This window comes from Dendrobates tinctorius, unplaced genomic scaffold (genome assembly GCF_039654945.1).
Source record: "Dendrobates tinctorius isolate UK_male_01 unplaced genomic scaffold, ASM3965494v1 ptg000011l, whole genome shotgun sequence".
NCBI classification, from domain to species: Eukaryota; Metazoa; Chordata; class Amphibia; order Anura; family Dendrobatidae; genus Dendrobates; species Dendrobates tinctorius.
The window spans coordinates 4741766-4813854 of NW_027361679.1; positions in this window are offsets into that span (position 1 = coordinate 4741766).

Below are 72089 nucleotides of genomic sequence, written 5' to 3' on the forward strand. Positions count from 1 at the left end.
CATCACTGCCTGCTCCATCACCCCCATCATTGTCTGCTCCATCACCCCATAATTGCCTGCTCCATCACCCCCATCATTGCCTGCTCCATCACCCCCATCACTCCCCTCATTGCCTGCTCCATCACCCTATCACTGCCTTCTCCATCACCCCATCACTGCCTGCTCCATCACCCCATCACTGCCTGCTCCATCACCCCCATCACTCCCCTCATTGCCTGCTCCATCACCCCATCACTGCCTGCTCCATCACCCCCATCATTGTCTGCTCCATCACCCCATAATTGCCTGCTCCATCACCCCCATCATTGCCTGCTCCATCACCCCCATCACTCCCCTCATTGCCTGCTCCATCACCCTATCACTGCCTTCTCCATCACCCCATCACTGCCTGCTCCATCACCCCATCACTGCCTGCTCCATCACCCCCATCACTCCCCTCATTGCCTGCTCCATCACCCCATCACTGCCTGCTCCATCACCCCCATCATTGTCTGCTCCATCACCCCATAATTGCCTGCTCCATCACCCCATGATTGTCTGCTCCATCACTCCCCTCATTGCCTGCTCCATCACCCCATCATTGCCTGCTCCATCACCCCATCATTGCCTGCTCCATCACCCCATCATTGTCTGCTCCATCACCCCATCATTGCCTGCTCCATCACCCCATCATTGCCTGCTCCATCACCCCATCATTGCCTGCTCCATCACCCTATCATTGCCTGCTCCATCATTGCCTGCTCCATCACCCCATCATTGTCTGCTCCATCACCCCATCATTGCCTTCTAGACCATCACTCCCATCATTGCCTGCTCCATCATACACACAGACACACACAAACACAGACATACATACATACATACACACAAGACACCACCTCTCTCCTCTCACCTGTCCGCAGCATCGCCCGCGCTTCCTCCCTCACACAGCAGCGGCCGCTGAATGATGACGTCATTCAGCGGCGCTCCTCTGTGTGAAACAGGAAGCGCGGCCTCCGGGCAGGAAGCAGGACGGACCCTTGCCGCTCCGCTCCTGCTATTCACTCTTGCAGGCAGCGGAGCTGCCGTGATCGCATCGCTCCCTGCCCGCCGCTGCACTGCACTGCAGGGTGGAATTGCTGCTGCCGCGCCGCCCCCACACACATGCCGCCTGGGGCGGACCGCCCCCCCCGCCCCCCCCACGCTACGCCAGTGGGACCTCCACCCATTTTATTTCCCTCCCACTTTACCTCAGCCAGCAAGTGTATATAGGTACATGTTTATTTGTAAGATGTTAAGCTATGAGTAAGGACCCTCTAGTCCGAAACATGTAAGCGTCTGTCACATTGGTGAACCATATGTTTTTTATGCATCTATCCTGTTTTTGATCATTTTTTTGGAATAAAGTCTTTTGATTTTAACTATCCTTTGGTCGAAGTTGCTGGAACATCTCCTAAGTATTGCTCCTCATCCATCCCAATTCATTATAACATACTGCTCTCCCATCCATCCCAATTCATTATAACATACTGCTCTCCCATCCATCCCAATTCATTATAACATACTGTCCTCTCACCGATCACCATCCCAATTCATTATAACATACTGTTCTCTCACCATCCCCATTCCAGGTGAGGATGGAGTTTGTACCTCCTCTTGTGCCTTCCGGAAGCAGCAGCCCACCAGACCCTTTAGTTTTTGTAAGCAAAAGACTAGTTAATGAATCATGTCATATAGGATGGTACTATTAGAAAAGAGTGGCTTCTGTTACAGCCCAATGTAATTAGTGGGCAAAGGTCCTGTAAGGTTAGGGGTATTAATTATGTGATATTAAATTAATATCTTGCTCCCTGGGCTGGTGTTGTGTGGCCAGGAAAATTTGAAGAGTTGCGTCTGGACTAGACCTATTAGCTGTTTATATGTACATTGTTTATAACGTTGTGTGGTCGCCATTGTTTTGGGTTCTCCCTGTTTGTGTGTAATATTTAATAACAGGCTACTGTGGCCATTTAGGCTAAGTTCACACGTACCGGAATTCTCGCGGAAATTACCGCGAGAATTCCGGAATTCCAGTCCGCGGGAAAATCGCATTTTAAATTCCCGCGATTTTCCCGCGGAAAAACTAGCATTTTGCAAGCATATTTAGCTTGCAAAATGCTAGCGTTTTCCAAGCGATCTGTAGCATCGCTTGGAGAACTGATTGACAGATTGACAAGTGTGACCAACTTTTTACTACTGAGGCCGCCTATGCAGCATCAGTAGTAAAAGATAAAATGTAAAAAAAAAAAAAAAAACGGTGTTATTCTTACCCTCCGACGTCCCGCGCAGCCGTTCCCAGTAATCCTTTGCGAAAATGCCCGCGATGACGTCAGTTCTCGCGGGATCGCGACGTCTCGCGGTAATTCGCGATGACATCGCGCGAATGACCGCGAGACTTCGCGATCCCGCGAGAACGGACGTCATCGCGAGCATTTTCGCAAAGGACTACTGGGACCGGAGCGTGGAGAGAGGCGGGAATGCTGCGCGGGACGTCGGAGGGTAAGAATAACAATATTTTTTATTTTAAATTCTATTTTTTACAGGGATATGGTACCCAAAGCCCGGAGGACAGTCTCCTCTCCTCCGGACCGTGGGTACCATCCGCAATTGTTCTGCTTACTTTCCGCATGGTGTGCACAGCCACATGCGGGAAATAAGCGGAACAATGCATTCCTATGGGTACGGGATCGCCGCGATTCCGCAAATTAATGAGCATGCTGCGGTTTTTACCGCGAAGCGATTCCGCCGCGGTAAAAACCGCAGCATTAGCACAGCATTGCGGAATCCCATAGGAATGCATGGGATGCTTATTTTTCGCGTTTTCGCGGCAAAATCGCGCGGTTAAAACCGCCGCGGAAACGCGAAAAAAATGCAACGTGTGAACTCAGCCTCACCCATGTCACAAGCAGCTATGTACTGATGTGTTTATTTTACATGCATCGGGTGTGGTACAGAGGACAATGGGTTAATAGTAAGGATGAGCGGACCCAAACTTAAAAGTTCGACGTTCACACCAGGTGAGACTAGAATACCTGAACTTCCACGGGTTCGTTCATCCCTAGTTAATAGTCAAAAACACATCCAAATCCCCTCTTTCAATTGTCATGTGTCTGGCACAGTGTTTTGCTATATTGATTGGTTCCTTGCCTTGTGACCTCATTTTCTCTTTACAGCCCAGTACTTGTGGTACATGAGAGTGTGGATTAATTGCAGGTCAAACATACTGAAAAAGAATGGGCAGCTGTTGTCTCTTTTAATGATCTGATTAGCAATTATAATTATATTACCAGGCACAATGTCATTAATCAGGAGGAGCGCTGGGGATTCATTTTATTTTGTTTGCTGAACCTAAATGTTATCTTTTCTACATTCGAGCAAGCTGTGTTGTTCTTCCAGCCTTATGTAATTTGTCAGATTAACCACCCCGTGGAAGGAATATTAATAAACGTCTATTGTTGCAGAATCAATATGGATGTTTATCTGCTGTCAGCTCATGATAAAATATGTTATGAAAAATAAGCTGTAAAGCCTTTATAGAGCTTATTTTTAATCCTTTATGTGTTAGTGTCTTTGTATAGTAAAGTGCTGTAATACAGTAATATGGTCTTATCGGGTCGCTAAATGCTCTGATAGCAAAAGTTTTAAAGGAAAATGCCACATACATCCATATAAGTGAATAACCGGATGCCATATGTTCAAGCTGATCCCATCAATAATTAACTCTTTATTTTGTGACTGTCAAATATGGGCTCCAATTTACAAGACCTTAATGAAACATTGTAATAAAACACTGGAAAGTGCCCTGGATGAGCCTCCTACACACACAGAAAAACTCAACACAGATGGCATCAATCCTGGCACATGCTGCAAACATGTTTTTACCAGCAGTGCTCCAGGTGCGCCGAATGTCTGGAGAATATCCCCTCTTGCCAAAGGTTTCATCTATTATAAGTTCATGCTTAAAACATATAAGGCTGTGTTCAGACTGCGTTAGGGGGCAATGCGCTGACGGATCCGTTACATAGCAGCACTAACGCTATGTAACGGATCCATTAACACCGCCATTGCCTGCAATGATACTAACGGATACTAACGAATGCCAAAATCGGCATGCGTTAGAAAGTATGCGTTAACTCACGACGCACCCTCGGACGCTGCTTGCAGCGTTTTTGGGTGCATTAGCAGTAACGCACAGCGAACGGACCCGTTCGCTGTGAATAGAACTGTATGGGCTAACGCTAGGTCGCGCATGGTACCTTAGCGCTACCTAGTGTTAACGCATACCGTTAGCGCTAGGTCACTAAAGATGTCAAAAATGACATCAGCGTTAGCGGATGCCCTAACGCAATGTGAACCTAGCCTAACTGTGCCTTTCACCTCTCCAAATAAACCTACTTTAACAGTCATATCACCTCACTTTCCAACAATCCTAAATGACTATTTGGCACTTTTCACTCCCACTCCCCTCAATCCTAACGTGCAGTCCCTTTTCCACAATCACAGTGCTGGCAATCTGGCCAAGTATTTAAAGGAAAAAATTGATCATATCTGACAAGAAATTGTCTCCCAGTTGCCCAATAGCATGGCTTCTCTTCCCTCCTGCACTTCACCAAGTTATTTTCCTTCATTGGAACATTCACAGAAGAAGAGGTTACTAGGCTTCTTGCATCTTTTCACCCTAATATCTGCAACAGTGACCCTATTCCCTCTCGCCTTCTTCAGTCCCTCCACCCAGCTGTCACTACCTACCTAAAATATTTAACCCTTCTCTTTCTTCCGGTGTCTTTCCCTTCACCTGCGGCTGTTAAGCAGTTAAATGCAGTTGTCAATCTCTGACAGCGGCATTTAATGTGATCGCGCTGGAAGCGTGTCACTAATCTCGCCTATGTCTCATGACTGCGAGTCACTGAAGAGTTAGCATGACAACCCAGGGTCTACAGCAAACCCCTGTGGTTGTCATTGCAGTCTTGCTATGAGCACCGCCCATGAGCTGAAGCCCTGCTTAATGTAGCACAAGCGATCGGATGAAACAAGTGAAAAGTAAAAAAGTTTTTAAAAATATAAAAAAAATAAAAGTTTAAATCACCCCCATTCACCCCATTAAAAATAAAACAATTTAAAAAATGTAAAAATGCACATATTTAGAATCACCACTTTCAGAATTGCCCGATCTATCAAGATATAAAAATTATTAATCCAATCGATAAACGATGTAGCAAACAAAAAGTGAAACCGCAAGAATTTAGTTTTTTTGATCGCCTCAACATTGCAATAAAATGAAATAACGAGTCATCAAAAAATCATATCTACACCAAAATGGTATCAATAAAAATGTCATCTTGGCCCTGACCCAACCTCGATCACAAAAAATGGAGACAAATTTTTTTTTATTTTTAACAAACTTTGGATTTTTTTTTCAACATTTAAATAAAGATTAACCTATACATGTTTGGTATCTATGAACTTGTAATGACCTGTTAATCATAATGGCAGGTCAGTTTTGGTAAAAAAAAAAGCAAAAAAAAAGAAACAATGCGAAAACAGAGTCAAAAATATACCAATAAAAATTGCTAAAGTTTATTGACATATACAGTTAGGTCCATATATATTTCGACAGAGACAACATTTTTCTAATTTTGGTTCTAGACATTACCACAATGATTTTTAAACAAAACAATTCAGATGCAGTTGAAGTTCAGACTTTCAGCTTTCATTTGAGGGTATCCACATTAAAATTGGATGAAGGTTTCAGTTCCATAACATGTGCCACCTTGTTTTTAAAGGGACCAAAAGTAATTGGATAGATTAAATAATTGTAAATAAAATGTTCATTTCTAGTACTTGGTTGAAAACCCTTTGTTGGCAATGACTGCCTGAAGTCTTGAACTCATGGACATCACCAGACGCTGTGTTTCCTCCTTTTTGATGCTCTGCCAGGCCTTCACTGCGGTGGTTTTCAGTTGCTGTTTGTTTGTGGGCCTTTCTGTCTGAAGTTTAGTCTTTAACAAGTGAAATGCATGATCAATTGGGTTGAGATCAGGTGACTGACTTGGCCATTCAAGAATATTCCACTTCTTTGCTTTAATAAACTCCTGGGTTGCTTTGGCTTTATGTTTTGGGTCATTGTCCATATGTAGTATGAAACGACGACCAATCAGTTTGGCTGCATTTGGCTGGATCTGAGCACACAGTATGGCTCTGAATACCTCAGAATTCATTTGGCTACTTCTGTCCTGTGTCACATCATCAATAAACACTAGTGACCCAGTGCCACTGGCAGCCATGCATGCCCAAGCTATCACACTGCCTCCGCCGTGTTTTACAGATGATGTGGCATGCTTTGGATCATGAACTTTACCACACCTTCGCCATACTTATCTCTTTCCATCGTTCTGGTAGAGGTTGATCTTGGTTTCATCTGTCCAAAGAATGTCCTTTGTCCTGTGCTGGCTTTTTTAGATTTTTTTTTAGCAAAGTCCAGTCTAGCCTTTTGATTCTTGATGCTTATGTGTGGCTTGCACAGTGCAGTGAACCCTCTGTATTTACTTTCATGCAGTCTTCTCTTTATGGTAGATTTGGATATTGATACGCCTACCTCCTGGAGAGTGTTGTTCACTTGGTTGGCTGTTGTGAAGGGGTTTCTCTTCACCATGGAGACTATTCTGCGATCATCCACCACTGTTGTCTTCTGTGGGCGCCCAGGTCTTTTTGCATTGATGAGTTCACCAGTGCTTTCTCTCTTTCTCAGGATGTACCAAACTGTAGATTTTGCCACTCCTAATGCTGTAGCAATTTCTCGGATGGGTTTTTTCTGTTTTTGCAGCTTAAGGATGGCTTGTTTCACCTGCATGGAGAGCTTCTTTGACCGCAGGTTTCCTTCACAGCAAAACCTTCCAAATGTAAGCACCACACCTCAACTCAACTCCAGGCCTTTTATCTGCTTAATTGAGAATGAAATAACGAAGGGATTGCCCAAACCTGTCCATGAAATAGCCTTGGAGTCAATGGTCCAATTACTTTTGGTCCCTTTAAAAACAGGGTTGCACATGTTAAGGCTCTGAAACTCCTAAACCCTTCATCCAATTTTAATGTGGATACCCTCAACTGAAAGCTGAAAGTCTGAACTTCAACTGCATCTGAATTGTTTTGTTTAAAATTCATTGTGGCAATGTCTAGAACCAAAATTAGAAAAATGTTGTCTCTGTCCAAATATATATGGACCTAACTGTAAATTAATGACAGTTCAAAGCAATTACAAAAAATTGTATATGGTAAAACAATTAGTACATGTGTTCTATCTTAATAAGAGAAATGATTAAATCCATAGGTGTAAAAAACAGCTGAAGTGAAGGTCAGGATTTGTTATGAAGTGCAAACAGAGGGGAAAAGGAGGGATATAAAATCCCATGGCAGAGACTAGTAGAAAAAATTTATTGAGTACTTATATGCATCAATGTTTCATATAAGCATTAGATGCATAGGTAATTGTTAAGACAAAATACGATCAGTGTGATGATCACTAAGTCTCTCTGTTATGCACTATTCCTATCAAAAAGTGACATTAGTAAAACAGGGCATAATTACCCATTGCAGTTACCTGTCCTGCTTTGACCTCGGCCACGTACCCCAACGCGAGTTTATGTTTAAATATCGCTTCCATGGATTTAATCACTTCTCTTATTAAGATAGAACCCATGTACTAATTGTTTGCATATATAATTTTTTGTAATTGCTTTGAACTGTCATTTATGTGCCATAATAAACTTTAGCAATTTTTTGGTATATTTTTTACTCTATTTTCTCTTTATTTTTCATTTATTGATGAGTCGCCATTTATATGGGTATATGGAAATATGGTAATATTACTGGTATTTCTATAAAAAAAAAGAAACAGTTTTGGAATTGCCTTTTTTTTGCAATTTCACCATACTTGGAATTTTTTTTCCCGTTTTCTAGCACAAGATATGGTAAAACCAATGGTGTCATTCAAAGGTACAACTTATCCAGCAAGAAAAAAGCCTTCACATGGCCATATTGATGGGAAAAAAAAGTTATGGCTCTGGAAAGCAGGGGCAAAAAACAGAAATGCAAAAACGAAAATGGGCTGCGTCGTGAAGGGGTTAATATTGTAGGATTACAGGTGCTTCTCACAAAATTAGAATATCATCAAAAAGTTAATTTATTTCAATTCTTTAACATAAAAAGTGAAACTCATATATTATATAGAGTCATTACAAACAGAGTGATCTATTTCACTTTTTTATTTCTGTTAATGTTGATGAATATGGCTTAAAGGCAATGAAAACCCAAAGTCATTAGCTCAGTAAATTAGAATAATTAACAAAAAACAGCTGCACAGGCTCCCTAAGCATTTAAAAAGGTCCATTAGTCTATTTCATTAGGTTCTACAATCATGGGGAAGACTGATGACTTGACAGATGTCCAGAAGGCACAAGGAGGTAAGCCACAAAACGTCATTGCTAAAGAAGCTGGCTGTTCACAGAGTATCCAGGACATGGCCTACAAGTGTCGTATTCCTTGTGTCAAGCCACCCAATAGAAAATGCCAGAAGCGTCTTACCTGGGCCAAGGAGAAAAGAAATGGACTGTTGCTCGGCGGTCCAAGGCGTTGTTTTCAGATGGAAGCAAATTTTGCATTTCATTAGGAAATCAAGGCCCCAGAGTTTGGAGGAAGAGTGGAGAGGCACACAATCCAAGCTGCTTTAGGTCTAGTGTGAAGTTTCCACAATCAGTGATGGTTTGGGGAGTCATGTCATCTGCTGGTGTAGGTCTGCTGTGTTTTATCAAGACCAAAGTCAGCGCAGCCGTCTACCAGGAAATTTTAGAGCACTTCATGCTTCCGTCTGCTGACAAGCTTTTTGGAGATGGAAAATTCATTCTCCAGCAGGACTTGGCACCTGTGGGGTATTGTCAAGAGGAAGATGAGACACACCAGACCCAATAATGCAGACGAGCTGAAGGCTGCTTTCAAAGCAACCTGGGCTTCCATAACACCTCAGCAGTGCCACAGGCTGATCGCCTCCATGCTACATTGATGCAGTAATTGATGCAAAAGGAGCCCTGACCAAGTATTGAGAGCATTTACTAAACTTACATTTCAGTAGACCAACATTTTGGATTTTAAAATAATTTTTCAAGCTGGTGTTATATAGTATTCTAATTTACTGAGATAATGACTTTTAACAGAAATAAACACTTGAAATAGATCACTCTATAGTTTGTAATAATATATCAGTTTCACTTTTTGCATTGAAGAACTGAAATAAATTCATTTTTTGATGATATTCTAATTTTGTGAGAGGCACCTGAATATCCTGTCTCACATTTAAGCCAGCTAGGATCCTGATGTTTAATTTAAAAAATCCAAAAGGATTCACGATTAAGGCTGGAGTCACTCTAAATGTATGAAAGATCGGTCCGAGTCTCCCTGTCGAGAGTTACACTAGTGTAATGCAAGTGTCATGCTAGTGAAATCTGATTTTTCACACCTAGCATCCGAATTATATCCGAATGCAGTGCGACTGCTATCCCTTTGCAATGCGCCTTTCACATGAGCTTTTGCATAGAGCAATTCTCTATGTCATTTACAAATAGTTTTCATATATATATATATATTGTGACAGAGTCACTGGTGAAGTGATGGAGGGGAGATACGTGTCACTGCACATGATCGCGTCAGTGATGTAAAACCAGAGTCGTTTCCTCCAGAACACTGTGTGTTGGGACGGTATATATAACGTTATATAATGGGCTGCTTTTAGTGGGCATTCATAGAGCGGGAGGGAGAATGTCCACATATCTCCTCCTGAAAAAACTTCTAGGACCTGTGTGATGTCAGAATCATGTGATCTGTCACATGATGAAGGAGTCACAAGGTCAGGACTTAGGGTGGTTTCACATTTGCGTCTGTTTGCACAGCGTTTCATCCGCAGAAATCAGCATGCTTTATGTTTCCCTTTCTTTAACATGGTGTACGCTGGTGCATGCATTTGCATCAGTTCGCATGCGTCAGCGTATATTTGCGTTGTTTTTCAGTGTGCGGCGGTGTCCGGTGAACGCATCTCGTTGGATTTTTGGAAGCGGCAAAAATCCGGCAAATATGTGCAGTTGTGCGCATGCGGATGAGTGCGCCAAATAAACGAATTACTGTCTATGGAAACGTATGCATATGTGACACCCCAGAGTCCGGTTGTCACAGTGACATTGCCTCCCTCTAATGGGTAAAGTCATGCCTGGAGGCAGGAGGGGGGTCCCCATGCCAGGTAACAGATTACACTACAATTCCAGCTGCAGGTCAGAAAGGGGAGCTGCCTTATAAACTCTGGCCAGCAGATGGGGTTAGTGAGTCAGCAAGTAGTGAGCTGAGAGAAAGCAAAGGGAGTTGTCATGGAAATGGGAGCAGCTTGAGCTGATGACAAGTCAGTTAGACAGTTGGAGTTGATCTGCGAGGAGGGGAAGGACAAGGAGCTGAGACAAGGGGCTCCGGGGAAGCTAATAACTGCTTATAGCAGACCCCAGAGCGAAGCGCTAATAGAGAGAAAGGGACGCCAGAGTCTTGGGTGGGCAGGAGCTGTATGTCCTGACCGCTGAATCTGGAAGTACAGGGGACTGCAAGTTCCTGAGCGTCATTGAACACCTGAGGGCACGGCAGCGAATCAGGAGCCCGGGGCTGACGGTGAATAGGATGGTACCCGTGGAATAGGCTCACACTGACAGCCGTACTGGTCAGAGAAACCATCACGCAATAGAGGGTCGCAGCTTAGCTACAAACCGCAGAGACCCGCACACAAAGCGCAGAAGGAAGGTCCCAAACCCCGACCTGGCAGGGTGGATCCCCTGAATGCCTCCAGGTGAGCCAGACTCAATCCAACACCTGTATGTGGTTCTCCGGATTGCAGCCACTTGCAAGTAAAAGGTAAAGAAACTGCACCTCTCTGTGTCCTTCTCTCATTTCTCTGCACCCCAACGTTCACCGCCATCTGAACTATTAATCAACTCTTAACAGCCCTGGGACCATTGCTCTACCCATGAAGAGCCATTTCCACCTCAGCTGCGTCACACCAACAGTCTCAGGGGAACAACACGGCACCTCTGACCATACACCACGGGTGGCGTCACACTTAAAGACCACACAACTTTCCCCTATTTTATTACTGGATGCCTCAGGGCCATGGACCGGGTCACCACCGCTGCAACATCCCCCCATTGAATCCAAGGGGCCCGGTACCGAGTACCCCAAGGCCCTGCGGGGCGCGCCACATACGCAAGGACATGCGTACACGCATGCGTTCTATACGGATGCATTTCTTTAATGAGTTGGTCCAGGAAATGATTCAGCTACCTGATAATTGATAGCTCTCTAAAAGGAAGTGTGGACACAGCAAGGCCATAACTCTCTGGACTCTGGATGATACCACAACACTGTCTATGTAAGTATACATTAGAAAATGTCTGTCTCTCTCACTGCTTGTTTTACTTTCTGTTTAATTTTAGACGTGCTGGTTGGCTCATTTTTGGCTCTAGTTTGGCTTCTGTTTGACTGCTGGTTGACTCCTGTTTGGCTCTTGGTTGGCTCCTGGTGCTGCTTTCTGTCAGGGGGTGAGGACAAGACTGTCTATGTAAATATAGAAATATGCAAATAAAGTCCATGGAGCCTCATTTAAGAGTCTCAAACATGGGACTAGCCAGATCTTCCTCCAGGGAAGGACCCAGCCAAGGAGTGACTCCTTTCGGAAACCACCATTACCACCATATTAAGTGGCCCTTTAAGTCAATATCCAGCTCTTTACGAGTTTACAGATATGACAAGGGAAATACCAAGGCCAGGTATCCATCCACAGACAGCTGTTTCGGGGTGTTGCCACTCATCAGTGTGGAGTAGGATTCCGGCTAGGTGGGAGCAATGCCTGGTAGACCAACATCACGAAACAATCACTGACCTCAGGGAGACCAGTCAAAGAAAACACTGCGGCAGCCGGCAAAGGCGCTCAATCAGTGAATTCCTAGGTGCATTGCTCCCTGGGAAATACAAATATGCAAATAAAGTCCATGGAGCCTCATTTAAGAGTCTCAAACATGGGACTAGCCAGATCTTCCTCCAGGGAAGGACCCAGCCAAGGAGTGACTCCTTTCGGAAACCACCATTACCACCATATTAAGTGGCCCTTTAAGTCAATATCCAGCTCTTTACGAGTTTACAGATATGACAAGGGAAATACCAAGGCCAGGTATCCATCCACAGACAGCTGTTTCGGGGTGTTGCCCCTCATCAGTGTGGAGTAGGATTCTGGCTCCAGTTTGGCTCTAGTTTGGCTTCTGTTTGACTCCTGGTTGACTCCTGTTTGGCTCTTGGTTGGCTCCTGGAGCTGCTTTCTGTCAGGGGGTGAGGACAAGACTGTCTATGTAAGTATAGAAGCTTTGGAAATGTCTGTGCCTCTGAATGCTTTTTCTGTTCCTTGTAGACTGGCTGGTTCTCTGTGGTGCAGTGGGTGTCTCTCCTGGTTCAGTGTTTTTCCTGTGGTCATCTCCTGGTGCTTTGGTTGGCTCCTGTTGCTGCCGTCTGTCCCTGTCCTGTGCTGACTGCTGTGGTGTTGGACTACTGCCTGTAATGTAAGTATTGTTGTCCTTTTTTTTGGTGTAAATTGTTTTTTGATCTTTACAAGTTTAATTTTTCTTCTGTTTTTTTTTTCTGTGGTGTTGCTTGCTCTGCTCTTAACCATGTCCTTCACTGAAGACTAGACTTCTTCCCAGGGTGGACTGAACAAAGATTATGTAATCACCTTCGCTTTAGTGATTGCTATGTATTGACTGGCAATAGTCCACATGTGTTAAATCATGTAATTTCTTTACAGGTACCTGGCAGTGATGAAGAGCAGGAGCAGTCCAGTGGAGAGGAATCTCCCCAGGTCGTCGGGCTCATGTGTCTCAGGAGGAAAGATGGGGTGTAAGTATTTGTTTCATCAGAGTTGGAATACAATTTTTTCATGAGAGGCCACCATAATAGGTCCCAGGTGTGCAGGTGAGAGTCTGCACTGAGATCAGAACATTAACCCCAGAAGTGCCGGTCACCCGGCACTGGTATCATGACAGTACCCCCTCTCAATGGGGGGCCTCTGGACCCCCAGGCTTGCCCGGGTACCTAGCATGGAAAGCCCGAACCAGACGATCCGCATGCATCAACCGGGCCGGCACCCAGGACCTGTCCTCCGGCCCATACCCCTTCCAATGAACTAGGTACTGTACTGACCGCCGTACCAACCTAGAATCTACTATGTGACCAATCTCATATTCCACATGTCCCTCAACCGAAACCGGAGGAGCAGCGGACTCGGATTCTCCCCGGACTGCCTCAAACGGTTTCAGTAGAGATCTATGGAAGACGTTAGGGATCTTGATAGAGGGTGGAAGGCACAGCCTGTATGCTACTGGGTTGATTTTTTCCACAATCTTGTACGGGCCAATGAATTTGGGGCCCAACTTGGCTGACGGAATCTTTAACTTAATGTTTCGCGTGGAGAGCCAAACTTTCTCTCCCACCCGAAACATGGGACCAGCTGTTCGTTTCCTGTCCGCGAAAAACTTATACCTGCCTTGAGACCTAGATATACGCCGCTGGACTTCTGCCCATGTATCTTTTAACCGCTGAACAGAGTCCACAGCCCCAGGGCACCCCGAATCCAGACGAGAAAGCTCACCAAAATGAGGACTGAACCCATAGTTAATCAAGAAAGGGGACATACCAGTGGATTGACTCACCCGACTATTGAAGGCAAACTCAGCCAACGGCAGTATATCACACCAGTCATTCTGTCTAGCAGAAGTCAGACATCTGAGGATCTGTTCCAGAGACTGATTAGTGCGTTCCGTCTGACCATTACTCTCAGGATGGTATGCAGACGAAAAAGACAGAGATATCCCTAAGTTTTTACAGAAAGCACGCCAAAACTTAGCCACAAACTGCACACCACGATCAGACACCACATTCAGGGGTACCCCATGCAAGCGGACCACATGCTGCACAAACAATCTGGATAAGATCTCAGCAGAAGGTAATGCGGACAGGGGTACAAAATGAGCCTGCTTAGAAAATCTGTCCACCACTACCCATACCACCGTATTACCCCTGGAAGAGGGAAGATTGGTAATAAAATCCATGGACAGATGGGTCCACGGTCTTTCGGGAACTTCCAAGGGCATCAGCTCCCCCGCCGGCCGGCTATGGGAGCTTTTAGAACGAGCGCAGACCCCACAACCAGAAATAAATTTCTTTATATCAAAACCCAGAGTAGGCCACCAGAAGATCCTAGCCACCGCCAGTCGCGTGGCTGATATACCAGGGTGAGCACACAACTTGGATTCGTGGAACTCTTGCAAGAGTTTAAGGCGAAGTTGCTCTGGGACAAGCAACTTGCCCCCTGGCTTGGCCGCAGGAGCCAGCGACTGGGCCCCATCAATTTCCTGTTCCAATTTAGACGAGATCCCTGCTAACACCACCCCAGGGTGCAGAATGGAGGACGGTGGCTCAGGGACAGACACAGGGTGAAAACTACGAGATAAGGCATCAGCCTTGACATTCTTTGACCCTGGACGGAATGTAATAGTAAACTGGAAACGAGAAAAAAAAAGTGACCAACGGGCCTGTCTGGGCGTTAATCTTTTAGCAGACTCAATGTAAGACAAATTTTTGTGATCAGTGATCACAGTAACCGGGTGACTGGCCCCCTCCAAAAAGTGCCTCCATTCCTCAAATGCCAACTTAACCGCAAGAAGCTCTCTATTGCCTACATCATAATTTCTTTCAGCAGCAGAGAACTTCCTGGAAAAGAAGGCACACGGCCTGAGCTTGGTTAGAGCGGCAGGCCCTTGGGACAACACTGCCCCCACCCCCACCTCAGAGGCGTCCACCTCCACCACAAATGGCTTGGAAGGATCTGGCTGTATCCAGACAGGAGCAGACATAAAACATTTTTTCAGCGTTGCAAAGGCCTCTTTTGTGAGCGAGGACCAATTTCTCACATCTGCACCTTTGCATGTTAGATCCGTGAGAGGTTTGACCACTTGCAAAAACCCCCGGATAAATTTGCGGTAATAATTGGCGAACCCCAAGAAGCGCTGAAGACCCTTAAGATCTCGGGGTTGCACCCAATCCGCAATGGCTTGCACCTTCTTGGGGTCCATGCGAAAACCCTCACCGGATACAATTAACCCCAAAAAGGACAACTCTTGTACACAGAATACACATTTCTCCAATTTGGCATACAAATGATTTTCTCTCAGCCTTTGGAGCACAGTTCGTACATGTTCCAAATGAGAATACTTGTCGGGGGAGTATATCAAAATATCATCTAAGTAGATAACGACAAAACGACCAATGAGATCCGAGAATTACCACGTTGATGAAATTCTGAAATATGGCAGGGGCGTTGGTAAGACCAAACGGCATGACTAAATTTTCAAATAGTCCCTCGGTCGTGAGGAACGCGGTTTTCTATTCATCCCCCTCTCGGACCCTTATCAAATTATATGCCCCCCGAAGGTCCAGTTTAGAAAACCACTTTGCCCCTGATAGTTGGTTACATAAATCGGGAATCAACGGAAGGGGGTACGTATTCCGTACAGTAATCTGATTAAGCTCCTGGAAGTCGAGACAGGGACGTAACCCACCATCTTTTTTCTTTACAAAAAAGAAACCTGCCGCCACAGGTGAGACTGAAGGACGTATGTGTCATTTGCTGAGACTTACAGCAATGTACTCCTTCATAACCAAGTGCTCAGGACCGGACAAATTAAACAGATGGGCTTTGGGTAATTTAGCCCCCGGGACCAGCTCAATAGCGCAGTCAAAGGGTCTATGTGGCGGTAACGTCTCGGCCTCGCTTTTCGTAGAATACATCTTCGAAGTCCTTCAGGCATTCCGGAATACTTTCCAGCTCGACAGATGATACAGACACAGATTTAACAGGTTCAACCAGCAGTGCGGATTTATCACATAACATCGAATCATTAAACCCCCATTGAACAATCTACCCCTTTTTCCAGTTAATAACTGGGTTATGGTGTTGTAACCAGGGCATGCCCAACACCAACCCTGCAGGTAGATTGTCCAGCACAAAACAACTTATGTTTTCCACATGAGTAGCGCCCACTCTGAGCGAAAACACGTCAGACATACAGAGAATTCCCTCCTTAGTGAGAGGAGAGGAGTCAATGGCCATCACCTTGATCGGAACCTTGAGCCTAACTGTCCCTATCTTGCAGTGTGTGACCAATTGGGAGTCAATAAGGTTAATAGATGATCCGCAGTCCACGAAGGCTGTAGAGGAAAAAGAACTACCATCCACAAACAGTTCCACAGGCAGTACTACTTTAGAAAATGAGGAAAATGGTACCTGAGGGTCTGAGCAGTCTCCCCGTTGACTACCCAGACCTAGTTGTTTCCCGCCGACCGGGTTTGAAGACGGGCAATTCGGACACTCCCTTTTCCAATGTCCCGTTTTACCGCAGTAAAAGCATAACTGCTTGTCCTTCCGGCGTTTCCTCTCCGTATCCTTCAGGGAGAGGGCGCCTACATCCATGGGCTCAGGGGCAGTCTCTTTTCCACTGGGGAATAATGGCGTTTCCACCTGCATCACCCCTCTGGCCTGCAGCCTGTGGTCCATCCGGACGGCCTGGGTCATGGCGTCCTTGAGAGAGTTAGGTGGGGGATGTAACGCCAAGGCATCCTGCAGCCGCTTGGACAAGCCTCTGCGAAAGAGTCCTCGGAGTGCGGCGTCGCTCCAAGAGACCTCTGCGGCCCAACGGCGGAATTCAGAACAAAACCACTCAGCTGAGTATTTCCCCTGACAGACACTCATCACCATGTCCTCTGCCAATCGCACTCGGTCAGGTTCATCATAAATGAATGCGTTCACTGACATACGTTCAGGAGCAGAGGAAGACAGAGAGAAAGCCCATGCTTGCGGAGCCCCCCGAAGTAGGGAAATAATGACCCCCACCCTCTGGAACTCATCCCCGGAGGAGCGGGGCCTTAGAGAAAAAAAAAGCTTGCATCCTTCTCTGAAAGACCTGAACTCCTTTTTATCCCCTGAGAAAAGGTCTGGCAATTTGACCGGAGATTCGAGGGACGCCAATGACACATCCCTACCCCCAGAACTAGAAGCCCTTGCATCGACAGCCCCCTGCACAGTAACAACCAACTGTTTCTGGGTCTGGGCCATCGTGCGTTTTTCCACATTGAGCTTATGGAACATTTGGGTAAGGTGCTTGACCTGATCAGCCAAAGCTTGTATGGGATCCATGAGGATAACACACACTTTTTTTTTTTTTCTCTTCAGAAAAAAAAAAACTGAAAGGGTCAGTTATAATGTCACAATCCTACACTCAACAGCAGCAAATGTACTATTCAGCTTCCACAGCATTGTACTATCCGCCACCACCACCGCCTCCAGTTCACCGAGCAACCACGCTGCCAAGTTCTTCAACCCTGCAGCCGGCACCATCCACCATGCTCCAGAGTCCAGCACCCCTGCAGCCATCAGGATCTACTATGCTGCCCAGTCCACCACCCCTGCCCAGTCCACCATCCCTGCCCACTACAGCACCGCTGCCCAGTCCAGCACCCCTTCCCACTACAGCACCACTGCCCAGTCCAGCACCCCTTCCCACTACAGCACCGCTGCCCAGTCCAGCACCCCTTCTCACTACAGATCCCATAATGCGGCCCAGTTCAGCACCCTGCCAGAGTACAGCTACAGAGCCCAGCACTCCAACTAGGCCAAGAAAAGCCAAGTCCAAAAAAAATCTTGGCCTCAGGACCAAAAGTAGGAGCCAAAAAATTCTTCCCACCTTGAACCCACCACCTCCACCCTCCCCTACCAATTTGTACGTACCTTCCCTTTTGTCTCTGTCTGTTCCTTCTGATTCCATTTTATCATCTGTAGACCCTTCCCCTGTATCCCTATCCTCCCAGCTCTGTGGAAATAGAAAAAGAAAAGCTACTGACCAAACAACTGCAGGGATCACTGCACAAATTACAAATTTTATTGGTAACAGATAAACAAAATCATATAAAAACATTTAAAAGTCATAAAAATGACACAAGAAAGCGCACAGACTCATAATAGAGCCAACAAGACTCACCCCTAGTAGTAAGCATATATGAAAAAATGGCTCAAAATATGTCTGCAATGGCACACCTGAAAAATGATAAATTGTCAAAGGTACCTATGTATACACAGATCACAGTAATCTCTAAATAGATCCCTCCATCCAAGTAGGACATAGTAAAAAATGATATACAATCCAAGATATTGTCAGGGTCCTGACAGCGCCGGCGTGCAGCCTCTGCTAAGCAGGGACTCACCCGCACCGCAGGGACCCCCGGGGACAAGAATAGCTGGGAAATGCAGATGCACGGGACCTGAACTTAGAAGTCTAGAAAGCAGGCACAGGACCTTCGGTCATGTGAACGGTCATGTGACTGCAAGGGGGCGGGGCTTAGCGTCGGCTTTCAGAGAAGCCAGAGAACTCAGATTCAGGCAAAACAGAAGTCATGTACAGTACAGACCAGTGAGGTACAGGAGGGATAAACAGACGGGAGGTCAGACAAAGCCAAAGGTCATACACAGGATCACAGTACAGTACCAGGGATGAGACAGAGCGGATAATCAGGGCCAAGCAGAGATCAAAACCAAACAGACATAGGAGGTACCAGGCAGAATCCAAAGCGATATCCAGGGAACAGACCGTGTCATACACAGAGAATCAAGTAACCAGAACACAGCACAAACACACTCAGGGGTCACCACACAATGCCAAGGGCGAAAGTATAACTGATGGGGGATGGGAGCGTCCTGCGGCTATAAGAAGCCTCCCCAGAACCAATGAGAGGCCACCATAATAGGTCCCAGGTGTGCAGGTGAGAGTCTGCACTGAGATCAGAACATTAACCCCAGAAGTGGCGGTCACCCGGCACTGGTATCATGACAGTACCCCCTCTCACTGGTATCATAACAGATATAATAGATATAAGGACGTTATCCCTAAGATACAATAGTCAAGGACCTTATCCCTAAGATACAATAGTCAAGGTAAGCCTATGCAAATAAAGGAAACCATACAGATAATATAGGGCACAATATACACAAATGATATAGGAGGATTCCACAACCTGTGCAAAGTATCAAAAGCATGGTGAAAACCGATGAGCTGAAAAATGACCAAGATTGGATCCTGCCTGCATATTCCCTAGATAGTACAGCTTACATGGGGGGGGCATGTGGAGTGCCCGACGCGTGTCACCACCGCAAGGTGGCTTCGTCAGGGGCTGAAGAGTCTATCTGTAACACTAGTTTAAATATGATAAGTAATTAGAATGTGCAGTATATACAACAGCTGCAGCAACATACCTGATTAACCGCAATAGAGACCAGGACGCGCAGGTACGCCAAGGATAGGGAGGTAGTCTGTGACTCATGATTATTTCCTGGTAGAGAACATGTGACAAACGCTTCTCAGTGCGCAGACGCAAACACAGATAGTTTCTATGGTGAAACAACCAAGGAGCGTTGAAACATCATGTGACGTATGGATACCGGCAATGGACTATAAGTAGAGATGAGCGATACCACCCGATACTTAAAAATATCGTATCGGAATGGATCGGCCGATCTAAAAAAAATATCGGGTATCGCTGATTCCGATATCGGAAGTCCCATTCAAGTCTATGGGACTTCCGGTATCGGAATAAGAAAACCCCTTTTTTTCCCTTGTACTGTCTCTCTGGGGTCTGTACGGGCCTTTCGGGGGTCTGTGCCGGCCTACCGGGGGTCTGTGCGGACTGCCCGGGGGTCTGTGCGGACTGCCCGGGGGTCTGTACCGGCCTGCCGGGGGGCTGTGCCGGCCTGCCGGTGGTCTGTGCCAACTGTCCGGGGGTCTGTGCAGGCTCCGGGGGTCTGTGCGGACTGCCCGGGGGTCTGTGCGGACTGCCAGGGGTCTGTACCGGCCTGCCGGGGGGGCTGTGCCGGCCTGCCGGGGGGCTGTGCAGGCTCCGGGGGTCTGTGCAGGCATCATCCGATGGGACTACAAGTCCCATCGGGCGATGCCTGCTACCATGACAGTGATTGACACATAAGCCAATGACAACATATATACTACATGCAAGCAACATGCATACTACATATATACTACATGTAACATACATACTACATATATACTACATGCAACATACATACTACATACATGCTACATACTACATGCATACTACATACATGCTACATACATGCTACATACATAATACATATATACTACATATTATATATGGTGTGGGATCGGTTCCCACGCGTATCGCCACAATTGTGGCATCCTCAGGGAAAAAGAAGCTATTTTAAAGTACAGTACATACTCACCGTCACTTGTCACTTTGATCCCCGAAGCCATTGTCGTCTGAGGAATAAATATTAAAATAAAAAATCACCAATATACTTACCCCTGATCCGCAGAAGTCCACAAGGGTCCCACGACGATCTTGCGTGGAGAACAGCAGCATCAGCTGATGCTACCGTTCTCTACGAGCTCCAGGAATACAATGACGGCAGGTAGGTATCCTTCCGCACTGTATTCCTCCACCATTTAAAAAAAAAGTCCCTAGTCTCACTTTATGGCATTGCTGCGTGGGAAACTCCCACACCATCTTTCTCCCTACTGCCAGGGCCCTGGCTCAGATTCTAGGATCCACACTCACTCTGGTGTGTGAGCATACTTTAGCCCAGGAATGGGTTTGTTATCTTCCCTAAAATTGTGTGCTACTGTTTTCTCTTCTTAGGCTATGTTGAGGGACCTGTATTTAACAGGCTTATTACTTTCTTCTCACTTGCCTTTTTGTGTCTCTCTGGGCCCATATGGTACTATTGTTATGCACTTCATAGCCATTTAAGGTTTTGCTTTGTTTTTTTGTCATCTTTTATAAAATCTGTGCGCTATTGGTATTTTTACCTTTGGCCATTGCTGAGATACCTGCATTCAACAGGTTAAATTACTCTTTTCTCATACGCCTTTTTTTCTGTGGATCTCTGGGCCCATATGGTATTTCTCATATGCACTTTATAGCCACTGAAGTATTATCTGATGCTGTTACATATGTATTATATTTATGATGTGCAATACCTTTGACAGTGGCTTTATGTACTTATCTGGTTCTTTGGGAGATTAGTAGGTGTGATAAGTTATTGCTTCTATAATAAGGCATGACTCATTGTAGGTCCTTCTTGTATTTGAAATGTTTCTAATATGCATTGTGTGCATTTTTGCTTTTTGTAATATTTGTCTAATAAAGTGTCATTATTCTTTATATATACAATTGAGGTGCTCCTTTGTATATGGGAATGATCTTTTTTCCTTGCTTTTCTATGTCATGTTTTTTTCAGGCCCTTAGTGAGACCTCTTGTTTTGAAATTTATGAGTGGTGCCCTCCACTTCTCCAATACCTATATATCATGTGAAGACACAGCATTGTATCTTAATTAACCAGATGCCTATTTTTAGCAAGCCAGAAAGAATAGACTGTTATCTATATCTTGACTTTTGCACTCATAAGTTTCTTTCTGGTGGTCAAGACTTTTGCTTGTGTAAGCCTGTAATATTGACTTGTAAGTTGAGATTTGATATAACATATTGTGCTCTTGTCCCTGATGACTAGTGATGCTTACTCATATGCTAATTATGCATTGTCTATGGCAGATGGTTTGTTGATTTTGAAAACAGAGGAGGAATAGCGATGCAAATAGATTAAATAAATAGGTAATGATACATGATCTCATCTCCATTCTTACCCTTTATGTAAATACTGAATGAAGTCACTTGTTAATTATAAAAAGAGGTAACATGCCTATCTATAGTAAGACAGTGAGAGCCAGAGATTCAGTGAAGACATCCAAACATCCAAGGGACTCTACAGGACTGCAGCCAAGACATTATGGATCCATCACGGAGTACACAAATTTATCATTCTACAGGATACCTGCTTAGGGGACCTCGGCCCCGGCTGGAAGAATACAGATCTGCTCCATTGACCATCGCTGGATACGTTTTTGAAACCCATTTTGGGACCATCCGGTCACCTGGAACCTATTTATACATTTGGAGAAACCTGACTAGGACCATCCGGTCACCTGGCACCTATGGATACATTTGGAGAAACCAAGTTGGGGCCATCCAGTCACCTAGTTATGTACCTCAATGGACTGTTATCTTCTAAGCTTGTCGTTACCTTCTCTCTGTGCATGCCACAGGTGGGGTAGTCAACCATGGAAGATAAAGCCAGTTTGTGACACTCCGGTCACCTGGCCTTGTACCTGAATGCACTGTCATCTTCTTACACTCATTGATACCGCCTCTCTGTGTGGGTGCCACCTTTGGGGTAGTGGAATGGAAGCTCTGGAGTAACAGCTGCTATTATCCCGGCAAGTCAATGGAAAGGTGAGACTCTGTGATGTGCACCATCTTGAGTACTGTGCTGGGACTATTCTATGTGTTATCTGCCTGTTTTGTGGTTTAATAAACTATTACCACACTGTTTTACCCTTACCCTGTGTTGTCTAAAGCTTATAAAAATCCACACCAATGAATAAAATTAGTTTAGAATAAAATATAATAGTAATAACATAATAAAATAACCAATATTTAATGATGTGTCAGGTTGAATGGCGAACCATTCCAAAAGTGAACCCAAAAGGAAAGACTCTGGACATTAACCAAAATTAATACATCATAAAACCAGCCAATATAAGGGGAAGATAAAATACCTTTATTATTAATGGTAAGCAGTATTCTACATAGAGACGTGCATGTGCACACACAAAAATTAAAAAGCATTAAAATATTAAAATAAATGAGATCACCAGCGTACGAAAATACATATGTTAACAGTTGTTTTTAAGAATAAAGCAGCACAGACCAATTTGGGCTTTTTATACAATGTGATTAATAATCATGCAAAGTGACCAGTGCAAAAGTGCTTAAATAAGATGACCAACCTGTCATATTACATATCAGTAAATGTATATGGAAAAGGGGGGTAATATTAAATCATACAAAGTAAATTCATCATAAAGTGCAATGGTGCTGATTGTGCAAAAAAAGGACAAAGTATTTATAAAGGATAGGCCCTGCACAGGGATGTGCTGCAATATAATGAAGGTAATATAATATAATAAGTACCTGGGAGAAATGGAGAGCATGCACAGCGCACCCTGACTCACGTTTCGGTATAACTTCTTCGTCAGGCATTCTCATCAAGAGAATGCCAAGAGTGTGCAAAGCAGTAATCAAAGCAAAAGGTGGCTACTTTTAAGAACCTAGAATATAAGACATATTTTCAGTTGTTTCACACTTTTTTGTTAATTATATAATTCCACATGTGTTAATTCATAGTTTTGATGCCTTCAGAGTGAATCTACAATTTTCATAGTCATGAAAATAAAGTAAAAACTCTGAATGAGAAGGTGTGTCCAAACTTTTCGTCTGTACTGCATATATATATATATATATATATATATATATATATATATATATACAAAAACTGCTGTTTGCATTACATAAGATACACTGGGAATGGAGTATTTACATCACATAGGAGACACTGAGGCTGGTAAATATACATTACATAGGAGACAACGGAACTAGTGCATATGCATCACATAGGAGACACTGGAGATGGACCATATACATTACTTAGGAGATATTGAGGCTGGTGCATATACATCACATAGGAGACAATGGGGCTGATGCATAACATCAGATAGGAGACAATGGGACTTGTGCATATACTGTACATCATATAGGAGACACTAGAGCTGATCCATATACATCACGTAGGAGACACCGAGATTAGTGCAAATACATTTAATTGGAAACACTGGTGCTGGTGCATACTGTATATATCACACTGGTGACACATGCTGGAACATCTACATCACGTGGGAGACATCACATGAGTCGCTGGAGCAAATCTAGCACGTAGAAGTCATTGCAACTACTGTCTTCATTAGTGGCAGTCACATTATATGGCACTGTGTACTTACAGATGCTAATTTTGGCTTTCTTCTCAGCTAATTCTTTTTTTTCCATTAGGTCTATGACATCATCTGATTAAAGACTGACTAGATCAGACTTGTGCAAAAAGCGAAGGGCTGAAACAGAGGCCCACCGGCACCCTGCCCTCTCCCACCATCCATCTCCACCACCACACCCACTGTCATCACTATCCGCATCTTCAAGATGCAGACAGTGGTGAATATATTGGTAGAAATGGGGCCTCCTGGATGTGAGACAGCATACCTGATTATGTAATTTCATTGGATCAACTGTGCATTGCGAAGAGTCATTGTACCAGAGACAGGAGCAGAGCACTGGGGGAGTGGGAGCTAGGTGAGTATAGAGGTTTTTTTTCATGTGTATGGGATGTTTTTATGTACATAGGAGACTATGTAGGGCTCATGCTGTATATGGGAGGCTATCTGGGGCTCACGCTGTCTATTGGAGGCTATGCGGGACTCACTATATATTAAAGGTTATATAGGGCTCAATCTGTATATGGGAGGCTATGTGGGGGCTCATATTGTATATAGGAGGCTAGAGTTGTGGCCAAAAGTATTGACACCCCTGCAATTCTGTCAGATAATACTCAGTTTCTTCCCGAAAATGATTGCAAACACAAATTATTTGGTATTATTATCTTCATTTAATTTGTCTCAAATGAAAAAATACAAAAAGAATTGTCCTAAAGCCAAATTGGATATAATTCCACCCCAAACATAAAAAAGAGGGTGGACAAAAGTATTGGCACTGTTCAAAAAATTATGTGATGCTTCTCTAATTTGTGTAATTAACAGCACCTGTAACTTACCTGTGGCACCTAACAGGTGTTGGCAAAAACTAAATCACACTTGCAGTCAGTTGACATGGATTAAAGTTGACTTAACCTCTGTCCTGTGTCCTTGTGTGTACCACATTGAGCATGGAGAAAAGAAAGAAGACCAAAGAACTGTCTGAGGACTTGAGAAACCAAATTGTGAGGAAGCATGAGCTGTCTCAAGGCTACAAGTCCATCTCCAAAGACCTGAATGTTCCTGTGTCTACCGTGCGCAGTGTCAACAAGAAGTTTAAAGCACATGGCACTGTGGCTAACCTCCCTAGATGTGGACGGAAAAGAAAAATTGACAAGAGATTTCAACACAAGATTGTGCGGATGTTAGATAAAGAACCTCGACCAAGATCCAAACAAGTTCAAGCTGCCCTGCAGTCTGAGGGTACAACAGTGTCAACCCATACTATCCATCGGCATCTGAATGAAAAGGGACTGTATGGTAGGAGACCCAGGAAGACCCCACTTCTTACCCCAAGACATAAAAAAGCCAGGCTGGAGTTTGCCAAAACTTACCTGAAAAAGCCTAAAACGTTTTGGAAGAATGTTCTATGGTCAGATGAGACAAAAGTAGAGCTTTTTGGGCAAAGGCATCAACATAGAGTTTACAGGAGAAAAAAAGAGGCATTCAAAGAAAAGAACACGGTCCCTACAGACAAACATGGTGGAGGTTCCCTGATGTTTTGGGGTGGCTTTGCTGCCTCTGGCACTGGACTGCTTGACAGTGTGCATGGCATTATGAAGTCTGAAGACTACCAACAAATTTTGCAGCATAATGTAGGGCCCAGTGTGAGAAAGCTGGGTCTCCCTCAGAGGTCATGGGTCTTCCAGCAGGACAATGACCCAAAACACACTTCAAAAAGCACTAGAAAATGGTTTTAGAGGAAGCACTGGAGACTTCTAAGGTGGCCAGGAATGAGTCCAGACCTGAATTCCATAGAGCACCTGTGGAGAGATCTAAAAATGGCAGTTTGGAGAAGGCACCCTTCAAATATCAGGGACCTGGAGCAGTTTGCCAAAGAAGAATGGTCTAAAATTCCAGCAGAGCATTGTACGAAACTCATTGATGGTTACCGGAAGCGGTTGGTCGCAGTTATTTTGGCTAAAGGTTGTGCAACCAAGTATTAGGCTGAGGGTGCCAATACTTTTGTCTGGCACATTTTTGGAGTTTTGTGTGAAATGATCAATGTTTTGCTTTTTGCTTCATTCTCTTTTGTGTTTTTCATTTAAGACAAATTAAATGAAGATAATAATACCAAAGAATTTGTGTTTGCAATCATTTTCAGGAAGAAACTGAGTATTATCTGACAGAATTGCAGGGGTGTCAATACTTTTGGCCACAACTGTATGTGGTAGCTCAAAGTGTATAGGAGGCTATGTGGTGACTCATACTGTATACAGCTAACTAGGAAGGAGCTTAGTCTGAATCTAGGAGGCAATGTGGGGACTCATACTGTATAAAGGTAGCTAGGTTGGAGCTCATGCTGTATATAGGAAGCTATGGGTGGGCTCATACTGTATATACAGTCATGGCCGAAAGTGTTGGCTGCCTTGTTCCAGAAAATGAAGTACTGTATTTCTGTCAGTTAACACATGTTTTGTTATACACATGTTTATTTCCTTTGTGTGTATTGGAACAACACAAATAAACTGAGCAAAAGAGGCAAATTGGACAAAATTTCACACGAAACTTAAAAAATTGCCCAGACCAAAATGTTGCCACCTTACCAAAATTATGGGTAAGCAACCTTGTTTCATTCATGTGATGCTCATTTAAACTCACCTGTGGCAAGTAACAGGTGTGGGTAATGTGACAATAACGTCTGAAAGCAAAAATGGGAGAAGTTGACTCAATCTTTGCATTGTGTGTGACACACTAAGCATGGAGAACAGAAAGAGAAGAAGAGAACTGTCTGAGGACTTGAGAGCCAAAATTGTTGAAAAATATCAACGGTCTCAAGGTTATAAGTCCATCTAAACAAACTCATTAGATAAGAAGAGGAATAGAACATAATTTTTAGTGAACACGTATTCCCATAAAATTCAATTTTAATAAATTTAATTAAGACCTATGCCCGTGAACAAATATTAAAACAAGACAAAAATTATAAAGCCCTGTTAAAGGCTACAATAAACTATCTGCACCCTTCCTTGCCGTGGAGGTTGGCACCCTATTAGACACGAATATTTGGCGCCCCCACTCAACGTCGACTGTCCCTGTCTCCCCTAGCTAACCCTAATCTCACAGGTGGAAAAACAATGTCAAATAGATAAGATATGAAGGAAGGGAAAAGGAGAAACCCTTTTTAAAAAACAGAATACAATACAATACAAGAGTAACCAGGGCGGTATGCCCACCATATAATTGAAATAAAGGCTACACAATTGAGGTTATATATTAACCCTCACACAAAAGCAATAATAATTTGCCTATTGAAACACAATGAGCCAAAAAACACCATAAATTGCTAGCAGCATGATTAGCGCGATAGAGATGCACCTAGGACATAAACTCCAAGTAATTAAATATTTAGGAATATATGGCGGAAAAAATCACCTCTGATAATAAACGGCCACCAGTGGTGCAATAGAATATGCCTAAATAATCATGATATTAAATTGTTCCAAAGTGGACAAATAGATGAAAATATAGATAGAACACCAACTGGTGGTTTACTTATCATATAAAGTCGCCCCGACGCGTTTCCCCGGTGTAGCGGTTCATCAGGAGGCCACAGACTTTAGTGCCACTGATACTAGATATGCTCCATGATGCCCCTGATAAAAAGATGTAAATAGGCATGGCGGCGGACTCAAGCAGTAATCTTAAATAGCCCCCGCTATCATGTATCAGCCAAGCCCATTGGGCGCACGGTCACAGAAGATACAAATCATCCACTTTACCTAGCCAATAACTAAGTGTTTCTCATTCTATCACCTTGTTGCGTTCCACCACTAAGCCAGCGTGCGTATCAAGCCAAGTGCGCATGACCGGAAGTGATGTAGCCGGAAAATGATCCGCGCCCGTTGCCTCGCAACCAGCAATAACCACCGTGCGAACACGTAAATGTTAGCGGTGTTCAGGCTGTACCGCGCTCTCACACAAGTGCACACACATCAGGATGAATACATATCCCCGAAAGCGTATATACAGTGGGGCAAAAAAGTATTTAGTCAGTCAGCAATAGTGCAAGTTCCACCACTTAAAAAGATGAGAGGCATCTGTAATTTACATCATAGGTAGACCTCAACTATGGGAGACAAACTGAGAAAAAAAAATCCAGAAAATCACATTGTCTGTTTTTTTTTCATTTTATTTGCATATTATGGTGGAAAATAAGTATTTGGTCAGAAACAAAATTTCATCTCAATACTTTGTGATATATCCTTTGTTGGCAATGACAGAGGTCAAACGTTTTCTGTAAGTCTTCACAAGATTGCCACACACTGTTGTTGGTATGTTGGCCCATTCCTCCATGCAGATCTCCTCTAGAGCAGTGTTGTTTTTGGCTTTTCGCTTGGCAACACGGACTTTCAACTCCCTCCAAAGGTTTTCTATAGGGTTGAGATCTGGAGACTGGCTAGGCCACTCCAGGACCTTGAAATGCTTCTTACGAAGCCACTCCTTCGTTGCCCTGGCGGTGTGCTTTGGATCATTGTCATGTTGAAAGACCCAGCCACGTTTCATCATCAATGCCCTTGCTGATGGAAGGAGGTTTGCACTCAAAATCTCACGATACATGGCCCCATTCATTCTTTCATGTACCCGGATCAGTCGTCCTGGCCCCTTTGCAGAGAAACAGCCCCAAAGCATGATGTTTCCACCACCATGCTTTACAGTAGGTATGGTGTTTGATGGATGCAACTCAGTATTCTTTTTCCTCCAAACACGACAAGTTGTGTTTCTACCAAACAGTTCCAGTTTGGTTTCATCAGACCATAGGACATTCTCCCAAAACTCCTCTGGATCATCCAAATGCTCTCTAGCAAACTTCAGACGGGCCCGGACATGTACAGGCTTAAGCAGTGGGACACGTCTGGCACTGCAGGATCTGAGTCCATGGTGGCGTAGTGTGTTACTTATGGTAGGCCTTGTTACATTGGTCCCAGCTCTCTGCAGTTCATTCACTAGGTCCCCCCACGTGGTTCTGGGATTTTTGCTCACCGTTCTTGTGATCATTCTGACCCCACGGGGAGGGATTTTGCGTGGAGCACCAGATCGAGGGAGATTATCAGTGGTCTTGTATGTCTTCCATTTTCTAATTATTGCTCCCTCAGTTGATTTCTTCACTCCAAGCTGGTTGGCTATTGCAGATTCAGTCTTCCCAGCCTGGTGCAGGGCTACAATTTTGTTTCTGGTGTCCCTTGACAGCTCTTTGGTCTTCACCATAGTGGAGTTTGGAGTCAGACTGTTTGAGGGTGTGCACAGGTGTCTTTTTATACTGATAACAAGTTTAAACAGGTGCCATTACTACAGGTAATGAGTGGAGTAAAGAGGAGACTCTTAAAGAAGAAGTTACAGGTCTGTGAGAGCCAGAAATCTTGATTGCTTGTTTCTGACCAAATACTTATTTTCCACCATAATATGCAAATAAAATGAAAAAAAAACAGACAATGTGATTTTCTGGATTTTTTTTTCTCAGTTTGTCTCCCATAGTTGAGGTCTACCTATGATGTAAATTACAGACGCCTCTCATCTTTTTAAGTGGTGGAACTTGCACTATTGCTGACTGACTAAATACTTTTTTGCCCCACTGTATATATAAAAACTATACCCAAATTTTACCGCACAATCGCGCAAACGCACAAAGAGAATAGATAATGCATATGTCAGACTCAAAATGTGCAAAATGATAATAATTAAAAGCCCGTAACTGAGCTAGATGACTAGGTATAAGATTAGAAGTAAATAACTCAAACAACAGGGATATATGATCTCTCACTATAATAACACTTAGGAAAAGTGAATTTGAAATAATATGCATAGAAAATAATAAATAATATCATCTGATAATTATTCATGATAAAACAAACTCATAATAGAGTTAGTACGAAATTATTCCGCACTACTTACAAACAGACTAGCTTCACATTATTAAGGAAAATCAAGTTTTTAGGGGCCAAGAAAAGCCATTAGTGGCTAGACACACTCAAGTCTCTTAACCCCTTCACCCCCAAGGGTGGTTTGCACGTTCATGACCTGGCCAATTTTTACAATTCTGACCACTGTACCTTTATGAGGTCATAACTCTGGAACGCTTCCATTGATCCCGGTGATTCTGACATTGTTTTCTCGTGACATATTGTACTTCATGTTAGTGGTAAAATTTCATTCAAATAACTTGCGTTTATTTGTGAAAAAAATGGAAATTTGGCAAAAATTTTGAAAATTTCGCAATTTTCCAACTTTGAATTTTTATGCCCTTAAATCACAGAGATACGGCACACAAAAAACTTGATAAGTAACATTTCCCACATGTTTACTTTACATCAGCACAATTTTGGAACCAAAATTTTTTTTTGTTAGGAAGTTATAAGGGTTAAAAGTTGACCAGCGATTTCTCATTTTTACAACACCATTTTATTTTTAGGACCACATCACATTTGAAGCCACTTTGAGGGGTCTATATGATAGAAAATACCCAAAAGTGACACCATTCTAAAAACTGAACCCCTTAAGGTGCTCAAAACCACATTCAAGAAGTTTATTAACCCATTAGGTGCGTCACAGGAATTTTTTTGAATATTTAAAAAGAAATGAACATCTAACTTTTTTTCACAAAAAAAATACTTCAGGTTCAATTTTTTTTATTTTACCAAGGGTAACAGGAGAAATTGGACTGCAAAAGTTATTGTGCAATTTGTCCTGAGTACGCTGATACCTGATTTGTGGGGGGGAACGACTGTTTCGGCGCATGGCAGAGCTCAGAATGGAAGGAGCGCCGTTTGACTTTTTCAATGCAAAATTGGCTGGAATTCAGATCGGACGCCATGTCACGTTTGGAGAGTCCCTGATGTACCTAAACAGTGGAAACCCCCTACAAGTGACCCCATTTTGGAAACTAGACCCCCCAAGGAACTTATCTAGATATGTGGTGAGAACTTTGAACCCACAAGGGCTTTACAGAAGTTTATAACGTACAGCGGTACAATTAAAAAATCATATTTTTTCCACAAAAATGATCTTTTCACCCCAATTTTTATTTTCCCAAGGGTAACAGGACCCTAAAAGTTATTGTGCAATTTGTCCTGAGTACGCTGATACCCCACATGTGGGGGTAAACCACTATTTGGGCGCATGGCAGAGCTCGGAAGGGAAGCAGCGCCATTTGACGTTTTTGGCTGGAATTGAGATCGGACACCATGTCGCGTTTGGAAAACCCCTGATGTACCAAAACAGTGGAAACCCCCCACAAATGACACCATTTTGGAAACTAGACCCCCTAAGGAACTTATCTAGATGTGTGGTGAGAACTTTGAACCCCCATGGGCTTCACAGAAGTTTATAACATAAAGCCATACAATTAAAAAATCATATTTTTTCCACAAAAATGATCTTTTCACCCTCAATTCTTATTTTTCCAAGGGTAACAGGACCCTAAAAGTTATTGTGCAATTTGTCCTGAGTACGCTGATACCCCACATGTGGGGGTAAACCACTATTTGGGCGCATGGCAGAGCTCGGAAGGGAAGCAGTGCAATTTGACGTTTTTGGCTGGAATTGAGATCGGACACCATGTCGCGTTTGGAAAACCCCCGATGTACCAAAACAGTGGAAATCCCCCACAAATGACACCATTTTGGAAACTAGACCCCCTAAGGAACTTATCTAGATGTGTGGTGAGCACTTTGACCCCCCCAGTGCTTCACAGAAGTTTCTAACGCCCGGGAGTGAAAATAAAAAATTCGTATTTTTTCCACAAACATGATCTTTTAGTCACCATTTTTTTATTTTCCCAAGGGTACCAGGAGAAATTGGACCCCAAAAGTTGTTGTCCACTTTGTCCTGAGTATGCTGATACCCCATATGTGGGATAAAACTACTGTATGGGCACACGTCGGGGCTCGGAAGGGAAGTAGTGACATTTTGGAATGCAGACTTTGATGGAATGGTCTGCAGGTGTCATGTTGCCTTTGGAGAGCCCCTAATGTACCTAAACAGTGGAAACTCCCCACAAATGACCCCATTTTGAAAACTAGACCCACTAAGGAACTTATCTAGATGTGAGGTGAGCACTTTGAACCCCCAAGGGCTTCACTGAAGTTTATAATGCCAGGGCATGAAAATAAAAAAATCGTATTTTTTCCAGAAACATGATCAATTAGTCCCCAATTTTTTCATTTTCCCAAGGGTAACAGGAGAAATTGGACCCCCAAAAGTTGTTGTCCAATTTGGCCTGAGTACGCTGACACCCCATATGTGGGAGAAAACTACTGTATGGACACACGTCGGGGCTCGGAAGGGAAGCAGTGACATTTTGGAATGCAGACTTTGATGGAATGGTCTGCGGGTGTCATGTGCGTTTGGAGAGCCCCTGATGTACCTAAACTATTGAAACTCCCCACAAGTGACCCCATTTTGGACACTAGACCCCCCACGGAACTTATCTAGATGTGTGGTGAGCACTTTGAACCCCCAAGTGTTTCACAGAAGTTTATAACACTCGGACGTGAAAATAAAAAAATCATTTTTTTCCACAAAAATGATATTTTTGCCCCCAATTTTTTATTTTCCTAAGGGTAACAGGAGAAATTGGACCCCAAAAATTGTTTTGCAATTTGTCCTGAGTAGGCTGATACCCTACATGTGGGGGTAAAACACTGTTTGGGCGCATGGCAGAGCTTGGAAGGGAAGGAGCACCATTTGACTTTTTCAACTCAGAATTGGCTGGAATTGAGATCAGACGCCATGTTGCATTTGGAGAGCCCCTGATGTGCCCAAACAGTGGAAACCCCCAATTATAACTCCAACCCTAACCCCAACACACCCCTAACCCTAATCTGAGCCCTAACCCTAGCCCTAACCCTAGCCCTAACCCTAACCCTAACCCTAGCCCTAACCCTAGCCCTAACCCTAGCCCTAACCCTAGCCCTAACCCTAGCCCTAACCCTAAGGCTGTGTGCACACGCTGCGGATTTTGCTGCGGTTCCGCAGCGGTTTTGGCTGCTGCGGACCCGCAGCAGTTTCTGCTGCGGTGTACAGTACCATGATTCCCTATGGGAATCAAAAACCGCAGTGCAGACGGTGCGGAATTTTCCGCGCGGATTATATGCGGTTTTCAATCCGCAGAAAGAATTGACATGTCTTTTGACCTGCGGTTTCACCTGCGGATTTTACAAAATCCGCGCGGATGAATCCGCACCTAATCCGCAGCGTGTGCACACAGCCTTACCCTAACGGGAAAATGGAGATAAATACTTTTTTTTAGTTTTATTATTTTTCCCTAACTAAGGGGGTGATAACGGGGGGTTTGACTTACTATTTATGGCGGTTTTTATGTTTGGCGGCTGTCACACGCTAAAAGACGCTTTTTATTGTAAAATAGTTTTTGCATCACCACATTTTGAGAGCTATAATTTTTCCGTATTTTGACCCACTGAGTCATGTGAGGTCTTATTTTTTGCGGGACGAGTTGACGTTTTTATTGGTACCATTTTCGGGCACGTGACATTTTTTGATCGCTTTTTATTCCTATTTTTGGGACGCAGAATGAGCAAAAACCAGCATTTCATGAATTTCTTTTGGGGGGGTGCGTTTACACCGTTCCGCGTGCGGTAAAATTGATAAAGCGGTTTTATTCTTCGGGTCAGTACGGTTACAGCGATACCTCATTTAGGTCTTTTTTTTATGTTTTTGTCGGTTTTATGCAATGAAAACTATTTTATATAAAAAATAATTATTTTTGCATCGCTTTATTCTGCGAGCTATAACTTTTTTATTTTTTCACTGATGATGCTGTGTCGCAGCTCGTTTTTTGCGGGACAAGATGACGTTTTTAGCGGTACCATGGATATTTATATGCGTCTTATTGATCGCGCGTTATTACACTTTTTGTTTGGTGGTATGATAATAAATAATTATTTTTTGCTTCGTTTTTTATTTTTATTTTTTAAGGGGTTCGCTAAAAGGGTTAACTAATGGGACAGTTTTATAGGGCGGGTCATTACGGACGCGGCGATACCTAATATGTGTACTTTTATTGGGTTTTTTTTTTATTATTTCCAAAAAATGGATTTATTGAGGGAATATTTTTTTTTTTTTTCTAATTTATTTGGCGATTTTTTTAAATTTATTTTTAAATTTTTTTTTAATTTTTTTTTTACTTTATTACATAGTCCCAGGTGGGACATCACTGTCCTGTGACAGATCGCTGATCTGTCACTTCACAGATCACTGTGACAGATCAGCAATCTGTCACAGGCATTGAAGAAGACTTCCTCTTGCCTGCGCTTTGCAGGCACTGAGGAAGCCAGCTTCCTCAGGTCCCCGAAGGCCCCCGTCGCCATCTTGGATTCGGGGGCCTGGAGGATAGGAGCCCCCCGCAGCAGCACTGCACATTGCGCTGCCATGGGGGGCTCAGGGAAGCACGGAGGGAGCGCCCTCCCTGCCGATGCTTCCCTTTAACTCCCGGTACACCGCGATCATGTTTGATCACGGTGTGCAAGGGGTTAACGTGTCGGGGGCAGTCCGTGACCGCCCCTGACACATAGTGCCGGGTGTCAGCTGTGATAATCAGCTGACACCAGGCCGCGATCAGCGGCGCTCACCACGTGGGCGCCGCTGATCGCGGTAGACGTACTATCCCGTCCACGGTCATACGGGCCCGGGTACCGTGGACGGGATAGTACGTCGCATGTCAGGAAGGGGTTAAAGGAAACATGTGAATGACAGGCACTCATTTAGACCTTTTGGGGACAGGGATTGGAGTCTATAGAGCCATTCTGCTTCTCTTCTTTGTATAATTTTATCAAGGTCCCCCCCCCGAGGTTTTTTCCCAAGTCAAGTTTTTTCTACCAGTTTCACTCCTGAAAGTATTGATAATCCATCCGTTAAAACTTTGTTTAATGAAGTTTATCAGTGTTATAAAGAGAATATACGGTCCTGGTGGGAAGTAAAGGGATTGGAAAATTATATAAAAAACTAAATTGTACCAAAAGAGTTAAGAATTAATCTACAACCCTCACCTCGTACAGCTAATCCTCTGTTGTTGGCAGCATGGACAAAGGAGTCCATTGAAGCTTCCACTAGATTTATGCAGTTGATTCTTGGGGAAGAAAAGAGACTCCTAGAGGAATCTATTAAGAAACTTAATAGTTCCATTGAGAGAGTACAAAAGCTTAAATCTGATCCTGATTTCTCGAGACGTGAAAATATTTTACAGACCTCAGTGGAAAAGTTTCGAACTAGATTGAAGGATAGAAAACACGCACAGTTTGTGCGTGATTTTGCTGAATTTAAGGATAATAAAGCTTACAAATATCAAGCTAAAATTGCTTCGGAGGCATCTTCATCTGATTTGGATACTTCAGACACTGAGCGTTCTGATTATTATAGTCATCGAGGGAGAGGTAAACAAAATCGGGGCAAATGGCGTATGCCAAGAGGTCAGTACAGACAACGAGGAAATGTGAGGGATGTGAGAAACTCTCCTGGTGTGTCATCTGTATCTTCCTCATCAGTACCACAGTTTTTTTTAGACAGAGGCCCAATAATGGGTTACGATCTGAGGAGAAGACAAGTATAAATCAAGGGCAGATTATCAATTTATCATCTTGTGAGCTATCTGGTAATGATTATCTATTGTTGCAAAAAGGTTTAAATTTTGTGCCCACCTTTTTCTTTGATTGTTTTAAGTGGGTTAAGGATTTGAATTTGTTCGGACGTAATTTGAAATGGAAACTTTTCTTTCAGCAACACAATAGAGATGAATGCAAAAAGTTGGGTATATCCGAGGAGGATTTTGATAGTGTTCAGATCTTGACATCCCTTCTTGAAGAAAATAATCAATCTCGTGCTGTACTCTTTTCTACAAAGAAAAGAGCACAGTACCTACAGTCAAATATCATGGAGGTTAAAAGATGTTTTGGGGTTCTTTTGCTGGCTCTGACACTGGGTGCCTTGATTGTGTGCAAGATAAAAATGCAATGCAAGATGCAATTTGGTCTTATCCAAGTAAATTGGTGAGAATAAAGGGGTTTTGACACAACCACTAATGAGCCAAAAATGTTAGGATGTTGCAATATCCCCTATTATTTAGGTGAGATACCAGGATGCAGTGGTTTTATAATATGCACTGCTGATTTAAATACAATCCAATTGATCTCAGAATAAAGTGATTTAAAAAGATGGCTATAGGAAGTGATTGATTGCAGTTGTTTATTCCAAAGGGGTGCAACCAATAATTAAGTTGAGGGTGCAAACAATTTTCCCTGGCCCATTTTTAGGGTTTTGTGTGAAGTTATGTCCAATTTAACTTTTTTCACTTTTTTTAAGTGTTGTTCCAATACACTCAAAGGAAATAACCATGTGTATAGCAATAATTTTCTTTGAGAAATACTTCATTTTCTGGAACAATTTCAAGGGTATCAACACTTTCAGCCATGACTGTAGGAGGCTATGTGGGGGGCTCATACTGTATATAGGAGGACATGTGGGGGTTCAGACTGTAGATCGTTAGGCTATGTTGAGCTCACTCTACATATAGGAGGCTATGTGAAGGCTCATGCTGTTTGTAGAGATTAGATGGACTTCTTGCAAGAGATGGGATACACCTCACAAAACCTGGGAAACACACATTCGCCAGAAGACTTGCCACACTCATCAGGAGGGCTTTAAACTAGAAGAAGAGGGGATGGGAGGAAAAACAGCAGACAAGAACATGCAGCAGAAGGACAAACTAATCAAGGATACTAGATGTGGTAAAGAGGACCCAAGACAGGGTACTCAGAAGGAAGCTAAGAAAAATGAAGCAAAACTTCTTTCCTGCATGCTGACCAACGCAAGAAGCCTGACCAATAAGATTGAAGATCTGGAGTTGGTAATGTATGAGGAAAAATACGGCATAGTAGGAATAACTGAGACATGGTTAGACGACAGCTATGACTGGGCGGCTAACTTGCAAGGATATGATTTGTTTAGGAGGGATCGTAAAAAAAGGAAAGGGGGTGGAGTCTGTCTATATATAAAGTCCACTTTAAAGCCCACACTAAGAGAAGATATACAAGAGGGAAATGAAGAGGTGGAGTCTCTATGGGTGGAGATACAAGGAGAGAAAAGTAATAAAATCCTCATAGGGGTTTGTTATAAGCCACCAAATATAGCAGAAACCACTGAAAATGTATTATTGAAACAAATAGACAAAGCATCAAATCACAATGAGGTGATTATTATGGGGGACTTCAACTACCCCGACATAGACTGGGAAACTGAAACCTGCGTATCTCAGAAAAAAAAATGCATGCACAACACCTTATAACGGCTCCAAATGCTGCCAAAACACATCAAATGAGGGATAGACACCAAGAAAGTGGCCTCAATTCACCCACAGTACTAATTGTAGCATGGCACTGCAGCAATCAGCCAGGCAAGAGGTGTCAGGGTCTGGGACAGCATTTACAGCTTTCAATTGAACGTCACAGTAAGATGAGGTGGGTGAGGGATCGATGTAAGTCTCTTGTGCTGGGAGCCCTGATACAGCATGTAACTGATCAACCTGCTTTCATACTAAGCCACACTTAGGTGGCACAAATATCATATAAATTTCATAGACTACTATTGTCAGAAAAATCTAAGGATAGTAACTTGGAGTCAAGAAAGTGGAGGCCTCATGGTCTTGGAGGCCTACTGCTACAAGCAACATGCATGAAGGAGACCCAACCAGGAGCCTACACATTTAAAAAATTAGTGGCAGACACCAACAAAGTAGCATCAATTGCAATAGTGTAGAATTAGTATAGCAGGGACCGACACCTATTCCACTACAGCCAGCCCAGCAGATGGAGACTGTAATGGGCAAGGTGGTGGAATCACTGTTCCGTATCTCTGTGAAAGCCTGGAAGGGGCATAACTAGGTGGCCTACCAAATCCCCACTCAGAGGACAAGTGGCAGCAGGTGAAAACTGTGACCCAAGAAGGTACAAAGAAGTGGCACCAGGTGCTACTCCATGGCTGATCTACAGCGGGTAAGATGCTATGACCAGAAGAAGGGATGAAAAATGCAGGCAGGCACTGTAGGGACTCTGGAACCATGGAACAGAAAAGCACTGGCAAGTGCATTCTTGACTGGGTGTTAGACAGATGGGCACTGGCAGGTGTGATCTGGACCAGCTGATCGACAGAAGAGCGCAGACAGGTACAAGCAGATGGGCACAGACAGGTAAGAGCAGACGGGTACAGGGTAAAAAAGCAGACAGGCGGACCTGGGGAACCTGAAAACTAGCAAGCATGCAAGGTAAACTAACAATGTAGCTCAGGCACCTCCATATTGGAGGAGAAGCCTTAAATAGGTTTCACCCAGCTATAGGTTGGGAATAACTTAGGTTGATGCAGGTGGTCTCTTTAAGAGAGAATGATCGCACGCATGCGCCCTCTAAGCATAATTCCAGGTCCTACAACTGAACCTTGGTGGACACCAACACATAGTGGGTGAGATGAGGAGGTGGTTTGTGAGTTTGAGACACTGAATGTCCTGACTGTTAGGTACGTGGAGATCCAACAAAGGGCCAAGTCTGTAATGTCAACAGATCAGAAAGTCTGTAGTAAGAGGAAATAGTCCACTGTGTCAAAGACAGATGTCAGGTCCAGGGGAAGGAAGAGGACAAACTTGCGTCACTTTTATTTGGCGGTTAGTAGGTTGTTGATGAATTTAGTCAGGGCAGTTTCAATGGAAGGGTGTGTTCTGAAATCAGATTGTAAGCGGTCAAAGAGGGAGCAAGAGGAAAGGTGGGAGGACAGTTCAAAATGGACGTGATATTCCAGTAGTTTGGAGGCATAAGGGAGAAATGATATGGGGTGATAGGTAGACACAGAGGATGGCTCAAGGTTGGGCTTTTTGAGGATGGATGTGATTGAGATGTGTTTCTATTAGGATGTAAATCAACAGCCGTGGAGACACCATCACATGTTTATCAACGCAAGCAATGACTAGCCAGGTCTTTCACCGGGAAGGAACAACCATGGGAAGGGCAGTCTCCAATGAAGGAAACCACCTATCCAAAACATGTTATCCATCCACAGACAGCTGTTTTGGGGTATTGCCCCTCATCAGTGTGGAGTAGGAAACTGGCTAGTAGGAGCAATGCCTAGTAAAGAATGTGAAAAATGAGGATGAATGACCTCATGGAGATTAACATCCAACACTGTGGAGACACCATCACATGTTTCTCAACGCAGTGAACCTAGAGCAATGCCCCCATCCCTTATGGGAAATATGCAAAAACATGTAAATCAACAGCTGCGGAGACACCATTACATGTTTCTCAACGCAAGCAATAACTAGCCAGGTCTTTCACCGGGAAGGAACAACCACGGGAAGGGCAGTCTCCAATGAAGGAAACCACCTATCCAAAACATGTTATCCATCCACAGACAGCTGTTTTGGGGTATTGCCCCTCATCAGTGTGGAGTAGGAAACTGGCTAGTAGGAGCAATGCCTAGTAAAGACTGTGAAAAATGAGGATGAATGACCTCATGGAGATCAACATCCAACACTGCGGAGACACCATCACATGTTTCTCAACGCAGTGATGCTAGAGCAATGCCCCATCCCTTATGGGAAATATGCAAAAACATGTAAATCAACAGCCGGAGACACCATCACATTTCTCAACGCAAGCAATGACTAGCCAGGTCTTTCACCGGGAAGGAACATTAGGATGTAAGACACCAGTTGTTAGTGACAGGTTGAAGAGGTGGTTTAGGCTTGTGATGAAGAGTGTCGTAAAGTTTGGAATGAGGTGGGACGTTATTGTGTCAAGTTCACAAGTGGTGAGGCAAAGTATACAGTTGAGATGAGAGGGAGGGGGAACTGGTGGATGCAGGAAAGAATTGAAAGTACTGAACAGCTGTTTAGGGTTGAGTAACAGGTATGATATGAGGGATGAGAAGTCGGTTTGTTTTGCTGCAGTCAGAATTTTCGCAGAATTTTTACAACTTCTGTTACTGGATGGGCAACTCCGCCCCCTTTCTTTGGCAACTGTACAACGGTACACTTTGTAGATGAGCGCCATAAAGAACATGTGCTCCTGTAGATAGCAAGCGCTGCATCAAGTGGCCTCTGCTCCTCTTCCTCCACCTTAACATCACACACAGTACAGTCCTCAGTGGTGGCACCCCAATTACCTTATTTTTCCCTCACATCACAACTCTCCAAGCACCCAACTGACTGTTGGGAACCACAGATGGCTGAGTCTGCAGATCTCTTCACATATTGTATGCCATGAGCATATTAAGTGTACTCTAAAGATCCACTTAGTCAAGAGGAGGAAATTATCTGTACCGTTGGCCAAATTTTTTCTCACTTTGATCCATAGCCAGACAAAGTTTGGTCCGAGCATAAACCATATCCTCGTCAACAGACGTTATCCCCGTTGGGTGAAGGTGATCCATTTGTTAAATAATTTCAGTACTACAATACATGCATGACCTGGCACATGTGCGATCAACATGCGTTAACATCTGCTAATGTCACTGTGCTAAAATGCAGATTAGCGGGTCTTGCCAACCTCCGTCCACCCCATCAGCCGCATCTTCTGATTCTTCCTCCTCTTTCACCATGGCAAGTGAAGAACCTCTTCTTGTTTACCCCCTACAGTTGTGGTGACTGAGATCCTGTCAGCTGTTATGGAATTGGACATGCCTGCTATTTCTGACTGATCTTACATACCAAGCACACCCCATTTTTCTCAATCCACCATAACATCTCCGCCTGCACCTCTCTCACAGTCCAGCAGCTTGTCGTGTTCACACTACTCACAGCTGCAAACCCTCGATTGTGCAGTTGTGCTCACGTAAAAGATTCTTTACTCCTACACATGGCAAAGTTAACAGCTGGAATTTCACCATCTTCAATCTACTAGTAATACTAACATTTATTTATATATCGCAAACACATTCTGCATAGCTTTACAAGACAAGCCAGCAGTTCATTTAAAAAAAGTCAAAAGTTACCAAGTTTAAGATAATTAAATAATTAAAGCAAAAATAATGATGACCCTGCTCTTCAGGTGTTCATTTACAATGATAGTAAAACCATCTTGAGGAAATGGGGGTAGATAAAGGCTGCATGAGCCTGTTGGGTACTGTTGAGTTTGATGGCGAATTATACTCAGAGAAGTAGAGAATAAGCTATATATATATATATAAAGGACTTTGATTAGGGAACGTGATAGGCCGTCCTAAACAGATGTGTTTTTAAGCAGCACCTAAAAATGTCTAAGTTGTGGGTATATTCCTAATTTCATGGGGGACAAAGGGTAAGCGGTGAGTCATCTAGGAAGGAGACTAAACTGAACTGGACAAAGTCCAGATCAGCGGTGTTAAGGTACTGTCACACTAAGCAATATCGCTAGCAATATCGCTATAACTTGTGACGTTATAGTGATATTGCTAGCTATATCGCTGTGTCTGATACTTACCTACGACCCGCTCCCCCGCTGGTTATCGCTGATCGCGCGAGAACGTCCAGGACTGTTTCTCGTCGTCAGCTTCCTGCGGCGCTTCCTGTGGAGAGATGAGCGGCGAGCGTGGAGCCGGGCGGGAGGACGCAGGATCGCCTAGTGTGACAGGTAAGTAGCGACCCCCGTCCCCAGCGATGTCGCTGGTAAGATCTGCCTGTGTGGCAGCTCACTAACGACCACTTAGCGATGTACCGGCGATCCTGACCGCGTCATATCGCTGGTCGGGATTGCTGGTACATCGCTAAGTGTGACAGTACCTTTACCGTCTTTGTGTATCTCAGAGTTTGAAAGTTGTGAGAGGCCATGAGAATTGGCTAGGGATAGAAGCTGGGATGCAGTTAGGGAGGTGGAGCTGTTGAAGTCTCCCATGACATGAAGTGTGGCCGCAATTCATAGAAGTGGTCAAGGAAGTGGGTGGGTGAGCCTGGGGGCCTGTATATGACTGCAACTCTGAGGGAGAGGGGATGGAACACCCTGATGGTGTGAACCTCAAAAGAAGAATGGCGTCCAATCAGCCTGTATTTATTTATTGGGTTAAAAACAGGATTGTTGTTGGAGTGTAGGGTTACCGTGGAGCTAGCAGTGATCGTACGGCAGGATATATACATATTTCATGTGTTCTAATCTGGATGTGGATAAGCTGTACACTCACTATTACTTTTCTGAGAACTAATTATTGTGAACAGCCTGCGGCCTCCTCGGATGATTCGTCGCCCAATCATGTAATTGTCTGGACAATAGGGGTCAGCTGAGAGCTATTCGATTCGCTACTAAGATCACAGCGCTTGTTTCTGTATGTCTCATGGCCTGTGATCTCTCTGATTATTACAAGGCCAATCCAATCTGTTGGCCACGGAAATGCAGCCCTTACGCCTTATGGATACAGACGGTTTCCGAAAGATGATAGCCGTCGCAGTCCCCCCAGTACCAGTTGCTCAATCACGATTACTTCTCTAAGAAAAATGTGCCTGAGCTACAGCAACAAGTCGCAGACAACATCTCCCATTCCCTGAAAAATTCTATGTCTGTCAGGGTGCATTTCAACAATGACATCTGGACGAGCAAGCATGGACAGGAAGTTACATCTAGATGACTGGGAACTGGATGACTATGGTGGTTGTAGGGGCAATCGGGGAAGGGGTTGCTCCACAAGTCTTGCAATCCCCAAGGCTTGCAGGGCAGGATGTCATCGCTTGAAGATGGGAGGACCCGGACAGCTAGGCCCATCGGACCGGACCGCCCCCCGGGTGAGTATAATATAACTCGTTATTCTTATCTTTCAGGTTACATCAGGGGCTTATCTACAGCATTATAGGTGGGATACAGCGGGCTGTATCACATTCAGCAACAGAAAAAAAATCAGAATTTTTTTTAAATGCGCGTTAGGTCACTAGGTAGCTACACTATCTGACTGATATACAACCACCTAGCTAACTAGCTAAAATGTGGGATACAGCAGACTTTTTCACATTTAGCTAGTGAAAAAATATTAATTAGAATGCTATACTTGTGCATGGAGAGGGACATATGATTTTAGCAGCCAATGACACAAGCCGTTCTGTCAGGATATTGTGGGTGTTTCCTGCGCCCTGATTGGCTAGCTGCAATCTGCACACATAAAGTTAGGAAAAAAAACTTCTGAGCTCTGCAAACCTCCTCCTCTCATCAAACATGTGCCAAATGCACATGATACACCACCATTATCGTTGCTAAAGTGCTGAAAACTCTTTTGTGGCAATGCAAATATTTTCCCGCACTTTCACCTAATGTAACCGCTTTTTCATGATTCTGTAAAATTTTGCTTGTGTTTCCGATCACGAATGCGAATGTGCCATATTTGTGCCGAATTTATGTTTGGTGATCGTTTTCCAAACAAATTTGCTCATCACTTTGATGGAATGGTCTGCCGGTGTCATGTCTCATTTTGAGAGTCCCTGATGTGCCTAAACAGTGGAAAACCCCGACAAGTGACACTATTTTGGAAGCTAGACACCTCAAGGAATGTATCTAGATATGCGGTGAGCAGCTTGAATCCCCAGCTGATTCACAGAAGTTTATAATGAGAGGAGCAGTGAAAATCAAAAAAATCACATTTTCCCCGCAAAAATGTTATTTTAGCCCCAATTTTTATATTTTCACAAGGATAGCAGGATAAAATGGACCTCAGAATTTGTTGTGAAATTTCTTCTGAGTTCGCTGATATTACATATGTGATTGAAAACTACTTTTGAGGCACAGGTGTAAACCGCACTGCCAATAAAACAGTAATTCATGGATGGGGAAGGCTAATGAAAAACAGGAAATAGAATAAAGTGCCAGTGCTTATAATGTTAATACCCCATACATACATGTTTTCAGATAATCAATATTGCATGGCAATCTATATTTGATAACCTAACCTAAACATTTAAGCAGAAAGTAAAATGATCTGTCATTAACAAAGAAGTACGTATCGCTTTAAGGAAACATAGATATTAAGGGTAATAAATAAAGTTCCGTTACATCTTATTCATAGTTCCCACTTCATCCATGAATGACTTTTTCATGGAAAGTGTGTTTTACACCTGTGTCCACTATTCTCTTTATTAGTATTATTGTTGTTTTGATATTTTATGCTTAGTCTGTTGTATGTCTCAATAAACTTTGATATAAATGATTTTGGACAAAATCTCTCCATCCTCTGTGTATGAAGAGTATATGTAGCATGAGTCAATAGGGTTGTACTCTATTATATATTTTTTGACCAATGCCCTGATAACTCGTCTTAGTGTACTGCTTTGATGACAGCTTTGGTAACCTAATGCAGCATTTCAACCATGCCATGGTTTACAAATGAACTGCTTTGACTATCCCACTGTCTTTACCAAATCTTTCAGCAAAGTTCCTGCCAGGATAATGTAATCCAGGCTCTCAGGGGAATCTCCAGTCTGTTCAATATGCAGCTTTATGCCACTCCTGCCACAGCCTTGTTTTTCATGTAGGTTCCTTGCAGAGTTTATCTGAAAAAAACATCATGTGCCCATAAGCTAATTGAGCTTTACTCGGCAGCTTCACTGTTTCATCTCTCAGTACCTCTGTGTAGTGGCGTAACTTGAAACTCTATGCAAAAGCTGCATAAGGGCCCCCAATAATTGCAAGTCTGTAATAGTATTGGTCTTTTCATATACTGTGGCTAAATGGACTTTTTTGGTCTTTAAGTTCAAGGGACCAGATGCAATTGCAACCCCTGCAACTATTATAGTTGTGCCCCTGCCTCTGTGGTTTGATAAGGAGCATGGTTAGGTTAATAAGAAAAAATATGAGAATATATTCTGGTATTGTCCGTATTTTCCTGTTTGTGTTCTCTCTAATAGCATTTATAGAATACTAGATGGAGGCCCGATGCGATAGCATCGGGAGGGCGGTAATATCACGATAAGGGCAGGCTGTTAGGAGTGGCGGAAGGCACTAAATAAAAAATATAAATAAAGTGCCTTCGCCACTCGGGGTCCACCGTGCGGTAGATGGAGAAACCGCAGCTAGATGAGGACAGAGCACAATGGCGGTAGTGTGCACGGGGTTTGAAGTCACCCAGGTGCACAGGGAAAGCTCTGTTAAATCACAGAGCTATAACACAAAGCATAAACACAATAACTCTGAGCCTGTTAGCATCACAGGTACTCAGAGTAACTAACACGGTATTGCAGTCACAGGAGTAGCCCCAAATGGCGGGACTAGGTCCGTCTAGACTTACCGTATTTAGAAGTGTATTGAGCATTGCAACCGCAAACGCAACCAATAAGCTGCTACTGCTGCGTGGCGTGGATAATGCCACAAAGTGACACCTCTGGAAAACGCAGGCGCGATGTCAGACGCTAGCAAGTGTGCCTGGAGCAATGGCGCGCTGGCACTGGTACTGGCTCTAACTCAATCCCTCACACATTCGTAGTATCAAAGGAATGGGGTTTCAAATGAGTCATTCACCAGATCATGCATCCATCAACATACACACTGCAGAAAGTATGACTATACTAGCGCATGGCGAAACAGCCATGCATGCTTTTTATAGCAAACGGGACCTTCCAAAGGCTTCCAGATCTCTGAGCAGAGCCAATGGAATCTGGAGCAGGACCTGAGCACCTGACTCCTGAACTCCAATGGGCGATTGTCCCATGAGCATGCTCAGAAGAAGGGACGAAGGGCTTAGCCTCTGGAGAGAGTTGCTGTAAAGCAATCTCCTCTGCAATCTCCTTTGCATTAGACAAAGAGCAGGAGACTGCAGCATGTGAGGGTCTAGATTCCTGCCTAGTAATGGCCGAAATCTGACTCCTAACACAGGCTTTGCAGCATTGAAAATTTCTCCCTTCCATGTGCTCACCCACCTATCCACTCTCTCTTTCCCTGTGTGCTGATTTATCCCGTCTGTGTTCTCTTCTTTGACCTGTCTACGTCATGTGCTATCCCCTTTTTCTGCTGTCTCTCTCCTTCCTGTGCTGTGTTCTCCCCTCATTTGCTGTCCCGTTTGAGCGGTCTCCCCCCTGTGCTCTGTCTCCCCCAGTGTCTGACCGTGTACAGAACATAAAATTCCTGGGCAGGGGAGGAAGCAAAAGACAATACTGACATTACAGCAGGAGATCGCAGAAGATATATTTTGTGAGGTAAAATATTGAGATTCTGATTTGGCTTGTATCCTAAGTCATACTACAAGACTCGTTAAAGGGTTGATTGTGACTTGTAGGATCGCTACTACCAATAGGTGGCGCTGTAGAGTAAAAGTCCTCTTTCTTTCTGAAGAGGCAATTTGCATGTTTAAAAACAGTCACTGAAATATTTTACCTCACAAAATGAATCCTCTGTGATCCCCTGCTGTAATGACAGTATTGTCTTTTGCTTCCTCCCCTGCCCAGGAGATGTGGTATGCTCCGTACACGGTCAGACACAGACAATTTTTAAAATTAACTTTCGTTCGTGGGAAAACCCCTTTAATGTGACAGATGGTCCATGTGAGTCTCGGATGATACACGTGTACAATTGCAGCATGCTGCGATTTCACTCGCACATATAATACGCCCAAGAATAAAAACAATGATGGGAGCTGCCCCATAGATTAACAGTGGTCCGAGTGCAATGCAATGTTTTCTCGCATAGCACTCGTCCATATTCAATGCTAGTGTGACTCTGGCCTTAATTGCAGTATTTCTGTCTAAAAAGAATATTTGCCTTAGTGTTTTATTCAAAATAATGGATACTTTGGCTTCTACAGCATTTTTGAATCACAGTACATAGCAGATTGCAGCATCTGTGGTTGTTTGACAGCAGGATTTATAGTCCTTAGCTCTCTACCTTCGATCCTCTAAGCTGTTTTATAACCAGTTAGGAGTTTACAGACCCCGGTATCAGATCATCCCACTGATGGAACAGAACATTCATTATTCTACATTCTGCAATGTATTGTGAAATACAGATGCTGAAGAAAAGTCCAAAAGTTTTGCAACTGCACCATGGCCACAGTGTCCTCAATATGCATCCAAAACTGTTATCTGCTTTACACAGATTTAAATCTAATGGGATGAATATTAAACACCTGTCAAATGTCAAAAAGTTTGGCTGAGCAGAGGGGGAATTCGTCCGCTTTGGAGCAGCAGTCCAGTCTATTTGGAACTAAATTCTATAGATCCACATTGTACATAATCTTTGTTTTAAGCAATGCAAGTATTTGATACTTTTCATCTTTTCATCACTTACTTATTTTTTTGCAATGTTAAAGTGTATTGTACCTTACCACATAGTATCCAGAAGTTATTTATTCATTAATATATATTGTCAGTTTAACATTAAGTGTTCATAATGTTTCATTTTCTCCTTCAACATTGACCTTTTCCTTTAAAACATTGTATAAACAAACCTGGAGCATATCAGTATCAGCAGACTCAAGGGAAAGTCTTGGCATGTCTGGCATCTTTTAGCGTGAGAGAAAGTCATTCATCTAGTATAAACATGACAAAATGAAACATCCCCCCTCATATTTTTTTCTTTTTTAGCAAACGGAATAACAGCTGAAGGATAATTTCTTTTTTATTCTGCAGCCTGGATAGGATCCTGATGGCAGACTTACACTGTAGAATATAAAACGTTAAAGAGTAATTCATTCTTTCAATTCTTTTTTAGAACTTTTTTTTTTTTTTTTACAGTAAAACTACAATAGTTTGGAACCTGCTAACAAGCAGGATACTGCCCTGTAGAGCAATAACCTTTGTGCTTGAAGTGCATGAACTACAGGTTAATGTCATGAAGCAGAAGGTCACCAGAAAAAGCTGTTGGACCAAACTACGGTACTCTTATTACAGATCTGAACTCGGTACACCTGTATCAAAGCAATACTGTTCCAATGCAAGTCTACCATATCTGGGCTAAATGCAGAGTTGCTATACTAAAGGTAGAAGAATATTCAAAATTGAGAGTCCTCAGTGGTTGATACTTTTTATACTATATGTATACTAAAGGTAGTCACAGGACTCTTACAAAATTCCATCTCTATCAAAAGGAACCCTATAACAAAGCTTGCCACAGCTCTCCTATACCTGAACCAACCACAGAACTCTATGTAAAGGCAAGCCACAGCATGCCCATAACTGAGGTAGCAACAACAGATGATCAAATGTTTTGAAATTCAAATTCACTGAGATCAGGAATTTTTACCATATATTTGGTTTGCAGCAAATTCATTTTCCACAAATCTCAATACTGCAAGACCTCATATTGCCTTAAAAAGATGTTTGTAAGGCCGGAGTCACACTAAACGTATGAAAAATCGGTCCGAGTTTCCCTGACAACCCCCCGAGGAAGCTGACGCGAAACGCGCGTCGGGGTTTATCTCTTCACCCCTCAGGTATGCATGTGATACCTTACTGAAAGATTTTTGTAAGATTATGGGCCATTCTTTGGAAGTGGGCATTGTGCAATAACTGGTGTCTAAATTTTATAGATGCCTGTATACTATATTGGCCTGTTTCTGGCGTCACCAATTGGTGCACACTGATTGCACGCCAGCATTTGGACTGATAGTGATATGGGCATTGTTGCAGTAGTATGTTATACCAATTGGTGCATACTGATTACACGCCAGTATTCAGACTTGTAGTTATATGGGCATTGGTGCAATAGTATGGTTATACCAAATCGTTAATATATGATTATAATTACATATTCCGTGTATTACTATTTTGTTTACATCTTTTTGGGTATTTACCCTGTGCTGGTCTTTATGACCTTCTTTACATTATAATATACACGGTATGTGTATTTTATTTCAAGAATTTTTGTGGGTATATCTATGCCAAATAGTAAATGATTATACATAATGTACCTAGATATGCACATGGCACTTTACTCTATCTGCCTTGCTTCCATTTTTTAGTGGATTATAGTTGGAGCCCTTTACTAACATGGATTATGTGATATTATTGTAGATTGATTCCATTGAACATTTGTACGATTCTTTTGGGGCTCCTTCATGTGGCCCATTGATGTGTATCCATGCTTTCCATTGGGTGATGTTCACACCTGTTTGTTTCTTCTCTTTGTTGATGCTATATGAGCTTTAATAAAATGTATTGTATTTATTTTCATCTTTTATGCGCCTTATTTCTTTGGTTTTGGTATTTATGGTATTGAGAAAGGGGGGTATATTTAGACCTCTTTTGGACTCATATATTTGGTTTGCAGCAAATTCATTTTCCAGAAATATCAGTACTGCAAGACCTCTAATTGCCTTAAAAAGATGTGTGTAAGGCCGGAGTCACACTAAACGTATGAAAAATCGGTCCGAGTTTCCCTGCTGAGAGTTGCTCGAGTATAATGCAAGTGTCATGCGAGTACAATCCGATTTTTCACACCTAGCATCTGATTTACTGCGGAATGCATTGAGATTGCTATCTGATTGCAATGTGATTTTAACATGAGCTTTTACATACAGCAATTCTTTATGTCATTTACATATTGTTTTCAAAGGAAATATTTGTCAAAACAACATATAGATGGATAGATAGACTGAATAAAAGCCAGCAATTCATGAGCAGTGTACAGTAAAATCACATTGACAGGTTAGAATAGAATAGCTAGAATTAGAGTTGAGCGAAACGGGTCGGTCAAATTCAAAGATAGCCGACTTTAGCTAAAGTCGGGTTTCGCCGATTGAAACCCGACCATAGTGTGAGGTCGGCCATGAGGTCGCCGAGCGCCAAAGTCGCGTTTCAAATAATGCTTCCAGCGCCTTTTCTCAGCCAATGATGGAGGACGCATACTGTGGGCAAGGCGATGACATGCACAGCGGCCACCACTATCTTAGAGAAGGACATTGAAGTGATTGGCTTGCTTTGTGTGGCGTCACAGTGGGTATAAAAGGCCGTGACGGCCAACCGCCATCTTACTTCTGCCGATCTTAGAATAGGGAGAGGTGCTGCTGCTGCTGACTCTGAATAGGGAGAGCATTAGGCAGGGAAGAAGAAAAAAAATTTGCTTCTGCTGATAGCGCTTTTCACTGTACAGTTAGTGTGCAGTGAAAGGGTAGGATTTTTGTTGTGTGCAGCAGCGCTGGTGGTGATTAGGCTGCCTTTTAAGGCTACCTGCTAGCTGCATTGCTGTGTGCACACTGCTGATCAAACTGCTTTTTTCAAAGCACTCCAACTTTTAATATTTTCTTCTGGTGAGTTACTGAGCGTTCATTTTTTCACACACCGTATAGCGGTGTACGCTCCTCACACACTACCGTGTACCGGCTGGTATCACGGACAAATAGAAGCTATCTGGGTGTGACTCTGGAAAAAGAAGCCGAGGAGATTTTCCATTTTTCCAGACCTACACCTTATAGAGCTGTCCGCTTTTCAAACAGTTTCGTATATCTGCTGTTTGATGACGGTCAAAACTAGACAGAGACAGCGTGTGTCAGTCCGTATACAAATAGACGGAGATTGACAATTTTCCATACAGACACCGTATAGCGGTGTACGCTCCTCACACACTACCGTGTACCGCCTTGTATCACGGACAAATAGAAGCTATCTGTGTTTGACTCTGGAAAAACAAGTCGAGGAAATTTTCCATTTTTCCAGACCTACACCTTAGAGAGCTGTCCGCTTTTCAGACAGTTTCGTATATCTGCTGTTTGACGGTCAAAACTAGACAGAGACAGCGCGTGTCAGTCCGTATAAAAATAGACAGAGATTGACAATTTTCCATATACACACCCTATAGAGCTGTCCAATTCTCAAACAGTATTGTACATCTGCCGTTCGCATTACAGTCACATCTATACAATCTATACAGATTCAGCGTGTGTGTGACACTCCGTAAATACATATACGGAGATTATTATTTACACAAAAAACGTATATGTCATGCTCGCGCCTTGGCTGAATGGCGTGAGCCGGGGGGTTGTGGCCCCACTGTGCCACAAACCAGACTACCCTGGAAGGGGCGTGACTACGACAGCTACCTCGGTCTTCACTGGAGCCTCTGATGGTGAGGTCAGGCTTGTGTAGCAGGTAGCTGTCGGGTGCCACTCCAGGGTGGTGTCTGGCTGTGGCTGCTGATCCCACTCGGGGACAAGTCACTTGGACAGGTGTGACTAACAGGCAGGCTGAGACACTGGGCAAGCGGGCACGGCTGAGACACAGGGCAAGCAGGCACAGCTTGGAGACACAGGGCAAGCAGGCACGGCTTGGAGACACAGGGCAAGCAGGCACGTGTTGTGAGTTCATTTTCCCCTTCACCATTGAGGTCTGATGAACTCCCTCTTCTGGTGAAGGAAGGTAGTGAGGCTGATTGCAAAGCACCTGAGCAGAATGATGATGACTGGGTGACTGGGATTGCTGACTGGATATAAGGCAGCCGACGCCCTTCTACCTTGCGGGTGATTACTCTGAGGGATTCTTGGAGACAAGTCTGATTCCTGCCCCTCAAAAGCTAAGTTTTCTGCTCTACTTTTTGCATTTGTGTTTTGGTTTTGTTTTGCCTTGTTTTTCTGGATTTCTGCCTTTCCCTGCTGGGTGAGCTGAATTCCTTTTTGCTCTGTCTTCAGATAATACCTGAGTACTGATATAGTCTTTTTGAAGCCTAGCGTCTTCAGGGCTTTTTTCCCTATCAGTCTGTTCGCTCTTATTTTTGAGAGGGTTTTGGCAGATTGCAGACAGCAGCTTTTCTATTCTGTCCTATTTCGTTAGCTTGGGCCCCATCATTTGCTCAGCCTATCTTTCTATCTGTGTGAGTGTTTTTTCATCTTGCTTCACTGTCATTATATGTTGGGGGCTGCCTATTGCTTTGGGGTCTGCTCTGGGGCAGTTTAGATTTCCCTTTCTGTCTTTAGGCTATGTAGTTCTCCGACTGTGATCGAGGGGTCTAGGGCACCATAGGAACCCCCCACGGCTACTGCTAGTTGTTGTTGTTAGGTTCAGGGGTCTGCAATCTGATAGCTGCCAACTTCTCTGGTTTTCTGGACTTAGCTAGTATTTCTGTTTTTGCCTCCTATGGTGACTCATTCATAACAGGCACGGCTTGGAGACACAAGGCAAGCAGGCACAGCTTAGAGACACAGGGCAAGCAGGTGTGGTGCATGAAGGAACAGGTTGGGACCTGTTCACACAGGAGGTGCAGGTATGGATACAGGCAGGAAGGAGTGAAATATGAAGGAACAGGTTTGGACCTGTTCACACAGGAGGTGCAGGTATGGATACCAGCAGGAAGGAGTGGAATATGTTGGAACAGGTTAGGAACTGACCCGCAGGAGTGCGGAGTAGGTGGAGCCGCAGGAGTGCGGAGTAGGCGGGGCCGCAGGAGTGTGGAGTAGGCTGGGCTGCAAGTGAGCCGAGCAGGCAGAGCGGCTAGGGAGCCGAGCAGGCAGAGTGGCTAGGGAGCCGAGCAGGCAGAGCTGCAAGAGAGCAGAGCAGGCAGAGCTGCAAGGGAGCAGAGTTGCAAGGGAGCAGATGCACAGACAGAGCTGCAAGGGTGCAGATATACAGACAGGGAGGACACAAGGAAAGACACAGCAGGGAAGGAAGCCACAGACAAGGAGAAAGGGAGACTAAGGTAGGACAGAGTACAGACAAAGTACTGGGACCAAGACTCAAGGGCCAAGATATTCAGCCTCCTGGCAGGCAGACAAGGTACAAAGCAAGACAAGAAGTATTCCTCCAGAGAAGGAGGAAATACACAGGAAGATACTAACTGAGATTAGACATTGCACAGGCAATGTTTCAGTGGGTGTGGCGGAACTAAATAGTCAAGGGCTCTAGGTGATTGGTCAGGCACAGATTAGACAGGTGGACCCTGACTGCATAAGAACCAGAGAGTTCTGGCGCCGCCCCCCTATACACACATAACCAGGAAACATACAGAAGAGCAGAGGCAAAGAGCACAGGACTGGCAATAGACAGAATTCACAGCATGACCCGTAGCAGTGAGTAAGTTGATGTGCAGGGGATGGGAGGCCATGCAGTGATGCCAGCAGGGTTGTTACAGTATACAGCTGTACACTTCTGATACTGTTCCGTATATCTGCTTGTTGGATTGTGGTCAAATACATACTGTGAGATCATCTATGACTAATAAAATATATACGTATATTTAATTTTTTTCAATACACCTTACACAGGTGGACGCTCCTCATACAGTACCATCTCTCTGCTGGTATTTTTGGTACATTTTCCCAAACATGAGGAAGTATGGTGGAAGAGGCCGCGGACGTGGGCAGGGGGACGCAGCTGGTGCTGATGGTGGTGGTGCATCGGCTGGTTCTGGCAAAAGCACAATAGCAGCTAAGGCAGGAGGTGTTGAGCCTGCATCATTATCTGGCCCATAAAGGCCTGTAAGGTTCCCTTTTCTTGGAGTAGGAAAACCGCTTTTAAAGCCGGAGCATCAGGAACAGGTTTTGGCGTACATTGCCGAAACAGCCACCAGCTCTATTGCCTCCTCTTCTGAACGTTCGAAACCTGCAAGCACGGAGTCGTCAGTGCAGGGTTCTTGTCAGGAAAAACACCTTTCCTTGTGTCCTTCACCCCCACCAAAAGTTAAGGATGCGGCAGCCCACGCTTCAGATTACTCTATGGAGCTCTTTTCACATACCATGCCTGGGCTATCCAGTCAAATCCTGAATTCCCCAGTCCAAGATGAATCTGACATGGAGTGCACTGATGCACAGCCACTGCTAGATGATTCTGCTGGTACATTCACCCAGAGTACTACATTGCCCTCGCAGTCTATTGAGCCAGGATCTGACCCTGATGAAACTCAGGTGCCCCTTCCCGCATACTATACCACTTTACACGGTGACACAGAGGAAGGTAAAGAGGAAAGTGCAGATGACTTTGAAGAGGAGGCGATGGATGACTCAGTTCTTGACCCGGACTGCCATCCATTGGGGGAGGAGAGTGGCACTGGCAATAGTTCAGATAAGGAGAAGGATCCGCAGCAGGCATTGACATCGCAGCAGCGGTTATCTGGCAGGCCCGTAGCTGTCCAAAAACGTGGAACAAAAAATAAAAGAGTTGCAGGACAGCTTGGCCACACGGTCAATTTAGCACAGCGTGCAAGGCCAGAAAATGTATACCATAGTAGTAAGAGTGCAGTGTGGCACTTCTTTGTCCAAAATCCTGCTGATGAGGCAAAGGTTACCTGTAAGAAGTGCGGAAGGACCTTTAGCCGAGGTAAACAACTCAGAAATTTGAATACCAGTTGCATGCTTAGACATTTAATCAACATGCACTTGCAAGCGTGGACGGACTACAAAACCTCAGGTAGCACATGTGCACCTCCTCCGACTGAAGGTAGCCAGCAACGCTCCATAGCTTCCCCCACTGTAAGACCACCGCCACCGTTAAGCACACCACCAGCACTAAATGTGGAGGTGTCGTCGCAAGGCCAAAGCACTCAGGGAATCACAATGGTTTTGCAACACAACACTGAATCTAGGCCATCACCACCACTACCATCACCAACCCCCTCTCACTCCGTCCGGTCCAGCGCTACTTCCCCCATATGCAGCTCTCCAGTCCAGCTCACCCTACCAGACACTCTGAGTAGGACAAGAAAGTACTCATCCTCTCATCCGCGTACACTGTGTTTGAACGCCTACATTGCCAAACTAATCTCATTAGAGATGATGCAATACCGTTTGGTTGAAAGTGAAGCTTTCCGCAAGCTCATGGCCTACGCTGTCCCACGCTATGACCTACCCAGTCGGCACTTCTTTTCTCGAAAAGTCATGCCTGCCCTTCACCGGCATGTGAAAGACCGCATTGTCCATGCACTAAAACAGTCAGTGAGTGGAAAGGTGCACCTCACAACAGATGCATGGACCAGTAGGCATGGCGAGGTCGTTACGTGTCCATCACTGAGCACTGGGTTAATGTGGTGGATAGAGTTGAGCGAAACGGGTAGAAAAATTTCAAAAGTCGCTGACTTTTGGCAAAGTCGGGTTTCATGAAACAAAACCCGACCCTAGGATGAGGTCGGCCACGAGGTCGGCGACTTAAGCGCCAAAGTCGCGTTTCAAAAGTTTGTTTTGCACTCTTTTTCAGACAATCAGGATCCACGGACACTGTGGGCAACGTGATGACATAGGCAGGGGTCACCACCATCTTTCAGAAGGGCATGCAAGTGATTGGCTTGCTTTGGTGGGCGTCACAGGGGGTATAAAAGGGCGTGCACGCCGACCGCCATGTTACTCATGCTGATCTCAGAATAGGGAGAGCTGCTGCTGCTGCTGATGATTTTGTAGGGAGAGCGTTAGGCAGGGAAGAAGACACCAAAAACTGCTTCTGCTGCTAGCGATTTTGCCTGTACAACACACCAGTCACTGTGTGTGCAGTGCAAGTGGAGGCTATATTTTGCTGGATCAGTGGTGTTGGTTGTTAGGCTGCCTTCTAAGGCTTCCTGACGGCTGCATTACCCACTGCTCTGCAAACTGCTTTTTTAAAAGCAATCCCAATTTTTTTTTTGTCCTGGTGAGGTACTGAGCATGCATTTTTTCACACCATACAGCGGTGCACACTCCTCACACAGTACCGTGTAATGGCTGTTATCACAGCCACAGTGAAGCTATCTGTGTGTCACTCTGTAAGGATAAGTCGAGGACATGTTCCGTTCTTACAGACCTGCACCTTCTAGTTTTGTCTAGCTTTCAAACAGTTAAATATATTTGCTGTTTGATCACATTCAAAACTATAGAGAGACAGCGTGTGTCAGTCCGTATACTTAAAAAACACGGAGCTTGACAATTTTACGTACACCGGACAGCCGTGTACGTGCACGCTCCTCTCTCAGTACCGTGTAACGGCTGTTATCACGGCCACAGTGAAGCTATCTGTGTGTCGCTCTGTAAGGATAAGTCGAGGACATGTTCCGTTCTTACAGACCTGCACCTTCTAGTTTTGTCTAGTTTTCAAACAGTTAAATATATTTGCTGTTTGATCACATTCAAAACTATAGAGAGACAGCGTGTCAGTCCTTATACTTAAAAAACACGGAGCTTGACAATTTTACGTACACCGGACAGCCGTGTACGTGCACGCTCCTCTCTCAGTACAGTGTAACGGCTGTTATCACGGCCACAGTGAAGCTATCTGTGTGTCGCTCTGTAAGGATAAGTCGAGGACATGTTCCGTTCTTACAGACATGCACCTTCTAGTTTTGTCTAGTTTTCAAACAGTTAAATATATTTGCTGTTTGATCACATTCAAAACTTTAGAGAGACAGCGTGTGTCAGTCCTTATACTTAAAAAACACGGAGCTTGACAATTTTACGTACACCGGACAGCCGTGTAAGTGCACGCTCCTCTCTCAGTACCGTGTAACGGCTGTTATCACGGCCACAGTGAAGCTATCTGTGTGTCGCTCTGAACGGATAAGTCGAGGACTTGTTCCGTTCTTACAGACCTACACTCTAGGGAGATTCCTATTCTGCCCAATTCTATATACACCTTGTAGTTTGTCATACACTAGCCAATTTCTGCCTGTGACATGGCATTGTGATATTCACTGGACCTCACACAATCCAAAAGTGTCCAGTGTCCACAAGTGTGTGCAGAAATTCAAAATCTCCGTTATCCTCTAGTGACATTTTTCACACCTGCGACATCGAGCCTGTGACATAGCGCTATGATATTCAGTGGGCCTCACACAATCCAAAAGTGTCCAGTGTCCACAAGTGTGTGCAGAAATTCAAAATCTCCGTTATCCTCTAGTGACATTTTTCACACCTGCGACATCAAGCCTGTGACATAGCGCTGTGATATTCAGTGGGCCTCACACAATCCAAAAGTGTCCAGTGTCCACAAGTGTGTGCAGAAATTCAAAATCTCCGTTATCCTCTAGTGACATTTTTCACACCTGCGACATCGAGCCTGTGACATAGCGCTGTGATATTCACTGGGCCTCACACAATCCAAAAGTGTCCAGTGTCCACAAATGTGTGCCTAAATTCAAAATCTCCGTTGTCCTCTAGTGACATTTTTCACACCTGCGACATCGAGCCTGTGACATAGCGCTGTGATATTCAGTGGGCCTCACACAATCCAAAAGTGTCCAGTGTCCACAAGTGTGTGCAGAAATTCAAAATCTCCGTTATCCTCTAGTGACATTTTTCACACCTGCGACATCGAGCCTGTGACATAGCGCTGTGATATTCATTGGGCCTCACACTATCCAAAAGTGTCCAGTGTCCACAAGTGTGTACAGAAATTCAAAATCTCCTTTATCCTCTAGTGACATTTTTCACACCTGCGACATCGAGCCTGTGACATAGCGCTGTGATATTCAGTGGGCCTCACACAATCCAATAGTGTCCAGTGTCCACAAGTGTGTGCAGAAATTCAAAATCTCCGTTATCCTCTAGTGACATTTTTCACACCTGCGACATCGAGCCTGTGACATAGCGCTGTGATATTCACTGGGCCTCACACAATCCAAAAGTGTCCAGTGTCCACAAATGTGTGCCAAAATTCAAAATCTCCGTTATCCTCTAATGACATTTTTCACACCTGCGACATCGAGCCTGTGACATAGCGCTGTGATATTCAGTGGGCCTCATACAATCCAAAAGTGTCCAGTGTCCACAAGTGTGTGCAGAAATTCAAAATCTCCGTTATCCTCTAGTGACATTTTTCACACCTGCGACATCAAGCCTGTGACATAGCGCTGTGATATTCAGTGGGCCTCACACAATCCAAAAGTGTCCAGTGTCCACAAGTGTGTGCAGAAATTCAAAATCTCCGTTATCCTCTAGTGACATTTTTCACACCTGCGACATCGAGCCTGTGACCTAGCGCTGTGATATTCAGTGGGCCTCACACAATCCAAAAGTGTCCAGTGTCCACAAGTGTGTGCAGAAATTCAAAATCTCCGTTATCCTCTAGTGACATTTTTCACACCTGCGACATCGAGCCTGTGACATAGCGCTGTGATATTCAGTGGGCCTCACACAATCCAAAAGTGTCCAGTGTCCACAAGTGTGTGCAGAAATTCAAAATCTCCCCTGTCCTATAGACACCTTGTACCTTGTTTTACATTACTATATAGTTTGCTGGATTTTGTCTACATTTCTACCAAAAAAGAGGAAGGCTGGTGGAAGAGGCCGTGGAATTGGGCGGGGGTTGGCAGCTGGTAATGATGGTGTTGGTGGTGGATCTGATGGTAGTGGCAAAAGCAAAATAGGACCGAATGCAGGAGGTGTTGAGCCTGCGTCATCGTCTGGCTCCACAAGGCCTCGAAGGCTTAGTTTTCTAGGAGTTGGCAAACCGCTTTTAAAGCCAGAGCTTCAGGAAAAAGTTTTGTCTTACATTGCTGACTCAGCCTCCAGATCTATCGCCTCCTCTTCTGAAGTTGTAAAAAATAAAAGCACTGAGTTGTCATTGGAGGCTCATGTTCATGAACCACACCTTTCCTTGTGTCCTTCACCCCAACCAAGATTGAAGGATGACGCAGGCCATACTACTGATTACTCCATGGAGCTGTTTTCACATACCATGCCTGGATTATCAAGTGAAATGGTGAATTACCAAGGCCAAGATGAATCTGACATGGAGTGCACTGATGCACAGCCACTGATAGATGATTCTGCTGGTACATTCACTCAGAGCACTACATTGTCCTCGCAGTGTACAGAGCCAGATTCTGACCCTGATGAAACTCAGGTGCCCCTTCCCGCACACTATACCACCATACACGGTGACACAGAGGAAGGTGCACATGACATTGAAGAGGAGGTGATGGATGAACCAGTTGTTGACCCAGATTGGCATCCATTGGGGGAAGAGGGTGCTGCTTCCAATAGCTCAGATGAGGAGGAGGAGCATCCACAGCAGACATCGATATCGCAACAGCTGTTATCTGGCAGTCCCGGAGCACTCCAAAGACAGGTTCCAAAAATCAAAAGAGTTGCTGGACAGCTTGTCCAGAGGGTCAAAATATCACAGCGTGCTAGGCTGCAAAAAGTCTGCCAAAGTAGGAAGAGTGCAGTGTGGCATTTTTTTGAACAAAATCCTCATGATCAGGCCAAGGTTATCTGTAAGAAGTGCGCAAAGACCTTTAGCCGAGGGAAAAATCTGAAAAATTTGAATACCAGTTGCATGCTTAGACATTTAACTAGCATGCACTTGCAAGCGTGGACACAACACCAAACCTCAAGTGCCACATGTGCAACTGATCACAAAGAAGGTAGTCAGCAACGCTACATTGTTTCCCCCACTGTAAGCCCACCGGTTAGCACAGCAGCAAATGTTGAGGTGTCGTTGCAAGGCCACAGCAGTCAGGGAATCCCACTGTTATATCAACGAAAGACTGAATCTAGGCCATCAGAAAGAACACCAACTACATCACCATCATCAACCCTCTCTCAGTCCGCCCTGTCCACCGCTACTTCCACCATATGCAGCTCTCAAGTCCAGCTCACCCTCCCAGACACTATGAGTAGGTCAAGAAAGTACTCAGTCTCTCATCCACGTACACTGGGTTTGAACGCCAACATTGCCAAACTAATCTCGTTAGAGATGATGCCCTATCGGTTGGTGGAAAGCGCAGCTTTCCGCGAACTCATGGCCTATGCAGTACCATGCTATGACCTACCCAGTCGCCACTTCATCTCTCGCAAAGCCATCCCAGCCCTCCACCATCATGTGAAAGACCGCATTGTCCATGGACTCAAGCAGTCAGTGAGTGGAAAGGTGCACCTCACAACTGATGCATGGTCCAGTCGGCATGGCCAGGGCTGTTACGTGTCCATCACTGCGCACTGGGTTAATGTGGTGGATGCAGGGTCCACAGGGGACAGCGGTGGTGGGACAGTGCTGCCTAGCCCATGGTATAGGAAACAGTTGGCTGTAGGCGTTCGACCCTCCTTCTCCTCCTCCTCCTCCTCCTCCTCCTCCAGAAGCGAAAGCTCGTCCACAGAGCGCAGTCGTACGAGCACTCCATCTGCAGCTGCCACAGTTGCGCACGAGGTGTCCCCCTATCGAGCAGCTAGTGGAAAGCGTCAGCAGGCTGTGTTGCAGATGATGTGTTTGGGCGACAGACACACCACCGAGGTGCTGGCCGAGTACTTTCAGCGACAAACTGAGTCATGGCTGGGCAGTGTACATCTTGAGGCAGGCAAGGTAGTTAGTGATAACGGCCGTAATTTTGTGGCAGCCATAGCCCTTTCAAAACTCAGCCACATACCTTGCTTGGCTCACACCTTGAACCTGGTGGTGCAGTGCTTCCTCAATTAGTTAACAGCCCTGCTCCAGAAGGTGCGAAGACTGTGCGCGCACATCCGCCGGTCGCCTGTACACTCCATTCGTATGCAGAAGCTGCAGCGATTGCTCCACCTTCCCAACCACCGCCTCATTATCGACATTGCAACAAGGTGGAACTCCACCCTGCACATGGTTGAGCGGCTTTGAGAGCAGAGGCAGGCCATAATGCATTTGTGGGAGGATACACGGCCAGGCACTTTGAGAGCAGACATGGAGTTGACAGGTGTGCAGTGGTCGAAGCTGAAAGACCTCTGTAAGCCCTTCAGTGTTTTGAGGAATGCACACGGCTGGTAAGCGCAGACGACGCCATCCTAAGCATGAGCATCCCACTTATGCGTCTGCTCATGCAAACTTTGACGCACCTTAAGGAGCAGGCGTCAGCAGCCAATGTTGACGAGGAGGAAGAGGTGGAGGGAATCCTTGATGACATTCAGCCATTGTCTGTACAGGGACCTCTCCTGGATGAGGTGGAGGAAGAAGAGGAGGAGGAGGATGATGATGGGGATGATTACTTAGGGGAGGAGGATGCATCTCGTGGGGCAAGTGAAAATGTTGGCTTGGCAAGGTCTGGTACAGGGTTTGTGCGTGACTGGAGGGATGTGGATTTGCCAGAAAGTGCTCCTCCACCCAGCACTCGCAGTGCATCATTGACACCGGGAACATTGGCCCACATGTCAGATTATGCCTTGCAGATCCTAAAAAGGGACCCACGCATTGCCAAAATGATGAACGATGACGACTACTGGTTGGCCAGCATCCTGGATCCACGCTATAAAGGCAAATTGCAAAACATCATGCCACAGGAGAACCTTGACCTAATATTGGCTACTAAACAAGCAACTCTAATTTAGATTGTGAGCCCCATCGGGGACAGTGATGATAATATGTGCAAATTGTAAAGCGATGCGGAATATGTTAGCGCTATATAAAAATAAAGATTATTATTATTATTAACTCTGGTTAACCGGTTGGTTGAGGCATTCCCAGCACACAGCAGCGGTGATGGTTCTCACAAGAGCCATACGGGCCGGGGGTAGCTTGGCAGAGGTGTTCGTGGTGCACACAGCAGAAGTGGCGTTGGACAGGGGTTTCATGACAATGTTGTGGACTGATTTTTCACGGACCGCTCACACAACTGGTAATACTGCATCGATGGAAAGTGACAGGAGACAGCAGTTGTCAACTATGGTTAACGACTACTTTTCCTCCCATATCGATGTTCTCCCGCACAGGTCATTCCCCTTTGACTATTGGGCCGCTAAACTGGACACCTGGCCTGAATTGGCACAATATGCCTTACAGGAGCTCGCTTGCCCAGCTGCAAGTGTGCTATCGGAAAGAGTCTTCAGTGCAGCTGGATCAATCCTGACAGAAAAAAGGACCCGTCTGTCAACCCAAAATGTGGATGATCTAACCTTCATTAAAATTAACCATGCATGGGTTTCCAAGGATTTTGTCCCACCATCCCTTGATGACACATAGGTTGCCAGAAAAATGGCTTGCTTTGGTCCTCCTCCTATTCCGCGAACTTGACCTATTTCGCCTTTTGCAGCAGCTGAATGACCCACATCTACATATGCCACTTTGTAAACCTCCCTAAGTGGGTGGCCCCCCCCATGGCCGGGGTCACCACCTAGCGCACAAAACCGTGCGAGTGCCGTTGCCCTGGACAGGTGGGTAGGCTGACTCTTGGGCGCGGGCACTGGCATAGGGTCCCTCATAGTGCAATCAAGTGTCTCTGACAGTGGTGGTGCACACCCACCGTCAGACACACCGCCGTACTATGAGGGGCCCAGTGCCAGTACCGACGCCCACGAGTGTGCCCCCCTTGCTTGGGCAGGGCCCCAGCATTTGCAATGTTTACCTCTCCCTGCTCCTCCGCTGTGTAGCCTGGGCTGTCAAATCCTTCACTGGGACTGCCACTACAAATTGATTGAACTGAAAGATGATGGTTAAGATGTAGCTATGCCCTGTCCTGCTGGCCGGGCTCTAGCTCCAGATGATCAGCGGCTTCCATTTCTTATGGACGTCGACTCACAATTACATGCAGTGGTGGTTTATCATCAGCTTTCACAGTTTTCCTACTCACAAACGTGTGACATTCCGGCGCACATTTCAAAATGTGTCCTCTCATGCCAATCAAATAGAATCGCCTACGGCCTGTGGCTTCTGTCTTTTGCACTCCAATGTTACGTGACAGATCATGATAGCCAGTGAGCACCATGTTTACATCGCTCCCTGTGATAAAAATTGGATTGAGATGAGTAACAGTGATGTAATCAACGGAAGTGTGATACAGCAAGACTTTATTCACAAAAAAATGTTTTCACTGTCTCAACACACAAATTAATTGAGGGTCAGCATCGCCTATGAGAATTGTGACAGAAGTTTTTCCCGTGAATAATAATTCCTAGATTTCTGCAATCAATAGCCTTTATGTCACTAATTGTATGCATCTCATTTCCTATTGCGGAGAGGCTGGACTGTATTACTGAGACAGAAATATATATGAATAGTGTTGAGCTTTCCGATACCGCAAGTATCGGGTATCGGCCGATATTTGCCGTATCGGAATTCCGATACCGAGTACCGATACTTTTTTCGTATCGGATACCGGAATCGGAAGTCCAAAATGCAATGAGCCACTTTTGTGGCTCTGATTGGCTGCCGAAATGACGTCATCATGATGCGCTGTCTGTGCGCATCATGATGCAGCGTCAGTTCGGGCCTTCGGGGGGGCTGTGCCGACTGCCCGGGGGTCTGTGCCGGCCTGCCGGTGGTCTGTGCAGGCTCCGGGGGGCTGTGCTGGCCTGCCGGTGGTCTGTGCAGGCTCCGGGGGTCTGTGCCGGCCTGCCGGGGGGGCTGTGCCGGCCTGCCGGTGGTTTGCAGGCTCCGGGGGGCTGTGCCGGCCTGCCGGGGGGGCTGTGCCGGCCTGCCGGTGGTCTGTGCAGGCTCCGGTGGTCTGTGCCGGCCTGCCGGGGGGCTGTGCCGGCCTGCCGGTGGTCTGTGCAGGCTCCGGGGGGCTGTGCCGGCCTGCCGGTGGTCTGTGCAGGCTCCGGGGGTCTGTGCAGGCATCGTCCGATGGGACTACAAGTCCCATCGGGCGATGCCTGCTACCATGACAGTGATTGACACATTAGCCAATGATGGGACGGTAGTAGTCCCATCATCCGGCTAATGTGTTGAATGTAAAAAAAAAAAAAAAAAAAAATTTACATGCTACATACATGCTACATACATACAACATGCATACTACATATATACTACATGTAACATACATACTACATGCAACATGCATACTACATACATGCTAAATACTACATGCATGCTACATACATGCTACATACTACATACATGCTACATACAGTGGGGAAAAAAAGTATTTAGTCAGTCAGCAATAGTGCAAGTTCCACCACTTAAAAAGATGAGAGGCGTCTGTAATTTACATCATAGGTAGACCTCAACTATGGGAGACAAACTGAGAAAAAAAAATCCAGAAAATCACATTGTCTGTTTTTTTTTCCATTTTATTTGCATATTATGGTGGAAAATAAGTATTTGGTCAGAAACAAAATTTCATCTCAATACTTTGTGATATATCCTTTGTTGGCAATGACAGAGGTCAAACGTTTTCTGTAAGTCTTCACAAGGTTGCCACACACTGTTGTTGGTATGTTGGCCCATTCCTCCATGCAGATCTCCTCTAGAGCAGTGATGTTTTTGGCTTTTCGCTTGGCAACACGGACTTTCAACTCCCTCCAAAGGTTTTCTATAGGGTTGAGATCTGGAGACTGGCTAGGCCACTTCAGGACCTTGAAATGCTTCTTACGAAGCCACTCCTTCGTTGCCCTGGCGGTGTGCTTTGGATCATTGTCATGTTGAAAGACCCAGCCACGTTTCATCTTCAATGCCCTTGCTGATGGAAGGAGGTTTGCACTCAAAATCTCACGATACATGGCCCCATTCATTCTTTCATGTACCCGGATCAGTTGTCCTGGCCCCTTTGCAGAGAAACAGCCCCAAAGCATGATGTTTCCACCACCATGCTTTACAGTAGGTATGGTGTTTGATGGATGCAACTCAGTATTCTTTTTCCTCCAAACACGACAAGTTGTGTTTCTACCAAACAGTTCCAGTTTGGTTTCATCAGACCATAGGACATTCTCCCAAAACTCCTCTGGATCATCCAAATGCTCTCTAGCAAGCTTCAGACGGGCCCGGACATGTACAGGCTTAAGCAGTGGGACACGTATGGCACTGCAGGATCTGAGTCCATGGTGGCGTAGTGTGTTACTTATGGTAGGCCTTGTTACATTGGTCCCAGCTCTCTGCAGTTCATTCACTAGGTCCCCCCGCGTGGTTCTGGGATTTTTGCTCACCGTTCTTGTGATCATTCTGACCCCACGGGGTGGGATTTTGCGTGGAGCACCAGATCGAGGGAGATTATCAGTGGTCTTGTATGTCTTCCATTTTCTAATTATTGCTCCCACAGTTGATTTCTTCACTCCAAGCTGGTTGGCTATTGCAGATTCAGTCTTCCCAGCCTGGTGCAGGGCTACAATTTTGTTTCTGGTGTCCTTTGACAGCTCTTTGGTCTTCACCATAGTGGAGTTTGGAGTCAGACTGTTTGAGGGTGTGCACTGGTGTCTTTTTATACTGATAACAAGTTTAAACAGGTGCCATTACTACAGGTAATGAGTGGAGGAAAGAGGAGACTCTTAAAGAAGAAGTTACAGGTCTGTGAGTGCCAGAAATCTTGATTGCTTGTTTCTGACCAAATACTTATTTTCCACCATAATATGCAAATAAAATGAAAAAAAAACAGACAATGTGATTTTCTGGATTTTTTTTTCTCAGTTTGTCTCCCATAGTTGAGGTCTACCTATGATGTAAATTACAGACGCCTCTCATCTTTTTAAGTGGTGGAACTTGCACTATTGCTGACTGACTAAATACTTTTTTTCCCCACTGTACATACTACATACATAATACATAGAGTTGAGCGAAACGGGTCGAAAAAATTCAAAAGTCTCCGACTTTTGGCAAAGTCGGGTTTCATGAAACGAAACCCGACCCTCTTGGATGAGGTCGGCCACGAGGTCGGCGACTTACGTGCCAAAGTCGCGTTTCAAAAGTTTGTTTTGCGCTCTTTTTCAGCCAATCAGGATCCACGGACACTGTGGGCAACGTGATGACATAGGCACGGGTCACCACCATCTTTCAGAAGGGCATGCAAGTGATTGGCTTGCTTTGGTGGGCGTCACAGGGGGTATAAAAGGGCGTGCACGCCAACCGCCATCTTACTTCTGCCGATCTTAGTATAGGGAGAGGTTGCTGCTGATTCTGTAGGGAGAGCGTTAGGCAGGGAAGAAGACAAAAAAACTGCTTCTGCTGCTAGCGATTTGGCCTGCACAACACACCAGTCACTGTGTGTGCAGTGCAAGGGGAGGCTATATAGTGGTGTATCAGTGGTGTTGGTTGTTGGGCTGCCTTTTAAGGCTTCCTGACAGGCTGGCATTGCTGTTTACCCACTGCTCCGCAAACTGCTTTTTTAAAAGCAATCCAATCTCCCTTATCCTCTAGTCACTTTTGTCACAGCTGTGCCATCGAGCCTGTCACATAGCACTCAGATATTCATTGGGCCTCACACAATCCACAAGTGTCCAGTGTCCAAAAGTGTGCGCAGAGATTCAAAATCTCCCTTATCCTCTCGTCACTTTGGTCACAGCTGTGCCATCGAGCCTGTCACATAGCACTCAGATATTCATTGGGCCTCACACAATCCACAAGTGTCCAGTGTCCAAAAGTGTGCGCAGAGATTCAAAATCTCCCTTATCCTCTCGTCACTTTGGTCACAGCTGTGCCATCGAGCCTGTCACATAGCGCTCAGATATCAGTGGGCCTCACACAATCCAAAAGTGTCCACTGTCCACAAGTGTGTGCAGAAATTCAAAATCTCCCTTATCCTCTAGTCACTTTTGTCACAGCAGTGCCATCGAGCCTGTCACATAGCGCTCAGATATTCACTGGGCCTCACACAATCCACAAGTGTCCAGTGTCCAAAAGTGTGCGCAGAGATTCAAAATCTCCCTTATCCTCTCGTCACTTTTGTCACAGCTGTGCCATCGAGCCTGTCACATAGCGCTCAGATATCAGTGGGCCTCACACAATCCAAAAGTGTCCACTGTCCACAAGTGTGTGCAGAAATTCAAAATCTCCCTTATCCTCTAGTCACTTTTGTCACAGCAGTGCCATCGAGCCTGTCACATAGCGCTCAGATATTCATTGGGCCTCACACAATCCACAAGTGTCCAGTGTCCAAAACTGTGCGCAGAGATTCAAAATCTCCCTTATCCTCTCGTCACTTTGGTCACAGCTGTGCCATCGAGCCTGTCACATAGCGCTCAGATATCAGTGGGCCTCACACAATCCAAAAGTGTCCACTGTCCACAAGTGTGTGCAGAAATTCAAAATCTCCCTTATCCTCTAGTCACTTTTGTCACAGCAGTGCCATCGAGCCTGTCACATAGTGCTCAGATATTCATTGGACCTCACACAATCCACAAGTGTCCAGTGTCCAAAAGTGTGCGCAGAGATTCAAAATCTCCCTTATCCTCTCGTCACTTTTGTCACAGCTGTGCCATCGAGCCTGTCACATAGCGCTCAGATATCAGTGGGCCTCACACAATCCAAAAGTGTCCACTGTCCACAAGTGTGTGCAGAAATTCAAAATCTCCCTTATCCTCTAGTCACTTTTGTCACAGCAGTGCCATCGAGCCTGTCACATAGCGCTCAGATATTCATTGGGCCTCACACAATCCACAAGTGTCCAGTGTCCAAAAGTGTGCGCAGAGATTCAAAATCTCCCTTATCCTCTCGTCACTTTGGTCACAGCTGTGCCATCGAGCCTGTCACATAGCGCTCAGATATCAGTGGGCCTCACACAATCCAAAAGTGTCCACTGTCCACAAGTGTGTGCAGAAATTCAAAATCTCCCTTATCCTCTAGTCACTTTTGTCACAGCAGTGCCATCGAGCCTGTCACATAGCGCTCAGATATTCATTGGGCCTCACACAATCCACAAGTGTCCAGTGTCCAAAAGTGTGCGCAGAGATTCAAAATCTCCCTTATCCTCTCGTCACTTTTGTCACAGCTGTGCCATCGAGCCTGTCACATAGCGCTCAGATATCAGTGGGCCTCACACAATCCAAAAGTGTCCACTGTCCACAAGTGTGTGCAGAAATTCAAAATCTCCCTTATCCTCTAGTCACTTTTGTCACAGCAGTGCCATCGAGCCTGTCACATAGCGCTCAGATATTCATTGGGCCTCACACAATCCACAAGTGTCCAGTGTCCAAAACTGTGCGCAGAGATTCAAAATCTCCCTTATCCTCTCGTCACTTTGGTCACAGCTGTGCCATCGAGCCTGTCACATAACGCTAAGGCCTCTTTCACACATCAGTTTTTTGCCTTCAGGCGCGATCCGGCTTTTTTTTGTAAAACCGGATCCGGCAAAATGCAATGCCGGATCCAGTTTTTCCCCATTGACTTGAATTAGCGCCGGATCGTGCCGGATGGCATTGCGTTTCATCCGTTTTTTGCCGGATCCGGCAACTTGTCTCATTCCGGCGAACGTTTTTTGTCTCCGGCGAAAAAGCCGGAAGCGCCGGATCCGGCGCTTCCAGCTTTTTGCTACAATGAAAGTCTATGGGCGCCGGAATGCGCCGGATCCAGAAAAAGACGGATCCAGCCACCGGATCCGTTTTTTTTAAGTCTGCGCATGCTCAGATCCAATTGGCCAGCCCCCAGGAACAGATATAACCTGCTAGACGGATCCAGCAAAAAAACGGATCCGTTTCTACAGTTCTCCAAAATTTATGCCGGATCCGTTTTTTCTAAAAATAGCCGGATCCTGCCTGACGGCAAAAAACTGATGTGTGAAAGTAGCCTAAGATATTCATTGGGCCTCACACAATCCACAAGTGTCCAGTGTCCAAAAGTGTGCGCAGAGATTCAAAATCTCCCTTATCCTCTCGTCACTTTGGTCACAGCTGTGCCATCGAGCCTGTCACATAGCGCTCAGATATCAGTGGGCCTCACACAATCCAAAAGTGTCCACTGTCCACAAGTGTGTGCAGAAATTCAAAATCTCCCTTATCCTCTAGTCACTTTTGTCACAGCTGTGCCATCGAGCCTGTCCCATAGCGCTCAGATATCAGTGGGCCTCACACAATCCAAAAGTGTCCACTGTCCACAAGTGTCTGCAGAAATTCAAAATCTCCCCTGTCCTATAGACACCTTGTACCTTGTTTTACATTACTATATAGTTTGTTGGATTTTGTCTACATTTCTACCAAAAATGAGGAAGGCTGGTGGAAGAGGCCGTGGAATTGGGTGGGGGTTGGCAGCTGGTAATGATGGTGTTGGTGGTGGATCTGATGGTAGTGGCAAGAGCAAAATAGGACCGAATGCAGGAGGTGCTGACCCTGCGTCATCGTCTGGCTACATAAGGCCTCGAACGCTTAGTTTTCTAGGAGTTGGCAAACCGCTTTTAAAGCCAGAGCATCAGGAAAAAGTTTTGTCTTACATTGCTGACTCAGCCTCCAGCTCTATCGCCTCCTCTTCTTCAGTTGTAAAAAGTAAAAGCACTGAGTCGTCATTGGAGGCTCATGTTCATGAACCACACCTTTCCTTGTGTCCTTCACCCCAACCAAGATTGAAGGATGACGCAGGCCATACTACTGATTACTCCATGGAGCTGTTTTCACATACCATGCCTGGATTATCAAGTGAAATGGTGAATTACCCAGGCCAAGATGAATCTGACATGGAGTGCACTGATGCACAGCCGCTGATGGATGATTCTGCTGGTACATTCACTCAGAGCACTACATTGTCCTCGCAGTGTACAGAGCCAGATTCTGACCCTGATGAGACTCAGGTGCCCCTTCCCGCACACTATACCACCATACACGGTGACACAGAGGAAGGTGCACATGACATAGAAGAGGAGGTGATGGATGACCCAGTTGTTGACCCAGATTGGCATCCATTGGGGGAAGAGGGTGCTGCTTCCAATAGCTCAGATGAGGAGCATCCACAGCAGACATCGACATCGCAACAGCTGTTATCTGGCAGGCCCGGAGCACTCCAAAGACAGGTTCCAAACATCAAAAGAGTTGCTGGACAGCTTGTCCAGAGGGTCAAAAGATCACAGCGTGCTAGGCCGCAAAATGTCTGCCAAAGTAGGAAGAGTGCAGTGTGGCACTTTTTTGAACAAAATCCTCATGATCAGGCCAAGGTTATCTGTAAGAAGTGCGCAAAGACCTTTAGCCGAGGGAAAAATCTGAAAAATTTGAATACCAGTTGCATGCTTAGACATTTAACCAGCATGCACTTGCAAGCGTGGACACAACACCAAACCTCAAGTGCCACATGTGCAACTGATCACAACGAAGGTAGTCAGCAACGCTACATTGTTTCCCCCACTGTAAGCCCACCGGTTAGCACAGCAGCAAATGTTGAGGTGTCGTTGCAAGACCACAGCAGTCAGGGAATCCCACTGTTATATCAACGAAAGACTGATTCTAGGCCATCAGAAAGAACACCAACTCCATCACCATCATCAACCCTCTCTCAGTCCGCCCTGTCCACCGCTACTTCCACCATATGCAGCTCTCAAGTCCAGCTCACCCTCCCAGACACTATGAGTAGGTCAAGAAAGTACTCAGTCTCTCATCCGCGTACACTGGGTTTGAACGCCCACATTGCCAAACTAATCTCGTTTGAGATGATGCCCTTTCGGTTGGTGGAAAGCACAGCTTTCCTCGAACTCATGGCCTATGCAGTACCACGCTATGACCTACCCAGTCGCCACTTCTTCTCTCGCAAAGCCATCCCAGCCCTCCACCATCATGTGAAAGACCGCATTGTCCATGCACTCAAGCAGTCAGTGAGCGGAAAGGTGCACCTCACAACTGATGCATGGTCCAGTCGGCATGGCCAGGGCTGTTACGTGTCCATCACTGCGCACTGGGTTAATGTGGTGGATGCAGGGTCCACAGGGGACAGCGGTGGTGGGACAGTGCTGCCTAGCCCACGGTATAGGAAACAGTTGGCTGTAGGCGTTCGACCCTCCTCCTCCTCCAGAAGCGAAAGCTCGTCCACAGAGCGCAGTCGTACGAGCACTCCATCTGCAGCTGCCACTGTTGCACACGATGTGTCCCCCTATCGAGCAGCTAGTGGAAAGCGTCAGCAGGCTGTGTTGCAGATGATGTGTTTGGGCGACAGACACACCGCCGAGGTGCTGGCCGAGTACTTGAAGCGACAAACTGAGTCATGGCTGGGCAGTGTACATCTTGAGGCAGGCAAGGTAGTTAGTGATAACGGCCGTAATTTTGTGGCAGCCATAGCCCTTTCAAAACTCAGCCACATACCTTGCTTGGCTCACACCTTGAACCTGGTGGTGCAGTGCTTCCTCAAAAATTATCCGGAGTTAACAGCCCTGCTCCAGAAGGTGCGAAGACTGTGCGCGCACATCTGCCGGTCGCCTGTACACTCCGTTCGTATGCAGAAGCTGCAGCGATTGCTCCACCTTCCCAACCACCGCCTCATTATCGACATTGCAACAAGGTGGAACTCCACCCTGCACATGGTGGAGCGGCTGTGCGAGCAGAGGCAGGCCATAATGCATTTGTGGGAGGATACACGGCCAGGCACTTTGAGAGCAGACATGGAGTTGACAGGTGTGCAGTGGTCGAAGCTGAAAGACCTTTGTAAAGTCCTTCAGTGTTTTGAGGAATGCACACGGCTGGTAAGCGCAGACGACGCCATCCTAAGCATGAGCATCCCACTTATGCATCTGCTCATGCAAACTTTGACGCACCTTAAGGAGCAGGCGTCTGCAGCCAATGTTGATGAGGAGGAAGAGGAGGAGGGAATCCTTGATGACATTCAGCCATTGTCTGCTCAGGGACCTCTCCTGGACGAGGTGGAGGAAGAAGAGGAGGAGGAGGAGGATGATGGGGATGATTACTTAGGGGAGGAGGATGCATCTCGTGGGGCAAGTGAAAATGTTGGCGTGGCAAGGTCTGGTACAGGGTTTGTGCGTGACTGGAGGGATGTGGATTTGCCAGAAAGTGCTCCTCCACCCAGCACTCGCAGTGCATCATTGACACCGGGAACATTGGCCCACATGTCAGATTATGCCTTGCGGATCTTAAAAAGGGACCCCCGCATTGCCAAAATGATGAACGATGACGACTACTGGTTGGCCAGCATCCTGGATCCACGCTATAAAGGCAAATTACAAAACATCATGCCACAGGAGAACCTTGACCTAATATTGGCTAATAAACAAGCAACTCTGGTAAATCGGTTGCTTGAGGCATTCCCAGCACACAGCAGCGGTGATGGTTCTCACACGAGCCGTACGGGCCGGGGGCAGCTTGGCAGAGGTGTTCGTGGTGCACACAGCAGAAGTGGCGTTGGAGACAGGGGTTTCATGACAATGTTGTGGACTGATTTTTCAAATACCGCTCACACAACTGGTAATACTGCATCGATGGAAAGTGACAGGAGACAGCAGTTGTCAACTATGGTAACAAACTACTTTTCCTCCCATATCGATGTTCTCCAACACAGATCATTCCCCTTTGACTATTGGGCCGCTAAACTGGACACCTGGCCTGAATT